Genomic DNA, 72,089 nt, shown 5'->3' on the forward strand with positions numbered 1-72,089 from the left:
AGAAATGGCGATATTTTGGTTACTTGGTGAAAACCAAGAAACTATTGCTTAGTCTTTAGCTTCAAAAACAGCGACAATTGAAAAATTGCCTAATGCCTTAGCTATTGAAATGATTCCGCAAAAAAAGTTTGGCGAGATTCCTGCTTGTTGATCAAATACCCAGTCAACACAAATCAATTTTTAAAAAAACATTAATTGCCTCAAAGTTGCTTTAAACTGGAAAATAATCAGCCAAATCCATGTATTATTTGCCTATCTTGTGCAAAAATCTTACTTTAAGATTTCACTTGAGAAAAGCCTTGACCAGTCAGACGAAAAGCAAAAATAGTCAACAATACAACAATTTTTGTTATCGACAGGGAGTTGAGATGATACACTAAATACTGTATTGAGTTGAGGAAAGCCTTCGAACATGGAACTAAAAAGCTCATAACTTGTTTTTTATTCTACTTAGAGATTTCGAACAGGCAGAAAAATCAGAGCTTTCAATGGACATATAATGTTAAAATGTGCAAGTATTTTTTCGTCCCCATATTAGAGAATTTATACGAAAATTGTATTTTATCGCCCCCTATGAGGGGTTTTGCCCCCATAACGGGATGGAAACTACCCTATGTGTTATTCTGATGCATAAGCTACATTATTGTAAAGTTTGATCAAAATCCATTCAGTAGTTTTTGCGTGAAAGAGTAACAAACATCCATCCATACAGACAAACTTTCACATTTATAATAGTAGTGAGATCTTCGATACGTACAGCTACAATTCAAGAAAAAAATCCCCCGTCAAAGTTCAGAATATAGTTTCAATACTGAACTCGTAGAGTTGTGTCAGGGCAAAATACAAACATCATGAAAATGGAAGCTGCTCTTTCATTGTGACTTGAACAAGCCAGAAATAGGGGTGTTCTTACCCTGCATAAATCATTATCTTCACCGTTTTAAAAAACATAACTAAGTTTACGATGTTTACTCTTCAGTGCTATTGTAATGCAGTAATGTACTTAATGTAAGAACCCTACTGATTTAGTTCATGTATCTCATTGATCATTGATTTTGTGCTTCATAGCAGTAACTTATGTTAAATATAAACTTTTTCTAAAATACAGTAAAAAGTCAGTTCTTTATAAAAGATACGGTAATACTCGTATATAGTTAAGAAATGCTTTGAAGCATATTGATCCGAATTGAAGCATTGGGATCCGACTGCATATGATATGCATTTTTGTGCAGAGTAATATGAGAATTTATTTCATAGCTCGTTAGTAATTCATAAAAGAAACTTTTATGGTAAAAAATAAGGTCTTGTAATTTTTAATTAACCAAAGGAGACTTTCTCATAATTTCGAAAAATGGGAGTAGTACATTATAAATGCATATATTCAGTACATTTTTTGTCATGCTTGTTTGCTCTATATGTTTACTTCAACAGTGTTACGGTTTTAAAAATAATAAACGATTCCATAAGGATTCCGTGAACGAGTCCACAGTTAAAGCGTAAGTGCACAGAGCTGTTTTTGAAGAGATAAAGGTAATGAGCTTAATTTTTGCGAAATGAATTCAAAAAGAGTACTTAAGAGTTTCTAATCAAAGAAAAGAAGTTAGCTGTGTTTTCTTAGCAGTAAGTGAAGAAGAGGCAATAAAGACATACATTCAGCAAAAGTTTATTGAATAGAAAAACATTTACATTTTCGCAAGGAATACTGTTAGTTTAGGTGGGAAATGCACACAAAAGCAATCACAAGTTCATTCCGGAAAATGTCCTCCTTTTCAATGCACTATTCGAGCGGGACTCGGAGAAGAGTGCCACCTTTAACACCTATAAAAGCAGAAAAGCAACATGTTAAATAATGAGCAGTCAGTGTTAGTACGAGAAACCTCATTCAGGCTTTATCAAAGGATGAAAAGGATTAGTTTTCAGCAGAAATATTAACTGAATCATGTAATTAACTGAAAGTCTGCCCCCTCCTCAATCGTAGTTCACATACTGTACATACGGGAAAACGTTAAACTTTATTGAGCAATCACGATTGCTTATTGTTCTCATTTGACGGTCCTTAGCGTTGTGGTTCCTTTTTCAACTTGGACCAGGGGCCTCTGCAGCATCACCGCCCACCGGCCTCTGGTCCTGAGCACTGTCCCCCTTTAGCCGCTTCTCCTGGTCAGTGGCGTCCATGTCCTACACACACACACGCTCACAAACATGCACGCTCACACACACGCATCCTTACGCACATACACACTCCCACACACACGCCGTTACACACATACACACACACACACACACGCCGTTACACACATACACACACACACACACGCCGTTACACACAAGCCTATACATGCACGCACGTGCGTCTGCACATACAACTATACGCACGTAACCGCCCAGAAGGAGTGGCAGGCTTGGGGGGGGGGCAGGAGCCGTTTCTAGAAACAATAACCCCAATGAGTAGGGTCCTGTCGTGATTGCGAAAAACATAATTTGTATTCAAAATTTCAGAATTCAAATTAATTTCTTTCTTCTTTTTTTTTTCGTTAGACGGATGGATTATGATAGCGTGATTGCTAGGCGAGTTTGGCGATAAATAGAGTTGCGGAATAATTTTTATTTCATTTTTTTTAAACATTACAAGGAATGAAATGTGTACAGAAGACTAGAGGATTTCTTCCTTACCTAACATGGTTGTTCTATGAATTTAAAATATTATTCTTCAACAAAGTATATCAATGTTTGAGGTTTTAAATTTCCAGAAAATATTTCGCTGCTAATTTACATTCATCTGTTTCTGATAGAAACAGCAATAAATAAATAAATAAATAAATAAAACTCCCCTCCTTGGTTTCCGCTTCAAATGAAACGATAAAATCAGACTTCAGAACAAAACATTGTTACTTTTAACTACTTAAATCACCTGATTCTTAATAACCGCTATACTTTGAAATGTTTATTTACTCCTTTGCATCTTAAAAACGCAAGACACTTTATTGCCGTTTTGTTTTCTCTTTTGGCAAACTTAACTGTTCTTTTTGGCTAACTTACGTGTATAAAACCAATTTGTCTTATGTTGCTTGTTAAGGCTTTTGCCCTTTGCAATTCACCAGATAACTTCATTTCACGATTAACAGAAAAAAATAACGTTCTACCAACCATAGCTACAGTAATGCATTACTTGTGCGCATGAGCAACATGATGGCGAATGAAGCCATCTTAGAGTCTCTGATGTATCTACGTCATGGAGGTGAAGCAAATTCATTTCCGTTCTGTTAGAAGTCACTACCGCATACGAAGTTTTATTTTCTACCGTACCAATAAATTTTAAACTGTGAGGTGAAAATTCAATAGAATGGTGCATTGAATGTTGTTTTTTATGCCAATGCATTCTCATTATAATAAATGAAAATAAATATAATGAATTAGTTGATTCATTCGATACAACTGAGGGATGCCTATGTTATTAAAAAAAAAAAACTTAAATTTAATTGCCAACTGAAGCAGAAGACTGGGTGACGATGGCTTTAGCTGAACTGATAAAGATTTTTCCTGAACTAACGAGGAAACCGTAAGAGAGAAGTACAGTAAGAATAATTTGGAAAATCCTTAAAACAAATATATTGGCAGTCAGGGGGCTGTCTGACCGCTTATGATGATGCTAGCAATGATGCATTCATAACTGCTGAACTGATTAATTTTCAGCGAAATTCTTTTGGAATGCTTCATTTGACTCAATGAAGGTTCATCTTTTCAAGGAATCCTTTTTGCATCTATTTTAGGGTTGTACTTCTGTATGATGTACGTTAATAATTTTCATCACTCAGACACACTCCCCCCCCCCCCATATTTCCTCCTTGATAACAAGAACTTCTCCTAAATTTAAATTTAAAAAAAAACCCTAACCTCGACTGCCTTAGTTCATACCATAATGAACTTCGTGCGTTAGAACACATATAAAGTTCAAATATATTTCTTTTCTTTTTTTTGTAACAAAATGAAAGATAATTACAACTATTCAGTTTTGCCAGTCGTAAAAGCAAAATCAAGGGAGAAAATTGATAATCGTTTTGAAAACTTGATTAATTGTAAGAATTTTATTAGTTAACAAACAGAAATTTGTAGCAGATCAAAATCGTTGTTTGATTGAGGTGTTTTAAAGAATTTTCTACGATTGTGTGTCGAGAATGAAACCGTTACCAATCGCATAAAAAAAGCCCAGAATTATACTTAAAATTTATTTAAAAGGTTATAGTTCGAGCTCTATGTAACTCAAAAGTTCCGAACAAACTCTATCGTACTAGGAAAAATTCATTATTTCGATTGGTATCAATAATTTAAACGTGCAAATAAGTTTTTACTACCAAAATTGCGAAAGAATGAAAATACAGTTTTTAGCTAATATATCCGGGGGGAGGGGGGAAACTGAAGTCCTACAAAGATGTGACCTAGCTAAGAACACTCTCGATTAAGTTGTTATTCGAGTAAAAAATAAAATACAAAATCGGTTCATCTGTTTAGGAGTTACAATGCCACGGATAGACACACAAATGCACAAACACGTCAAACCTATAATCCTTTTCCATTTTGCATTGGAGTTTAAAAAATATAGTTCTCTAGAAAAATGTAAAAACTTATCATTTGATACAAATTTCCAGCATCACTGGTAACAAGTTCTTGCCTCCTTGCTGCCTCGATATTTTCTTCCTTAGAGATAGTTCAGTCTTAAAATGAATGAAGTAATTCGTTATTTCGATAGTGTTTAAAGTATGAGAAGTAATTTTAAACTCTTTATTTTTTTACTCAAGTGATACTTGTTATCTATTTTAAGCTTTAAAATGTTTGAAGATAAAAGAAGTATTTCTTGGACGTTGATCATCATGGAATACCATGAAAGAAAATTAATGCCTAATATCGCAAACGTGCGACATTCGTGATTTTCTGGCTTATCAAGATTTTATGAGTCAGTGAGAAGTAGAGGACTTTTTTAAGTTTTAGGCAAAACGAGTGCAAAAGACAAACACTAGGTAGGCTTTCACCGACCTTTTATTTTCTAAATTATGCTGTATAACAGCACCTGCCGGCGCTACTAGTACTGCTTCATGTCCTAAAACAGAGGAGAGTTTCTTTTACCATTTGTACTTGTTATCTTCTAATTTTTAATTTTGGCATTTGCACCTTTTTGATTCTAATTGCTTCCTATGGTGAAATCAGGGGCGTGGACAGGGGGAGGGAGAAGGGATACCTTTTGGACCGTCCCCAAGCGTGAAGGCGACCCGAGATTTTTGAGATGAGGGGTAAAATATGTGTAGGGCCGCAGGGGTAAACAATATGGGGGGGAGTCGTAAAACTGATTTGTGGCGGGCCCCAAAAGTTCTGTGCACGGCCCTAGGGGAAATCATATGGTAGGGATTCTAAAGTGATATTTTGTTGCAACTCTACCTTTTGAGTAATCACACTTACTTTATTTCTTAAAGCCATATTTGTTAGAAGATGAAGAGGACGATGTCATAATATTGTAGCGCATATCTCCCAGCTTCTGGGGGCTCTGGGTCCCATTATCTTTGCCAGCGCCAGCACCTGCGCAGGGGTTAGTCACGAATTAGTGGACCATTTAGCAAGCACATACAAAGCAGCAAAAAAAAAAAAATGTTTGTTAGAAACCAAAGAAGATATTTGTGTTTTAGCTCCTTGGGGATCATTTCGGTTTGAAAATCATTCATTCATGTTCATGAGAATGTATAGTAGCAATCAAGAATAATAACTGCATGGCAAAATATGCCTTGATTCTACAAGCATCCATTACAGATCTATAGAGATAGTCAAAACAAATTCTGAAAGTATTTTCAATGAGTTCAACGCATATTTTCTTGATATTCTTAATAGACCTGTGATACTTGAACAATCATCTATGGATTCTATTGCTAATCAATTTTGAGTTTAGAAATTCTCCAAGAGCGCCATAAAAAAGAAAAAAAGAAAGAAACCTCCGTAGATAAGGAAGACAGATAGATTTGTAAATCTTGTCTCTCAACTTTGCAAAACCAGAAAGTATGGTATTTTTTTAATCCGGAACACATGAAATTTAGCACCATTTTCACTTTCTTATTTTTGTCCCGTAACGGAGTAGCACCACCAAATAAAACCGATAAATTAAATAGATGATTAAAAATAGGAAAAAGCAAAACAAAACTTCAAAAATCAAAAAAAAAAAAAAACGAAATGGTTATGCTAAGTTTGTCAGAAATTTTCTTAACTTTCATAGCCAACGGAATTTTACAGGTGTACTCTTACACATACATTTTAAAACTACATGTGGCAAATGGAACCCCTTAGGAATAAAAGGCATGGCCTACTTGTGACACCTCTACGGGAGCCGGAATGGTACCCTTAACTAAGGTGTCCCGTTCAGGATGCCCCAGAGGGTGAACAGATGACTCTTCACACAGGGGTGCCCACCCCCCTAAGAGCAAGGGCGCACCCGACTAAATATCGCAAAGACTTCCCCCATGAGAAAAATAACCGTCAAAACACCCCCCTAAAATTATCAATGGCACACTCTGCGTCATGACCCCCCCCCCCTTGGGGGGAACCCCTGCTTCACAAGTTCAACGCATTCTTTGTCCTTCGATCAAGGAAAACATTCCCAATGCATGACTCTCAGTGGTACCCCCCCCCCCTCCATTGTCTAGCAATTTTATTTATTGGTTTGAATCATGAAGTAGCACAAGATGTTCGGATAATTTCTCATTGAGTTCAGCATGAAAAAAAAAATTAAAAGACTAGGATCTGGTGTAACATCTTTAAAATTTCTTATAGTTTAAGAAATTTTGTCACGTATTAAACTTTAAATTTCTAAACGCAATTCTAAAGCATTTGTAGTTTTATTTTATCATAAAAACTTCAAACTTTTTTTTTTTTTTTTTGCAACCAATGGTGCTCACAAAAAATTAAAAAAAAATTACTCATTTTCTATGAACTTCCCTAGTCGAGTATCATCGGAACTACCAAAAGAGAGGTATGGCATTTACTCTTTAAGTTCAGCAAAGACATTTACTACATTAGATTTGAAAAATGCATTTTTTCATATTGATTTTGAAGAAAACAGTAAGAAGTATACATCATTTGTCACTCATAATGCCCAGTATGAATTCCAGAAATGTCCCTTCGGATTAAGTGGAAGCCCCTTATTATTCCAGAAATATATTAATTGCATTTTTCGTGAACTTTTAATTGATCAGACCGTCATTATTTACATGGATGATATTCTTATTCCTTCCGTTGATGAAGTGGATGGTATAAACAAGTTGAGAAAAGTCCTTCAAATTGCCTCTGAGTATGGACTCGACCTAAATATTAAGAAATGCCAATTTCTCAAGCGAGAAATAGAATTTTTGGGTTATGTGATTAAAAATGGAAAAATAATGCCCTCTTCTTGCAAAACCTCTGCAGTTCAAAATTTTCCCCTGCTGAAGAATGTGAAAGACATTCAAAAATTGTAAGGACTTACTGGTTACTTCCGAAAATTTATTCAGCATTATGCATTAATTGCTAAACCACTCTATGATTTGCTTCGGAAATTAGCTCCATTTGTTTTTGGACCAGAACAACATCAGGCATTTTCTGTTTTAAAGAAAAGTTAACTTCTTATCCTGTTCTCGACATTTTTCGTCCTGGCGCAAAACTTCAGTTACACACTGGTGCAAGTAAACACGGATTTGGTGCTATACTCCTACAAGAGTCTTCGAATAACAACTATAACCCAATTTACTACTTTAGTAGAAAAACGACCCCTCAACAGGAAAATTATTCAAGCTATGAACTTGAACTGTTAGCAGTCATTGAAGCAATTAAAAAATTTCGACATTATTTGAATACTAAATTTCTGATTGTTACTGATTGTGACGCATTCAAGAAAACATTATCTAAGAAAGATATATCACCTAAAATTGCCCGATATGCCATGTTGCTTGAAGAATTTAATTACGATATAATTCATCGCCCCGCAACAAAAATGAACCATGTAGATGCCTTAAGTAGATATCCTGTAATGATGATAACTCAAAATTGCTTGACAGATCAAATCGCTGCAGCTCAACAAAATGATGAAAATTTAAAAACAGTAATTGCCCTAGTCAAGGTAAATAAAGTAAATGACTATGTAGTTAAAAATTGTGTTTTGTACAAATTGATAAATGATCGCGAATTGATCGTTGTACCCAAAGGTATGCAAACAGAGATTATCAAACATGTACATGAAAATGGTCATTTTGCAGTAGCCAAAACTGGTGATGTTGTACAACAAAATTATTTTATCCCTAACCTTAACCTTAAACAAGCTGTCGAAACTGTGATTTCTAATTGTGTGCATTGTATTTTGGTAAATAAAAAACGTGGAAAGCGAGATGGATTTTTGAATCCGATTCCAAAAGATGATCGCCCTTTAAGCACTTATCACGTCGATTTCTTAGGACCTTGAATGTCTACAAATAAGAACTATCAACACATTTTGACTGTTATCGATGCATTTACAAAATTTACATGGATATACCCGACAAAATCAACTACAACAAATGACGTTATTTCAAAATTAGAATTTAAGGAGAGTATTTTTGGAAATCCTTCTCGTATAGTTACCGATAAAGGCCCAGCTTTTACGTCAAGAGAATTTAGCGATTATTGTATAAAACAAAATATTCAACATGTAAAAATCACAACTGGAATACCTAGGGGAAATGGACAGGTCGGACGAGTCCACGGTACATTGATCCCCGTTCTTGCAAAGCTTTCGATAAATAATCCCACAAAATGGTACACATTTGTTCCAGCACTGCAGAAAAACCTGAATTCCACAAAACACAGAAGCACAAAATTTTCACCATTCGAACTCTTGACAGGTGTAAAAATGCGTTCGAACGAAGATCTAGAAATACTTAGTTTACTTGAAGAAGAAAATGAACAAAAATTTCATGATGATAGAGAATTGCTCCGTAACACAGCAAAAACAAAGATACTTAAAATTCAAGAGGAAAATACGAAGAATTTCAATAAAAAACGAAAAATTGCTACTCAGTATCAAATAAGTGACTTTGTTGCCATACAAAGAACTCAGTTTGGTACAGGTATGAAGTTACGACCTAAATTTCTTGGTCCCTACGGAGTAACGAAAGTCAACCCAAACAATCGGTATGAGGTCACCAAAGTTGGCACACACGAAGGTCCTCACTCGACTTCATCTGCTGCTGACTTTGAAAAAATGGACAACAACTCCAACCGACTAACTTTGTCCAAAAAAAAGGAAGAAAAAAATATTGGTGTTTTTCTTTTTCTTTTTTTTTTTGTGTTCCTGTTTAAATTCTGCTTTTGATGATGATCGGAGCGTGCAACTGACGTCGTGCTGCCTTCAACCCCACCTGATGATGATGACTACCATGATGACGACAACGATGCTGATGACTACCATAATGAAGATTACGACAACGATGATGATGCTGATGACGATGGAGGAGCAACGACTTGATGCCAGCCCGACTCCAAAGGATTTGCAGCCCCTCCCCCTCTTTTTTTTTCCTCTTTCCAAGTAACTTTTTAGAACATTTCATTTTTTTTTTCTCTCAACGAAATTTTACCAGTTCACGAGGACGTGAATAATCAGGATGGACGAGTGTGGTGATGTGTTATTTTCTAAGACACTTTATTAAGAACTCGAACTCTTGTGAACTATGTTTTTATTATTCCTACGCGCGGAGTGAAATTGTGCGTGACGCGACCAGTTTTGGCGGATTGAAAAGGAAGGAATGATGGGAAGTGTGGTGGAAGACGTGTTGCTCTCGATGTTTTAATGTTTCTTGTTCTATGTTCCTGTATTCGTCTTGTGCTGTCAATTATTAAATGTTTATTAGTATACGATGCCGTCATTATGCTTTGTTGTATGAAGAATACCCCTAGACCAGCCGAGATCCTTACATATATATATATATATATATATATATATATATATATATATATATATATATATATATATATATATATATATATATATATATATATATATATATATATATATATATATATATATATTCTTTTAGCTATGCTAAGTTAAAATATTTAGTTATAGATTTCAATCCAGAGTCGCTGAAAAGATTATTAAAAGAGGGGTTAGTTTCCAACTTCATTCAAACCAGGCTAGACAACATTAGTACTTGTATGTAGAAGAATCGAAGTTTCCTAGACAGCTTTTTAGTATCACTAAGAAAATTAGCATCATTATTTCCAAAGGACATTTTTTTTTTCGAAAGCAAAAAGGTTTCACATTCTTTGAAGGACTAAAAAAATCGTTTTACTTTAAAACAGATTGTTTGGGGCAGACTTACTTTCAACACATCCAGGGCTGAAGGAATTACTGGGTCTCTCGAACCCGTAACAGCACTCGTATTTGGTTGCTACCATCTTGGTACCTTCACCTGATGTCTTCCTGGAAGGAAGAAAATGAATATGTCATTGGCAATTCTGTAAAGCAAACTGATAGATTCTAGAAAGGAAATTTGTTGTAAGGAAATCTAGATTGGAAAAAAAAAATCTTAGGCGTAAACTCAATCTATAAGTGAAGTACACTTCCCATGATTACTTAACAAAAATTGTACAATAATGAGCGATGAGCGTCATTGTAAAGGGAAGGGGAGAGGATATTTTGGAAAACGTTTTCTGTGGTTTCTATAATAATCTGACTGAGAACTAATTGAAGACCTCTGATCACAACTGAGTCTTTTGCTCTTTGAAGTAGACTTGCGCTCTGCCCCTTACCTACATAAATTGCTGAGTTAATAAGAGGTAGTGGAGGGATCAAATCGGCAGTATCTCAAGGGAATGTAAGTGACCTTTTTAAAGTTTTGAATAAAACGTGTACTAATTCCAAACCGTAGGTTGGCTTTCGATGTATAGTTTTCCTAAATCATGCTGTATAACAGCATATTCCAGGATAGCTGTTATCAACTTTTGCCCCTGAACAGGGTTGCTGACGGATCTAGTTTTCTACCATAGATATCCCAGGGAAGACAAACGAACTTACACTCTACCTTGCAGCTAAGTAAGGTAATTCAAAGGCAAAAACGTAGGGAGTGGGTGACAAAAAGGGCTTTTGGCAAATCCCTAACTCTTAACATGCGACAACGCCTACTCCTAATGCTGTATGCTAAAAGGTTAAATGTGGTGGTGAAAAGTATTTCTGATGTTTAGTTATGGGCACCTAGCCAGTAATGGGCAGCTTCGTGCACTTTTCACACCTACTAGTAATCCATCACAAGTCTCTACCACAGTACTTTTTGGAACTGTTTTTACGTCTGTTCTATTCAAAGGAATTCTAAACAGACACTAAGTTCAGCCACATATTTTCGTCTGCGGTGGTTCTTGATAGCCGCCTCCTGAAAGCGAGATTAATCGCTACCTTCTTCGTGTTACGTTAAAAAATCAGAACCATGAACTCTCCATATCACGTGAAAAGCTTCCACAGCAGAAATGCCACGTTTTATACAAGACTATAGATGTAGTATAACTAGATACACAACTGCATGGCAGCAGAAGCCATTGGCCGCCCTTGAACGTGTGAATCCTGAATTAGACGGGCAAAAGCGTTGCCTACCCATGATGCAATTGCAAACACTGATCTCCAGTACCCAGATAGCACTGCGCGTCCACTGGACGTCCATTTATGTCCTGAACATCCAAATATGGTCCGATGTCAAAATCGATGAAATTTGACGATCCTTAGCGTCTATCAGGACGCCCCACGGACTAACTTTTTTTTAAGTTTAAGGATGACCGAAAGTGATAAGCATCTTTTCAGGACGTACTACGGACATTTTTTTTTTCTAGATGCCTTGGGAACTTATCTCTAAGGATATCCCAAGTCTCAACAAAATCAGTTGTTTTCAGGACATTCATCTCAAGTTGAAGGGTAAATTTTACTTATCAATTTTCTCAGCGACATTAGCTAAAAATCGTAGTGAACTATGATATACAAAACTTAAACGAGCTTTGAAAATACATTTGAGTTATAACTAAACATAAAAATGTGCAACAAATTTTTGAAGGAAGAAATTCTTAGAAAAAAAACTATTTCTTTAAAGGTTACATTTAATTAATTAATTTTGAAATAGGAAGCTCAAATTAATTCCAGAACTGATTTTAAAGAACCAAATAAGTACAAAACACGCTTGTGTTAATCCATACTAATTTTTTAAATATAGATGCAACGTTGACTGCATCCTCAGCAAAAATTATTTGCGATCATGCGCTTTTTGGACGTTTGCCCGTCTATTCAATTGTCTATGGAACTATAGTTTCTCGTTGTGTATCTATAGTTGGAGTAAACCTAAAGTGGCAGTGTTGCAGTGCTGTGATTAGGATCTGAATAGCCTTCACAATCGTGACTTGAACGGAAGATAAAAACACGACTCACGAAAATGACTGTTCTTACTTTTCAGATGGTGGGAAAGCTTGCTAGAAGCGATATATTGACTTAGGAGGAGTCCATTTTGAAACCTAGATAAGTATTATAACGATCGGATCAGTAAATGTCTTGTAATCAACTGACTGACATTACTTTCAGGCCAGACCATGCATTTTTCTATGTTGTTCTACTCTAGCTTTATCTACCGAGTGGCACCAGGTCGAGTCCACGAGTTCCTTGATTAAGTTACACTACGTGTCTCACCTTTCTATGCAGACGTATTTATTGTTGTTTCCTCTGCAGGATTCAGATTGCTGGTTCCAGTCACCAAAGGACACGTCACTGAACCATTCCTTCGGAATGCTGGAAAGCTCGGCCTCCTTCACCTCTGTGCACACGTTTTCCCTGGAGAAAGATCAAAATGTTATCTTTCTGTAGATGTTTAAGAGAAAAGAGAAAGGTTAGTAGATCATAGGCAGTGTCTTGTTCCCCTCAGAGAAAACTGCGAGGATCTGAAAATGCAAAAATGTACTGAGTTTGTGTTGCCCAGAGAAGTACTCCTTGGTGCTATAAAATAACTTTATTTTTTTCAGCTACCGTTTCGTACAGAAAGAAAATGTGCAATATGGCAGTAATCTTAAATATTATTCAGAGATTCCATGATTCTCAATTGTTTTATGTGAACCTTTACTTTTATACTTTAAGAAATTTATTCATTAACCATGAAAAGTTCATTTCTTAGTACACCATATTCAGGGGTGTCAATCCCCACCCCTGGTGCCAAGGTGGGAACCACCACCCACAATAATATGGAGACATTCCCCCTAAGAACAAGAGCCCCCTTTCAAAATGAGAGAGAAAATGGGCCTCAATCCCCCCCCCCTCCCTTTCCATAAAAATGTCAATGTCAATCTGCACCTGATCCCTAAGTGGGCATCCCTGCATATTACTTTTTATTCAAGATGTTTAGATCACATGTTTACCATTCAAAAAGTTTTAACTATTGTTTCTTCCTACAAACGAAAATCTTATCTTAAAATTATCAGTCCCCCCCCCCCCCTCTCCCAGTTTACCTCACATGCGCTTTCTTCTCCTTGTGATAGTGAAAAAACAAAAGCCAGTGGCACGACAGTCCATAAGGGTCAAAGCCAACTGTGCCCATATCAGTCTTCCTGACCAAGTGTTTTAGACTGCTAGGCAGATGTTTCGGTTAGGTGGTCAGCCGAGCGCGGAACCACCAGGGTTTAGTTCCCAAGCACGCTTGGTACTCGTTTTGTCGACCTACTGAAGGGATAAACAGCTGAGTCGACCATGTCCTACCCAGGAATAGAATCCGGGCCTGCGACGTGGGAACGCGAAGCGCTGCCACTGAGCCACTGGGCTTCTTGTGATAGTGATATATAAATGTAACCTCGAAATTGCAAACTTTCATATCCTAACTCAATTACCTTATTTCCGTCATTTTTTAAATAAATATAAGACACTTGACCAAAATGAGATGTAAAACTAAGTATAAGATTATTATTAGAGTCAGCAGTTGACGGAAGAATACATTTTTCTCATTCGGTTATCTAGTTTTAGACTCAGATGCTTATAACAACTTACTTTTTCTATTAAACACAATGATGAAGCAATTTTTATTAATTCTTATGAATGTGAAATGATCTGTTGCTTAAACTTTCGAGCGAACGACGTCGAAAATTAAGTTTTTTTAATCTTTACTAATAATAATGCTGAAAGTCTCTCTGTCTGGTTGTAGGGATGTCTGGATCTCTGTGACGCGCATAGCGCCTAGACTGTTCGGCCGATTTTCATGAAATTTGGCACAGAATTAGTTTGTAGCATGGGGGTGTGCAAGCGATTTTTTGAAAATTCGATTTTGTTCTTTTTTTCTTCTAATTTTAAGAACATTTTCCCGAGTAAATTATCACAACGTGGACGAGTAAATTACCAAATTATCATAACGTGGAACAGTAACAGGGGCGAGCAAATTAAAATAACAAATTAGCGAGAAATTCATCATCCATTATTTGTAAATATACTGGCGAACCAAATGACCTTTTAATTTTCAACTACGGGCAAAGCCTTGCGGGTACCACTAGCCGTTAATAAAGCACAAAAATTGCCAATTATTGCAAATGTACGTGTTTCTTGTTACAAATAACGCTTTTCCAATGCAAAAGCTGTAAAGTTATAGATATAAGAAAGGCAAAAAAAAAAAAATAGAAAACGAAAAATTTTTCAGTTACTACCCTTTCTTTACCTGCCCACGGTAGAACAGAATGCTTACTAAGCAGACGGCGAAAGACATCTGAAATAACATTACAATAACTTGGCAATTACTGTTACAGTGCTGGCCAAATTATTTGACTAAAGAGTTTTATTTTTATTTTTGTACATTATTCGTACTAAAATACTATTTATTTTACTGTTAAAGTACAGTACATACGGTACACTGATTATTACGTTAATTTAGCATAATTTAATATTTGCAGGCGGCAGCACTGTCTGCTTTGTTTATGTTCTTTGTTTATCTACCTACCAGGAACATAACCTCAATCAGCTTAAACAGTTCATATAGTTCTTTTTATTAGTGTGTTCTGTTATATTTAAAGTTAGTTTTAGGTAATTAGTGAGTATGTGTATGTGAGTATGTATAATAGTGAGTATAAACAATTTTTTACCTCCTTTTTTAAAAAGTTAAGAAATGGTGTAAACCTTGTGAAAAGTATGCCAGAAAGATTTAAAATGCTCATCAAGAACAAGGGAATGCATACTAAATATTAGATAATTATTTCACTATTCGTTAATGTGTCTATAGTTATGTAATCAATAAAGAATTTGCTTCTAAAACAGTCTTAGTCTAATAATTTGGCCAGCACTGTAGTTGTCTACAGGTGATACAGCTCTAAATTGAGTAAGGGAAGAATGAGTGTGCAGTTAACGAATGTCTGCGGTTCAAATTCGATTTCACAATCCATGCGAAATAGATTCCTCGGGGAAAGAATAGAAAGGCGCTATTGACGCACCTGTCTTCTAAGAAGAAATGAGCGAGCAGCTGGGAAAACTTGGACGCATTTGCATGCGTCAACGAGAGGTACGAGAGTCTTCTAGAAATTCCTGCCACATCAGCCACATCTTCGGCATAAAGAAATAGAAGGGCAAAAGTCACCATTAAGGTTGTTCGCGCGAAAAAAATGTTTTATCGCTTTAATGTCAAAACATTTTACCACTATCTATGAAAAAAGTAATTCTCACCAGAAAACTAATAGCGTAATAATGAAAAAAAAACATAAATAAGTATCAATTGAAAGAACATAGTAAAACATGTTTCTGGGCACATACAAGAAATATTTGTCCCCCCCCCCCCCACTCCCATTATCGCCAAATGAAGTCTAAAAGTCTGCCAAGATGTTATGACAAGTCGTCAAAATCAGCGAGTTTCGGTGAGGAATGGGAGACATCTTTCAAACTTAACTCTAAAATTTCTGAAAAAACAAGGAAGACCTTTTTTATTTTTAAAGAAGAAGAAGGCATGCATAACGCAGAAATTATATGTATATAATATACACTTTCATTGCATTTATCCCCTTATCAGATTTTTTGTAAAAAAAATTAAACCTAATATAAAATATTCGCAGAAAATATCGGAAGTTTTTAAAATCGACTTCGTACGTGCATACATACAGCCAAAAATACGCGTGCAGCCATTTTTTCTCAACTTTTTTTAATCTAATTTTTATAATTATTTTATTTTAATTATTTTTCATGCTAACATATAGATGCCTCAATTGCCTAATCAATTAATTCCATTTTCTAAAACAATCCTCATTTCTGCTTTAATAGTGCTTTATCAATACTTATCATGTGAATTTACGTTAAAGTTTTGGTTCTGTACATTTCTGGCCATGTGATGGCAGAAAATGTAAAACCATCTTCTTCATAACTTTTCTCTACTTTTTGTTTCATGTAGTTAATCGATATGGCAAGTGAGGCATCTCCATATAATACTTTAAGTGGTTTAAATTTGGACTTTTTGGCTCTGAATTTGTTACAAATTTAAGGAGCGAAGGCTCTTTCCCAGCGCATCAACCCTTTAATGGAAAGGGAGCAAAGTTCGAGAGGTTGTTTGCCCTCTCCACATTCCGTGATGACAGAAGGCGCGTGTTATTCGGAATGTTATCGGGATGACTGACCTCCACTTCTCAAATTTCGTTCCAAAAGTGCTTTTTAGGAACATTCTTTACATCTGCACGACACAAGAGTTTTCGGAATCGGTGACGTCACAAGATTCCGACGTCATTTTGAACGAAGCTCCTATCTGGCTCAACCGGCATTTGCTTGCCCCCTTTGTTTGTTGCCCAATGCCGCTTGATAAGATAGCCGTTGAAATGAATAATTAGTTAATAGCGGCACCAATCGATTGATATGTAGTTCCATAATTTCTCCTATTTTCGAATCGTGGCTTGATGTTTTGATGTGTCTGATATCAATTGAGACGTTCTGATGCTATCGACACAATATCAGGGACGCGATAAGAAAGAATTAGGGGTCAAAACCAACAGAACCCTTTGCTTTAAGTATACTGTCAGCAATAATTAGGAGTTTTATGCAATTCAAGAACGCTCCCTCCCCCCCCCCCCACCGGAAGGAAAAATCCGGCGAGTGACAGGTATTGAAAGGCCAGATGGGTTAAACGGTAAGGCGCCGGACTCGTATCTGGGGGGCCCCGGGTTTGATGCCAGCTGGGTGAAGATCCTTTGTGATCGCTAATGGGTACTGGGGCACGTTGATCGCAAAGTCTTTCTAGTTTTCTTTCGGGGGTGCTGGGTCAGGGGTTTCTCGGTCAGGGACAAAAAAAAACAGAGCTCTCGTCAGGCCCCATCCAACCAGGTAAACGACGAAAGGTGGTAGGTACGAAAACCCTGGAGCGTAGTGTGGTGCTAGTTATCGAAACTTTTTATTCAATACCAGGAACATCAGTACTAGTAACGAAAGTGACGATATTATAGTGTTATCGATCGTAACGATGAAATATATGTCAAAATGAATTTTGTATTTAAATGTTTACAGATAAAAAAAATGTTCTGTTTCGATTGAATGTCTCTTTTCTCTTCAGAGTACATCTTTTAGCTAAAATAAATGCTACGCAACTACACTATCAAAGTATTAATTAAATTGAGATGGCTTTAGAAGTGACAGCGATTTTAGGTTATTTTGCTTTATGTTTGGGACTTTGTTATGATTCGCAGTTTTTTACCAGTTGAATGTGTATGATCTGTCTCAATAATTCTCTGTGCTTTGTATTGCACATAAATAAATAAATTAAGGATAATGAATGCAGTATTTTACTAATAAATAAGTACAAGTTAATAAAATCTTAACCCTATACAACACAATATAGTTACTTCATTATCTTTCATATCATAGAGCAATTTCCAAACTGACCGTCTAATGTCATTTTACTCATTTTCAAAAAAAAAACTGCATTGATACCCTGTGTGTGTTTAAAAAAATGCTATTCTACTGTAAAATTTTACAGAAGAATAAACAAGTATTAAAAAAGCAACAAGCGGGCAGCAGGTTAGAACTCGGGATTAATTGTCTTCATATTGGCAATATGAAGGCATTAATTGTCTTCATATTGGCAACCGGCTTTGCTGACCATCATACCAGTTAGAACCCATCAAGTGGAAGAAATACGGGTGTTTTGTGCTTCGCACTATAAGTCACGTGATGTATCAAATGGCGCTGCAATCGATTATTTTTTTCAGTACGATTTACTGTAAATTTTTCGGTACTGTAAACACTCCATTTTACAGTAATATTTACCACAAAAGTTTCTTGAATTTGTAACATTCAACTCTCCTATTTCAACTCTCATTGTCTCAGTATTGATTCGATACGCTAAGAAGAAATGAACTTCTGATGATATTCACAAAACTCTTTTACAAACATTTGTAATAATCTAACAGTCTTCTTAGAAATCTGATTTTCTCAAAAAAAAAAAAAAAAAAATGGACTGTGATCATTCTTTCTCGTGGACCTTCAAACGATTTATGAAAATCCGCATAAGTTGTACATAATTTCACTTTTTAAAAGCATAATTTTCATTTGAAGAACTATTTGTTTGTTGCTGTTGTTTTTTCTCGGAAACAAAGGTTATGCAATTTTCTATTTGCTTTAATGTTGGCTGTGATGGTGATTTTTCTTGTGCTGTACCTGAATCACACAAGACTCACCAAAACTAAAATAGTTTATCTACAAACGAGCTGATGTGTGCATCACATGACTTCCTTTTTACACCAATTTAATGTTATTCCCACATCATTGGCAATTTTAATGTGATTCAATAGTTAACTCTCCAAATATCACCAAAGTGGCCAAATTAAAACCAGATTAAAAAAAAAAAAAACAAAATTTGTCGCCAAGTTGGCGACAAAACTTAGCGACCAAAAGACTGGCGATATATTGCCAAGTGTCCTCCAAATTATAAAACTACTTGAGTTTGCATCGAAATTAACAATGATTTCCTTCCAAAAAGGTACAAAAGACCCCTTTAGAAACACCGAATGCGACCAAAAGGGGAGCCGCACAACTAGACTCCACTAGGAGTCTACGTACCAAATTTTAACTTTCTATGACATACCGTTCTTGAGTTATGCGACATACATACGCATATAGACACATACGTACATACGCACATACATACGTACATACAGACGTCACGAGAAAACTCGTTGTAATTAACTCGGGAATCGACAAAATGGATAATTCGGGCGTCTGTACGTTCTTAGGTGTATATGCACGTGTGGTTGGGTCGAAAAAAAAAAAACTCTACATTCATTTGGGGGTGAGCAAAATGGAAATTAAGGTCGATTTTTGAGTGAAAATGTTTTCACGAGCACAATACTTCCTTTTTTTAAAAGGAAGTAAAAAAGAAAAACAACTTCTGATGTTGCTTTAAAAAAAAACGATGTGCTCTTATATGAGAAATTAGGACCCAAGTTATAAAAGTCGACGTCAGGGGGGAAGGTCGTAAAGGGATTTGATTAAGTCATATTTGTGACCTTTACCAAAAAAAAAACTGCATTATCATTCATTATGCAGAGTAATGTCATCAAAAGTCTTTGGCGACGATTCCAACAATCTCTTGAAAATTCATCAAAAAGCGTTTTGTCACCGTTGTTGATTTTCGAAATCAGCGTCACGTACGGCCACATTCAACAGCCGAGTTGAACCTCAATAAGACATTCCCCCGAACTGCCAATGGAAGCCTTCTGATTAGTCGCTGAAGGCTTCGATGGACGCTGGACGGTAGAGGTGTTTCAAATTATCATCAGCATATCTACTGAATGTTTACAGGCGGCTGGTGAATATGACCGGTCTTAATCATGCTGCTTTAGCGCCGTTAGGTAAATATTGTGAGATTTTACTTACCCTTTGTACCAGGGCTTGGGTATTTCGAAGGATGGAATGTAGATAGGTATTGGCCTGTAATAGAAAGGAAAACCTGCTCCGGCAAAAGCTCCACCGCCGAACGGAAACCCGCCGGCATAAGCGCCAGTGAAAGCTCCATTTCCGTTGAAGAAGCCACTGCAAAAGGCAAATGTGTAACTTAAGTCATGACATAATAATTAAATAACTATTAAAAGTATGAAAATGAAAAGAAATAGGGTAAACCGGGGCACGTTTACGAGAATTTTTTTCAATGAACTTTCTAATTTTTGTGTTTAAAATTAGGAAATGTTAAACATTGTGGTTTTATAAAGCAGTTAATGAAGTCAAAATTTGTATATTCAGTTATTGCTCAGCTGGTGTTTTTAACCGTAAATAAAATGTTTTTTGAGTCCAAGTCGGTTGCGTAAACTTGCCCCTAACACGAGGCAAGTTAACGCATCGAGTGGGGCACGTTTACGCACAATAAAAATGATACCAAGGAGTAAGTGGTATAGATATTTAACCAAATTTAAATGTTTTAGTTCTTTTAAAACACTTTGAAAATAGGAAAATCACAAATAATTAATTAAAGAACATTTTATAGGCTAAACTAAAATCATAGGGCTTATTGCTAATTAAAAACAGAAAATATTTAATCATCTTCTTCATCACTGTTAGAATTTACTAACAAAAATAAAGTATTTCTTTTCGCATGCTTGTCATGGGATTGCGTTTTGACATCAAAGACATTGAACCCTGTGTTGTCCTTTTTTCGAATTGTTGTGTGCTTTCAAACAATAGATGCAAGCACAGTTTTCTACTTCGTAAACAGAATCGTTCCTTAATTTCCTTTTTACAGAGTGTACTAACTTTTTCCCTGTCGTAGGTTTTGGTTTCATACTTTTTTCTTTGATGTCTTCTATTTCTGCTTTGATAGAAACTTGTAAATTTTAAATTAATTTTTCCCTTTTTTGCTCTGCCCATTTTGTTTTTTTCTTTGTAGGTTCTAACTGCTCTTGTCAGATGGCTTCTTTAATCGGAGTATCAGTTAGGGAAAAAAGGAGAATGCTCACAATACTTTCCTGGTTCCTAAGCTTTGATCCTACCTTTTCAAATGGTCTCAGTTGGGGTAGTCCATATGTGACGCTGTGGAAGGCTTAGTGGGAGAAATACTTGGATTATCGATAAGCCTTTTCATTATTTTGACATCTAACGTGGTTCTGTTAGTGTTTTGAACGAATGTTTTACCATCTTTGAAATAAAGAAAACGTATTACAGGCTGAATAGTGTATAAAATTAAAGCTGAACAGGCATGAAGACAACATTATATGATTTTAAGCAATAAGATACGAATCTGTAACTGAATTAAAATGAATGGTGATTTTAAAAATAAATAACCTGAAAATACTAATGGTTTGAGACAGTACAAAGCGAAAAAAGCGCCCGGGCCCGTTTAGAAGTAAGCCAGAGTAGTAAGACACAGTAAGAACGTGCGTAAATGTGCCCCGATGAAAATGCGTAAACGTGCCCCGTTGGCAGGTTTGGGTTTATTTTTAACGTGCAAGAAAATTTGATAACTTTTATACAATTATACAATAACTTAAATACAATTCTCAAAAAAAAAAAGGATAAAATTCTACTATTTTTTATATATTTATTTGTTTTTAACAAAGTATTCTTTTTTCGCAATAAGCTTCAAAACGTTCAACACAACATTTACTCTGCTCGGTAGAAAACAGATTTCTTCTATCCGCATGCTAAACCGAAGCTCGACAGATGCTAAAAAACTTATGAGAATATTTGCTATGGAGAAGCATTAATCTGGTATGACTGTTGACTCTAGATTTATTACTCGTTTTGAGAAAAGGGCACTGCGTAAACGTACCCAACGCGTAAATGTGCACCGATACCCTACCCGTAATATTTTGGGAAAGTTCCCAATAATTGAGCAACTTATTATGCATACATATACGTACGTATTTAAGGAGAATTATTATATTATTAGATGTTGCTTTGATGCTTTTCTGGTGTATAATTTAGTACCACCATTAGGGACTTTGTCAGGAGGGACGTCGTTGCCGGTTTTTGAAAACGATGATACTTGGCTCTCTACAAAGTTCAAAAAACAGCTATTGTGTAGCAGTTCTTCTTTATGCAATGCACCACCACATCTGTTAGTTGGTTTTGGAACTTGGAAGAAAACCAATGATCATCGTTTCCAAAAACCAGCGAAGATGTCCCACTTTGTCAGCTGTCCTAGTTGAAAGCAATTCTAAAATCAATTCTGTACACTGTAGATCACTTGATTGTGAAAATTGGTAGAAAATTCAAAAAATATGTTTCATTTGTCTTTTTTAAAAATACATACATTACTAAAAAAATTTCAAAAGTGAAATTTATAGATCAGATAATTTTGGATGCTCAATGGATAGGATGTTCAATGTAGTTCACCAAGCATAGCTCATATCGGGACCAAAATGTGATAAAAATGTCATAATATAATATTTATATTGCATGAGAGAGAGAAAAAAATGTACGCAAATAGCATAAAAGAAGACTATGAATCAAATCACGGGATTAATGCTAGTATCAGCGCTGACTTTGTAGCCAGAATCATAACTGTAAAGCTACCTGGTAATTTTCCCCACTAGTTCATGGATTCGTTTGTGGTTCAGGATGCGAATGAAGAGGAAGATCGGGGGCTGCAACGGGCTAGATTTTTTGGCCATCTATATCTGAATAAGTGTTTCCGAACATAGATAATTAATGACATCCTGGGCCAACCAGCCAACCATCTGCTTATTGAAAGACAAAAAAAAAAAGTTAAAAAAGTAAAATCTGTGACCTACTTCCCCCAATTAATTCTAATTTGAATTCCGAAACTTTGAATTCAAATTATGTTTTTCGCAATCATAAGTTGCGACAAGACCCTACTGATTAGAGTTATTGTTTCTAGAAACGGCTCCCCCCCCCCCCCAAGCATGTCCCTCCTCCTGGGTGGTTACGGGTGTATAATTGTGTGTGTAGGCTTACGTGTGTGCACGTAGGCGTGTGTATGTGTGTAAAGGCGTGCGCACGTAGGTTAGTGTATATGGGCATGCGTGTGTAGGACATGGACGCCACCGCCCAGCAAAAGTGGATTCCGGTGGACAGTGCTCAGGACCAGTCGCGCCGCCGCCGGTGGACGGTGGTGCTGCAGCCCTGGTCCAAGCTGAAAAAGGAACCGTAACGTCAAGGAAAGTCAAATGAAAGCAATAAGCAATCGTAATTGCTCAAAAAACATATTGAATTCAATAACTAAATTTATCCAATACCTCTTTATCAATATCCAGAGCAAGTACTATTTTCAGTTGTACTATTAAAATACAGTTGATGAATTTCGTTTTGAGGCTAACATACGTAAAATCTTATCGAATTATTTTATTGATGCAAATGAGTACACGTTTATTTGACCACTGCTGTCTAAGAGATATTCCTGTTTTTAATTTCATAGAACTTCGCTAGATTTTTGAATTCTAAATTTTATAAAAGCTATCAATCGAATTTTCCTTCCTCAAACGAACCGAGAACAAACATTTCTCCACTTTGTTTCAAAAGAACTCCAATAGGGTTTTAATAATGAACTCACCGTTTGTTTAGAACAATCAGATAGCTCCTGAATCATGAAAGATTGACTTTAAAAGCTTAGGAAACTTTCGGCTGGCGCTCTTGGAAATACACTTGAGATATACATTTTCACGTATCTATCATCCAACGTATGTTTTTCAATAGAATAGTGCGAAGTTATTCCATTCGAGAAGAACAATAGTTTTCTTCTGTAAACTAAAAATATAACCATTTTTTAAAGCAGTTTTTACCTTTATTTTAGTTTTTCGGATTTGTGTAATAAAGGAATCATATCGTCTTCTCGTCTACATGTGATATAAAAAGATTGGTACCAATTAGGTATGACCCTATGGGAGGGGTGCTCTTTGAAGTGTTTTTTAAAGATAATTTTGTTATACTTATTTCTATTAAGTTCTTTTTGGATGTAAAACTTGTGAAATACAAGTATGGTTTTGAGGTTGACATTCTTGAATTCCACAACAAGTTGCGTAAATTGGGATCTCCGGTCCCATAGTAATTGATAACGTACGAAATTCATGGCTGATCGAGTTTTTGCTATATAATGGACGGAAATGTTTTAAAATTAACTCAATCAATTAATTTTTCAAAACAATTTTCAAACTGTTTAGTTGCGATAATTAAGTTATTTTCAAAAAATGACTTGTACAAACTTTTATTTAATTGTTTTTCAGGTTTGGTTGGAAATAGTTAGGTATTATTAGTTTGGTTAGAAAAAGATACTGTGGAATTTCTAGAGGTTGTGACACCTCTTCCATGTACAGTGGCGTACTGGGTCAAAAATGTGTACCGGGAAAAACACTTGACCGGCGCCTTGTTCTATTTTCGCACCCCTCCCCCCTCCCATTCACCAAGTTCAACAAAAAATTAAACTTGATGAACTTGATATCCGAGGAGTAGATAATCTTCAACGCCCCAAGACAACTGAAACTTTTGCGCCCCCCCCCCTTTTTTTTGTCGAAATGAGAGAAAGTTTTTTACTTCCTTCGGTGATGGTAGAAAGAGGAGTGTTTTAGGGGGAGGGGTGGTTTCGAAGTTAGAACTTCTAAAAATTAAACTTTGGACGAGTTTTTTTATAAATAAGAAATGAGTAAAAAGAGGAATTTGAAGGGGAAGAGGATAGAGAGCGCTCCCTCGTCCATTTTTCGGGATCGAAATGTTAAAGTTCAATTGTTATCTACAACCATCCTAATAAAGAAGGGGGGGGGGGGCGGGGTCCGGGGCTCTCCCCGGGAAATTTTTCGAGATTGTAGCCCCTAAAACGCAGTTTTAGACGATATCTAAATATTATTCTAAAACTGCGATATCTAAAGATTATCTCTAGATTATCTTTGGTAATGTTACGGACTGAAAAGGTTCGATGATGCTCCCAGACCTATTTCGAAATTGAAACTTTAAAAACGCAATTGTGGATTATATCCTATTATTTTAGAAAGGGTGGTTGGATCTTCCCCGAAGTTGAAGCGGTAAAAAGGCAATTAGACTATTTGCGGTGATATTAGGGGAGGATAGTTTCGGGCACCCACTCTCGGGAATTTTTCGAACGTAACGCGTTTTTCGGTGTAAAAACGGCAATTTTTCGCAGGTGAAATCTTAAAACCACGATTGTAGGCCATCTTTGGTAATGCTAAGAGGACGGCCTTTTTTCCGAATTTGAGGCTCTAAAAACTTTATTTCAGTTGACTTTCAATGATGTAAGGGAGAGGAGTTCCCGAGAGCTCTCCCCCGAACCCTCTCGAAATTCAAACCCTTAAACAAAATTTAAGACGATCTTTAATGATTTTAGAGCGAGTGATAGGATCGTTCCCCAAGAAAGGTTTCAAGGTTAGCTTCTAAAACACAGTTTTTAGACGAGCATTGGTAATATTAGTGGGCAGAGAGGTTCGGAAGCTTTCCTTCGGAAATTTTCTAAAATTGAAATTCCAGGAAAAAATTGCAGACTATCTTCGACGATGTATTAGGCAGTTCGGGAGCTCCTCTCGGAAATCTTTTCAAAATTGAAGCCCTAAAAACGACCATATTTTTAGACCGTCTTTGATGATTAGAAGGGAAAGGAGGTTCGGGATCCTCTGGAATTTTTAGAAATTTAAGCCCTAAAAACGACTATCTTTGGGGATATTAGGGGGAAGGGAGGTTCAGGGACTTCTAGAATTTTTAGAAATTTAAGTCCTAAAACCGAAATTTTAAACGATTTAGGATGATGGGTTGGTTGCGTTTCTCGAATATTTGAGTGGGGCGCTCTCCTAGAAGCTTTTTGAAATTGAAGAGCTAAATAAGTAATTTTAGGCCGTCTTTGGTGACTGTAAGCGATGTGGTTAGGGAACTCTTCCTCGGAATTCTTTCAAAATCAAGATTAAAAAAACCCGCTTCTCGGCTACCTTTGGCGACCAAAAACGAAGGAATATAAGGTTCGGTTACTTCCCACTCTTCCGCTTTCTTCTCTCTTTTTACGTATTTGTTTTTATTATTGGTAAAAATGTAGTGGAAAACGCTCCCCCAGTTTTCTTTTCTAAACCCATTTGAGTGCTTTAGTTTTCGAAAGTGAAATTTTAAATTTCCAGCCTGATATTTTCATTTATTTGAAATACAAGAGTTTGCGACTCCAAAGAGAAAACTTTTCACATTTTGGAGTGATGTCTCTAGAGTCTTTTTTCCCCTCCACTTTATTTTAATTTAAACATCATGCCTCCTAAAACTCGGGATAAAGTTTTGATTTACCTTAACGTTAAAACATTCAAACACTGAGAACTTATTATTAATTCATTACATTATTTAAATCTCGTTCACTACTTTTTTTATACTTGTTTTGTTATTTTATTTTAACTTGTTTTCTTTTTAAAACATATTACAGCGGCCTACATAATGCTATTATGTTATTTATCTATTCATTTTTTTATTGAACTAAATCTCGTAATAGGTTTGTAACGATACGCTTTTTTTTTTTTTTCAATCAAAAGTGTTTGAAACGTATAATTTCAGCGGACTTCAGTTAGGTAAATTATTATGCAGGAACTTAGATATTTCTCAATAATATACGAATATTTCATTTTCTTTTTAAATTTGGCAGAAAAACTACTTTTTGTCACTTTTATTCCTTTAGTTCATTGATTATTACAATTTCAATTCTTAAAGATTGCGAAGATTTTCTTCTTTTTTCTTTTTCTTTTGCTGTTTTTAATCACTTTCAGAAATTGGCGGTTCCATTTCTGAAAAACTGGTGGATGTTGGCGACGGCCCTAAGCGCTTCTTCAAAAAAGTTTCGAAATTGAGGTCTTTACAAAACATTAAATCATCTTTAATAAAGTGAATACGGTGGTTCGTCCCCGGAAAGCTTTCGAAATTTAAAGTTCAAACATCGTATTTGTAGGCCATTTTTGCTGACACAAGAGAAAGGCATGCGTTTCAAAACTTTTCTGTGGAAATTTTTCGCATTTGAAGTCTTAAATGACATAACTGTATGCTGTCTTCGATAACTTTAGAGGACGGGATGGTGTTCGGGGACTCTCTTCTGGAAAGTTTTCGAGATTGAACAGCTAAAACGAAATTGTAGACAATTAATTATAATTTCGTGAAGGTAGGGTGGCTCCTCTAGTAACTTTCTGAAATTGAAGTCCAATATGCTAAATTTCAAACGATCTTTTATGATGTGGGTCATCTAGGTGCTATCCCCTGAAAATTTTCGAAATTGAAGTACTTTAAATGGAAATTTTGGCGATCTTTAGTAATGCTGGGGTAAGGCGTTGAGTTATATCTCTGGTATCCAAAGGAGCTATGTGCGTGTGTATGTGTATGAGGTTGCAGCCTCAATCCCCGTCCGCACTTAGTGAAACCGAAGTTTTTGCCTTTCTTTTGCTTCGTTGGAAGCGTCATTAAGACAATATAAAAATTTTTGACCTTAGCCCCTCCCCTTCCCCCATCAGGACTAAAAACTCTGGCTTTGTCACCGAGTTATAGAGAGATGGACGCCGTACGTAAGTTAGATGTCTGAGATAGGCGCCTTGGTTCAAAAAAATCTGGAAGCTACGGCATTATTCAAAAATTTTAGGGGAAAGGTTTATAGTTTCAACTGAGTTCAAGTCGGCGCTGAATGGCTACTTGTTGTTAGATTCGCGAATTGATACTTCAAATTTAAAAAAATCCCCTGAGATCATTTTTATTTTAAAAAAAGGAGGGAAAAACTCCGCAGCCATTTTATTCCTTGGGTGAAGGAGGTAGATTTGGATGGGAATGAAAAAAGCATTTTACATTAACGATTTTGATTAAACTGATGGATGGAGATAACTTTGATTTTAAAAAGGGATGGTACGTAGTTTTATGATGTTAAATCGTCTCATTTGTTCAGCTCATACGATAAATCTTATATACCAAGCGCCGCAATATCCGGTACAAAATTCATAAATAATAAATAAAAAAAAAAGACTGAGGCGCCGGCGCACTAATGCACCGGCGCACCGGGAATTTTCCCGGTATCCCGGCGGCCCAGTACGCCACTGTCCATGTAGGCCCTCAGTAGTGTTTAAGTCTCGCTTTTTCAAACAAACTTGGGGTTACGTTCAGGGACATGAATAAAGCAATAATCAAATAAGAGATGACTCTGTACAATTCCACACATGAATCGGAGAAATGATATACCAACCACGGACTCCACATTAGGGTGGTTCAAAAATATAATACATGTAAAAAAAAGACTCTCCTAGATAACAAGACACACCCACACACCTCAATATTTTCAGATGTGGATAGTAGTATAATAGAAGAATATTAGCTTCCTATTTCAACTGCAAAAGGATGCTCAACCTGATCATTAAAACTTATATTTTAATTCCTACTGTCAGCTCATGATCTCAGTATTTATATTTCTTGTTCAAATCTTGCAACTCAATTATCACCCAGCACCCACTTTCTGTGATTGAATTCTTTTGAAATTCGGAATGCGACCTTACACTCGATGACAATGCAATATTCTATAAATAAATTAATTAATTAGCTACTACTTATTTGTTAAACCCAATGTAAATCAACATTTTTGCATAAACCTTCTAATATGAGGACGAAAAAATGCTTGCAAAAATTAGAACAAATTATCTATAGAAGCCCTGGTTTTCTGGCGTCAGATACAATTTGTCCCAAGGTAATTAGAACATGAATTATAATTGTTTTTAACAATTTCATGCAAAAACGTAGGTAAGCTTTCAATTCAAAATTCATTGTTGATCACGGTCATTGTTAAAGAGTGCTTTTATTGAAATTTTATTAAAGCTTTCAGATTAGCATTATCTCCCCAGTTTCGCCGAAACAAAATTTCTTTTCTACCTGTTTTTCAGTTTAAATCATACATTTTGATATATTAAAGGGGCGAGGAAATTTTAAATGTGGGTGAAAGTGGGGATAAACCCATTATTTTCAAGTTTTAAACCAGTATAAATATGGTTTCCACGTGGGCAAAGCTTGACATACGTCGGAATTGACTTTAAAATTCTTTTTTATGTTTTACTTGTTGTATACTTATTGATAAACATGGCAGAAACCAGTAGCGCGATTTGGCCACGGGCATATGTAATAAATTCAAGGACTCGTGATATCTGCTCATACATTCATTGAGGAGGTTATCTTGTCCAAAATTATGCCTCAGACTTTCTTAGAAAGATGCGTTGACTGTTGTTTGCAAATGCGTCATTATTTTTCAAACTAATTTAATTGTAGAGCACGTGAATGCACGCTAGAAATTTTTTCCTGAGCGTATTGAAAAACCGATTAATTTTGCTTTCATGCACAAGTTTTTTCAGTTATCTTCATTATTAGGATCCTCACATTTCTTGAGAGGTGATATTAATGTCATTATCTGGCATTTATTCGGGCAAAACGCACTCTCATATAAGCAAAAAAAAGTGTTACGGTCATTTTCTTCCAGCACTCTTAAAAATGTTGAGACTTTGGATTTCAAAACACGTCAACGAAATTTTCAAAGGGGAAAAAAAAACAGCCAAACTCATAGCTGCTGCAAGGATGAACTGACGTTTTCAATTTACCCACGTTTTTCTCATGGTGCAGTAGCAGTGGAGAGTTTTATGCACTGACATTATTAATAATTAAGATTAAATTATGCAAAACTACAGGATTAAACTGCGCATAAAAATTTAAAAATCTCACTTTAAAAATAACGAAAAATTTAATAAAATTGTTCTCAAATGTGATCTGGTAATGCGAATCAGTTGTCATGTGATTTGTCAACATGAGGCTTTTTCTTTGACACTATCCAAAAAATACAGTGGACATTAAAAAAACTCAGGAAGGAAAGTTAATATAACATTGTCAAAGTATCCGAAAAATTAGGTTAACATTTCGTGACCAATGTTGTCATAAGAGTACGCGTGTGCAACCAATATCGGACTCAATTTTTCTGTACATTTTGTTCCTCGTGTTATTTTTATGTCACTATTGCACATTGAGGCAAAAATTTAATCAACCATAAAATTTAAAGAAAAAATGGGATTATTGAAAAAAATAAAATAAACAATCAATTCTAGGAACAAGAAGGGACAGTGATAGGAAAAGGTACTCACAATGGGTCGAATGGGGATCTCTTCTCCCTCGTGGGTAATGCTGCCGCACAGCCGATCGCCAGGGCGATGCAAAAGATCGCGGTGGCTCTCATCTTAATCTTCGTGTTCTCTAGAGGCGCGCGTTCAAACGATACGAGATTCGAACTCAGAGTGATGAGTGGGAGGGACCGATCTCAGCCTTTTTATCGTCTGCTGGGCACGCAGATGATAAGGACTCCGATTAGTTGGCAAACATGCAAACGCACGTTTCGCGCTTCGTTTAATGAGATGCCAACTAGTTTCGGGAAGATTCGCTATTTCCTTTCGCATTTGTTTACCGGGGGGGGGGGGGTTCTATTCTCTCCAACTTTTCTTCGATCCTTTCGTACTGAACCCCCACAACACAGTATCCCCCACCCCACCCCCATCTTTGTTTTAACAAAGATTTCGTATTTTTCTAGAAACATGAATTGCTTTGCTGATGATGTCAAAGTTATGGGGATTGAAGAAAATGAACAACAAGAAAAATAGCTTCAAGACGCGTTAGAAAATATTACTTAGTAAGCGGGTAAGTGGGGCATGGTAGTTAATGTTGGGAAATGCCAAGTTCTACATTTAGGTCATGGAAATAAGCATACAAGTTATTATTTACAGGGTTCAGTCATTAGTCAGGCAGAAACTCATTGATCTTGTTGTCTCAATAAATCAGGAGGGAGCTTATTCAACAGTGCAGCATTGCAAGAAACAAAGCCAACAGAATGCTTGGGTTTATCAATCGATCTATTTCAAACAAATCTAATAAGGTTCTTCAGCCTTTATATAGAAGTTTAGTAAAACCTTCTTTGGAGTATGCTGTTCAGTTCTAGTCTCCTTATCTGAGGAAAGATATTTTTTTATTGGAAAGGGTTCAAAAAAGGGCTACTAGGCTAGTAAGGGAAGTTTCAGAATTAGATTATGATGCCATACCTAAAAGTTTTAATATGAATAGACTGAAGGAAAAGAGAGTTAGAGGACACATGACTCAGATGTTGAACTTTATCCATATGAAAGATGTTAATTGGTTAAATTTTTAAACAGAAAGCAGAACGAGGGTGTCATTGTCTTCATGACCTATTCTATTCAAATCTCAGGTTAATCTAGAAATTAGGTAAAATTATTACTTTAGTAGGGTCATGATCATGGGCACTTGGAACAGCTTACCGGGAAAGACTGTAATGAGTAAGAGGGTAAATAACTTTAAGAGGACCATTGATCCTCGTTGGGGACTAATAAACTAACTAGGACCAGCCTAGCTGGACCCAGAGCCTGTCTTCACATTTGTATTTGTATTTATATTTTAAATCTGTTGACCAAGAAAAATAATGCCAGTCGGATTTGGCTCTGGCTAGGGCTATTTTTTGTTTTTATGATTAGGGCAGAATTTTCTTTCGTTTTCGGACCCATGAAGCATGAAGCTAAGGGAGAAGTCACTCTGCCATGAATTATTAAGTTTGGTCATAGTTTATTGACGATCGCATCAAAATCATTTTTTTTAATCCCGGTTGAATTTCTTAGTAAATTAGAAAGATATCGGTGATCTTCTGAGCTGTACTTTAATTATTCTCGGAAACGTGACGAATCATAACGGATTGTTCACAAATAATCTTTTGTCTCGAATCACACCGAACGATTCCAGGCAAGTGTTGCCAATTTGCTTTTTTTCCCCTTTGGATAAGAAGGGAAATTCACGGCAAGGTGAAATCGTTCCTTAAATTTTTTTACATGGGTTGATAAAAAAAATCAAGAAACAGAGGAAGAAAGAGAAAGATAACAAATCAAAAAACATAATGAATGTGAGGGAGAACATAGTATAAATAGCAGAACAAATGCTATGATTGTTCGAACTGTATTCATAAGCATTATTTTACAAATAGATCGCTTTTAGGTTAAATTTATGAAATTATATTACTAAATTAAATTTTAATATTGTTGCAGAATTGCTTGAAATATTTTAATTAAATTGCTTTTCAAAACTCTCATTCCCAGTCATTTTCGAAAATGTTTCTCTCGACTATTATGTGCAAGATCTGTGCTCTAAATGCCTAAATATCTGCTTCCTGCCACAGCGGCACAAGACCGCGCAATTAATCTGCGTAAATGCAATATTTCTTTATATTTCGGATTGTTAAATGAAACCGAGATACCTTTCCACATCTCCTCTATTTCTTTTTGAGCAATCACGATTGCTTATTGTTCTCATTTGACTGTTTTTTGGCATCTTTTGATTTTTCCCACCGCCACCCTCCGCACCATCACCGTCGACGGGCTCCTCACGATGCTGCACCTATAGCGAAAGTCATCTTCAGGTTGCATCCATGTCTTACACACACGCGCATACATACACAACTACACACACACATGCACACAGACACAAACACATACTCACACATACACCTACACAGACGTACACCTACTCACACATACACCTACACACACGTACACCTACTCACACATACACCTACACACACATACACAAACACATACACACATACAAACACATAGACACACGCATACATACAGACACCCACCCACACATACACACACACATACACACACACATACACACAACTACCCACACATTCATGCCTGCACACAGACACAAACACATATGCCTACACACACATACACATAACCCCTACACACAAACACATACCCCCACGCACAAACACACACGCCTACATACACACACTCGTGATTGCGAAAAACATAATTTGAATTCAAGATGTCAAAATTCAAATTAATTTTTTTTCTTTTTCTTTTCTTTTGCCGAGTTGATTTTTTGGTCAACGTTTAGCTTTAAAATATTTCCACTCTGCTATCATTGTTTTTAAACATCACTAGGAGCCATTGAAAGGTAAAAAATATTCTATCTGTCAAGAGTGATTGCTTGGAGCGTGTTCTCTCTCTCTGTCTCTCTTGGCGCTTGATTCGATTAAAATTCCGTTCTGACGTCACTATTGTCTCAAATGAACGATGTGCTATTTTCCTCAATCACATGTCTTCGGTCACCCACTTTGTGTCTTTAACCCTGTGATGTTTTCCGATTGGCCCTCACGTGCTTTCTTTTCTTCCTCAAATCACTTTCCCCCCTTTTGACGCAGGGAAAGGTTAAGTTCAAAAGCTTTATTATTCCAAGGGACACTTTTCATACTTTAATTTTTAACGTCAATTATTCAAATCAAATTTTAAATCTAAAAGTCACATTAAATTATCTCAATATGCTTCTCTGTAACATATTTTTTTTAATTCAGGCAGTTTGAAAGTAAAATATTGCCAGACATTTAAAGTAAGAGTTCCAAACTCTACCAAGGTACAACGTCCTATTGTACTTTGAGACACATCCTGTTGTACCATGGGAACCCTTCATGGTCAAGAAACAGCCATATACTCGAACAATTTTGAACCAAAAGCAAAAAGAAAAAAAAAATTTTTTTTTTCATAGTAATGAATTAAAGTATGAATAATCTCTTCTCTTTTCTTCTCTTCTCTATCTCTACATAGTTTAAAATGAAGTCTCCAAAAAGCGTCTGTGTGTTTGAACTCACAAAACTCGAGAACTACCCGGCCGATTGTGCTGACATTTTCAGTTTGTTCCTTTAAGTCCTGAAAAGGTTTGCAGACCAGTTCGAATAAAATTCGATGAATAGTTCTTTTTTTATTCCAATTTACTTCTAATTTTTATATAAATTGTCAAATATGAGGGTAAAAAATTACTTGCACATATTAATATTACATATCGTTAGAAAGGGTATAATTTTCCGCGTTCTGCGCAGTTTGTTTCAATGCTCTAACTTTATTACGGCGGGAGTTATTTGCGTTTTTAGGTCGAATTTTTTTAGGCTTAGCTGAAATTTAGGCACTACTTTATTCATTAAATAAATCAATAAAAAGTGAAGGGATTGTCCCACACCTTTCTTTTCGACGCCATTGGAAAAAGAGACCTTTTTTACTCCAGATCTAACTCGACCTATGGTCGAAAAAATAAGCTTTTATCTCGAAAGGAAAAAAAATTTACAATCTTTTTTAAATCAAGTTTAAGAAATCTCGATTCCATTCAAATTGTGAACCATTTTCTTTCGCATTTTAATTCCTTAAACTTATTTTGTGTTTCCATGGTTACGCATTTTAAATCCATCTTTCTGGATTTAATGTCTTAAAAGTATTTTAATATCTGTCGTCATTGTTTGGAAGGGAAATCATGTTTTTTTTTATTTATTTTTTACGCCTGATTGTTGAATATACGTCACTTGACACAATTTTTATTTTCAAGGTAGACCGGGCAAAGCCGGGCAACGCAGCTAGTGAATAAAAAATTGTAAATAATGAATTAATGAATTATTATCTAACATTAAGTTTGTTTAAAAGACTAAATCAGATTTGAACATTTTTCCATGTTCCAAAAAATTTCTTTATTATTAAGAACCATGCATATGTTTCACCTTAAGCCGTGTCCTAAAGTACAATATGTTTGGCTATCTCGAGTCTAGATGCACTATCATTATTTTCTCATAACCAAAATATTTAGAGTACTTCTCTTTCATAACAAAATAAAATTCAGTTGATTAGTTTTACAAATACAAAGACTGAAAATGAAATAAAATTGAAGAAAATATTCACTTTGGAGGCATGAAATTTTCTTTCTCTCACAAAATCAATTAAACTCTTTTGATGCTGATTGTTACTGTTGCCCTAGTTAGTGTAAAGGTTACTATTAAAGATTGGAAAAAACATGGCTGCTAAAATTAGAAATTAGCAGTGTCCCAAGGTACAAGCGTCCCAAGATGTGCAACACTCTCCCCTATATATGCAGTGGGTGGCAAAATTATTAGAGACACCACTCAAATTCTCGGACACCCCCCCCCCCCCGGATTGACTCCTTGCAATCCAGAAATTTCCCGAGCTGAAATAAGCGGGAGATTGGAAACCCTAGTATGCACATCGAAGTGGTTTTTCAAAAATTAATTTTTTTTCTTATTTTTTTATACCAATTTTAAGAACATTTTACCGAGCAAATTATCATAACATGGACGAGCAAATTACCATAACGTGGACGAGCAAATGATCATGACGTGGATGAGCAAACTACCGTAACATGGGCGAGCAAATTAGCATAGTAAATTGGCTAGAAATTCATCATCCATTATTTGTAAATATACAGGCGAACCAAATGACCTTTTGGTTTTTACTACGGGCAAAGCCGTGCGGTTACCGCTAGTATTTAATAAAGGTAACACTCCAAGCAAATTAACTCACAAATTATCACCTAGTTAAAAAGCTATAAATCGTAAGGAAACCTAGGAAAGTTTTAATGTTAATAACAAAAATTTTCAAATTGTATCGAACCTAATGTGTCAATGCATTTGAAAATCACCCATATATATATATATATATATATATATATATATATATATATATATATATATATATATATATATATATATATATATATATATATATATATACAGGGGCGGACTGGCCAGGTCTGCTAGTCGGGGATCCCCGACTGGGCCAACCGCCGAGTGGGCCACTTCAAGCAATTTTTTTATTGAACTTAATACATGTTAGGTAAATTCAGACCTAACATTTTTTAAAATGTCATAATAAAAACAAATTACATAAAAAAAACATGTAATTCGTTTACTCTATGTGAAAACAGCGTTTGGAAACAGGTTTTTTTTTTCCATCCTAAGCCAGGGACCAAAATAAATAGCCGAAGTTCACACGTGTGAATGCTTTCCTCTCTTATCAACTTTCTCTCTAGTTTTTAGAGCTCTGGGGGTCACGCAGGGGCGTGCACAGGAGGGAGGGGAGAATAGGCACTTGTTGGCCCAGGCCCGAGCCTGAAAGAGGCCGAAGATCTTTGGATTAGGGGTGAAATATATGTAGAGACATAGTGTAAAACAATATGGAGGGGGGACGTTAAAAACATTTGTGACGGGCCCGAAAATTTCTGTGCACACCCTTGGGGCCATGGCTCCCATATTAAGGAAACTGGAGGCGGCCAGAGAAATTGTGTTCCGACGCGGCCTGAAAAGGGACCCGGGACGAAAAAAGAGCGTTAAAAACTTGTATTTTTACGTCTGTTAACAAAAATTGAAGAGACCCACACCATTAGACAAAGCGGCCCCAGCCCTGCTATAAATGCGTGGGCCATTCTTTGGGGTGTTGATGCATGAGCAGGAGCATGCACGAGGGGGGATGGGGGAGGGAGAAGGGATACCTGTTGACTCGGTTCCGTAGGGGTAAACAAGATAGAGGGGGGCCCGTAAAAGTCATTACTGACGGGCCTCAAAATTTCTGTGCACGCCCCTGGTATTCACTGGTTGTTATAGATTCAACTAAATGCTGTCAATTGGCAATATATTTCATTGGTCTATTGTAAATTATCGCTATACAAGTATTTTCATCTCAGAATCGCATACAGGAAACCAAGTCTGGACTACGATAAACTGAATCTGAAACAGGACAATGTTTCGACTTAGAAGAGAGCTCCTGAACACAGGAGGATTTAGGATCGAATTCCAAGGGAGGGGGGGCGAGGTTTATTTATTTATTTTTTTGAGCAACATATTAGAAGTAATCAGGACCAGATTTCTTAAGGTATTTCAGGTATGAGGTCCCTTTGGAATAAAATCACCAACGATAGTCTTAAGCCTTCAATTGAGGACTTCGATGCAACAACCAGTTTAGCACAAACTTTTTTTTTTAATTCATTTTTGCGAGTGGAGAATATAGAAGTTCTTACTGGTGCAAAAACGGGACACAAATGTAAGATCAGATCTCTGCTTTCTAGTAAATAACATGGGAAAGATATTAACTTAATGGCCTTTCTGCCGGGCACTGATGTTATTTCATGATCTTACCGAAAATGAGTGAGACTGGACTTTTGTATCAAGGCCCTTAATTGTGTTTTTCAGATTTAAATATCGAAAAATGAACCTTCTCCATTGAACCTTTCGCATTAAAATTTCACTTTTTGAAATTTTCGTGGGAGAGCTCTGTAACCCTTTTTTCTGCACCTAAAATTTGTTTCAGTTTCAGAAAAAAATGACCAGAAGGAACTAGTGTTTCCCCCAGACCAAAAAAGAGCAGTGCGCTTTCAGATAAAAGGGTACTTTTTAAGAGAAGTTTTGTAAAACACAAAGGTGTTTCTTTTACTTTTTGGTTTTCTAGGTACATACAAAGTTCAAGCGTTTTCGATAGTAATTGTTTTTAAAATATTGAAAAGCTTTTGATGTTAAGTTTTAAAGGTGATACAAAAAAGATTCTGATATATTCTAATCAGATTCTTGTGGATAAGTTATTGAAACGAGAGAGTGACGTTTCAAGGACAGGCTTGTGTGAAGTTTTACCTTTCGTTTTTGGGAAGTTTTGTTTAAACTTTTAAGGGGCAAGAGGGGTTGACCAAGTTAAATGTCAAAGGTTAACTTAAAAGCGGAAGAGCACGGCACCCTCCTAAAAATCTTGGGGGAAACACTCGGGAAACCTGTCCCCTTTTCTTTTGAGGTTTTCAAGCATATTGTAAGATTATATTTTTAAATTTTCAGTGAAGAAAAAATCCTGAGAGTCGCCGGATTCCCTGTAGAAACTAAATGTAGTTTTAAATTAGGTAGAGTTTACTTCAGTTTTTAAATGCTTCCAAATGAGATCACTAAGCCTCCTCTTCTCTTAAACGTAACCAATGATAGTTTTGCGTTTTTTAATAGTTCAAAGTCGAAACGGTTTCGTAGAGAGCTCCCGATGCTTCCCTGTTCCGTTAATTTTTATTAAGCGTAAGCTAAAATTGCATTTCTAGAACTTCCTATTTCGGAGAATTTCTGGGAAAAGCCCCCCACATTTTATTGTAAACGAAGATAGACAAAAATAGACATCAATGTTGAAAAAAAAAAAGTTAAGAAACAAAATCGTGGGGGTTCTTTTATCTCTACTCAACGTTACCGAAAATTGTAAATCTGCGGTTTTTGACATCAAATGTGAAAATATCGTTTTGAAGGGAACTAAAACACCTTGCCCCGATTCTTTTCTCCTGATGCTTACATAGATCAACGAATTTCGAAAAATTTCCGGGGGAATTTACCTGATCGTGTTACCTTTCCTCGTGTAATTCCTATGTTGTCAGTATAGAAGCCTAAAGATGTGCCTTATCAGACTTATAACCATTAGTATCCTTCTTTGAAGGCACATGAAAAATGTGTCAGTGGTAGCTTTATTTTACGTTTCACAATTTTCTTTTTTTAGAACTTTAAAACTTGATTTAGAAACTTAAAGGAAAATAGAAACTAACGGTAGTTTAATGTCTTTGCTCGACTTGGAAGAATGAAGAACGGGTACTGGTTAATTTAACTTTTTTAATTTACAGCGGTGGGCCAAAGTCAGCCAGTCCGCCCCCTATATATATATATATATATATATATATATATATATATATATATATATATATATATATATATATATATAATATATATATATATATATATATATATATATATATATATATATATATATATATAATATATATATATATATATATATATATATATATATATATATATATATATATATATATATATTATATATATATATATATATATATATATATATACCAGGGCCGTATCTAGAGGGGGGCCTTACGCCCCCCCCCCGGATCCCAAATGTTTTGTAGCGTAAAACAGAAAAGGAGGTTTTTTTTTTACTTTTTAATGTCAGAAAAGAAAAATAACAAAAAAAAATCATTTTTAATTTTCATAACTATTGAATGAGTGAAAAGTTGAAGAAATACTGAAAACGCAATTCTAGTTCTCCTTTGATGCAAAACATACTTGAAATTTAGACACTTATTAGGACTTTCTGCTCTCTTTCCTTATTCAATTCAGGTCCGTCCAGACTAAGGCCGTTTTCAATTTATTAGACTTGCCCTCCTCGCCCCAAAACTCTTATAAAACTTACACTACACCGATTTCGAGCACAAGTATTTCTCGAGTATTTCTCAAGATAAATTTTTGTGACTCATATGTTTCATGAATTGCCATTTATTTAGTACCGAATTCAGTATTTTGGAAGTTCTTTTGTTATTGCTTGTTTTTATCTTACTTCTAATGCAAACTGTTAATACCATAAGCGTGTGGGGAAAATATAACAGTTATTCAACTCTATTTCATTTTCTGCACTACTTGTCATTGAAGAAAGAATTCTTTCTTTTGGGAAATATTACGTTACATTTATTTTAATCTTAAAACAGGTGTGTTTTACAAAGTTATAGTAATCATTTTGTAAGACTAATCAACTTCTGGAAAGTGCAAATGAAGTGCTTTAAATAATTTCAATTGTTCTAGAGTTTTCACAATTTTTTTAAGTTTTTGAAATTCCTTGAAAAGTGCTTAAATTTTGTCTCTTATCTAGAAAATAAAGTCTGAATCATCCGAATGGCCGGAATATTACTCTTTCGTTACTTATTTTCTGAATCCCTACACCATTTTAAAGCATTTTGCACAAGTTTTACAATAGGGCATTTGATGAAATGGGGAAGAGGGAGAACGTTGGGGAAATGATCAAAAACAAACTACACTAAAAGTCGATATAAAGCAAGTGACTATATGCTTCTCTTTTCTCCTCCCTCGTCTTTCCTCTTTGTCGATTAAATGTTAACGATTAGTCAAACAAGCAATTTGATTTTGATTGATCTTGACTTGCCAAGGAATGCATAACTTTTGAAAGTTTTTTTTTTTTTTTGCCTATTTTTCTTCATATTTTGTAGCCTCATTTACCGCCATATAAAAGGCTTCAAAATACAGATCTTCATATCTACTTTTCAAACTTTTTCGCGGGGCAGAAACCTCCAGACCCCTTGAAAATATAGATATTCAACAATATTCCACAAAAAGGGCCACTCTGCTATTATTCTTCCCATTACAAGGTGAATAAAACAATAGAATTAATATAAAAACAGCGGGAGCATTAAAAAACGAGACAAAAACAGGAGAGTTGTATCAGTAAAAAAGACACATAAGGGGGAAAATGGTATATTTCTCCTGCACCAAAAATTATCCGGACCGAAAAAAAAAGGAAAAACGCCCTGTAATAGCTCAATGCTCCGTTCTAAATCCGGCTCTGTAATTGAGTTTAGAACTATCTATGCGTGTATGTGTGCCTATATATATGCGTTCTGTTAGAGCAATGTGCGAAATCGGACCCCTATCGATAAAAATTTCTGGATGCGGCCTTGATATATGGGGTCATTGCACGTCAAATCACCTATTGACATGTGCCGTCATACCTTCAATTTTGTCCATTATTTTTTAACGATTAGATATCTATGAGATAAGCTCAAATTATTATTATTTTTTAGATTATTTAAATAAAAATTACTCTTTGGAGAATTTTTTCAAAAAAAAAAAAAATCGATTTTTGATCCTTTTTTGAAGTCACCGTGTTGGCATGAATTCAGAAAATCTCTCAAATTTCTTTATTTTTCAACCAATTAAGCTGAATTTGGTATCAGTTTCAAGCTAATACTTTTCTCTTTCAGTGTGAATGACAGAAAGTATTCTGTGAACAGTTGGGTGTCGCCACTCTTTATCTAAAGTCAGTTTTTATGATTTTTCAATTGAAAGATTAAATAAGTCATATCTCTGGAGTACCTACTATAATCTGCATTAATATTTTTTTTGTAGCATATTTAAATCATTCTCTTGCCATGTAGAAAAAATTTGAAGGTTGTTTTTTATTGTTTTGAAATAAAAATTTAAAGTGTGTTTTGCAGAAAATACAACTTTTCTACTGTTTTAAATCCCTTTAAAGCTTAAAAAAGCCCAACAACTTTTCAGAATAATTAATACTGGACTGTCAAAGTATAAAAATTTATTTGTGTTAATAGTTAATTGCTAAAAAACTGTTCACTTTGGGAAATAATTGAGCAAAAACCTCCGTTTCAGGGTCCATAAAAAAAAAGAAGAAGAAAGGAAGAAAGAAAGAAAAACACTTGATTCAAAGTGTACTAAATATTAAGAATAATAATTTAAAGAATAATGTAGAAGATATTTCTAATGGCATTATTGAGCAATCACGATTGCTTATTGTTCTCATTTAATATTTTTGGCGTCTTTTGATTTTTTCCCACCGCCACCCTCTGCACCATCACTGTCGTCGGGCTCCTTACGATGCTGCTCCTATAGCGAAAGCCGTCTCCAGGTTGCATCCATGTCCTACACACACGCGCATACATACACTACTACACACGCACACAAACTCATACATACACATACACATAGACACATACAAACACATACACACACGCATACATACAGACATCCACCCACACATACACACACAAAAACATACACACACACATGCACACAAACACATATGCCTACACACACACATACCCCCTACACACATTCATACACACAACTACCCACACATTTATGCCAGCACACAGACACAAACACACATGCCTACACACACATACAAATAACCCCTACACACAAACACATACCCCCACACACAAACACACACGCCTACATACACACACTCGTGATTGCGAAAAACATAATTTGAATTCAAGATGTCAAAATTCAAATTAATTTTTCTTTTTATTTTTTGCATTTTTTTCGGCATTAAAAAAAAAGAATATTTACTATTGAAAAGTTTTTATAGCATAAAATTGTTTGGATTACATAACACCTGACAATGATATTCCACTCTTTAAACACTTATGCTATACGCATCATTTTTCTTTCGCTTTGAAAGTGAATCGACACATAGCTTTCGACTATTATAAAATGTGAAATGAAAGGCATGCTTGTGCGAACTACATTTAATTTAAAAAAAATTATTATTTCCTTTGTATCAAAATATGAGAAAATCAGAATTTCTATCAATAAGTTTCAAAAAGATTTTAAAATATAACTTCAATCAGCAAAAATAATCTTCTTCAGAGAAATCTAGAGTTGCGCTGCATGAGTATTAATTGTAAGTGTAGAAGATTATTGTCAGGTGTAACGTAATCCAAACAAGATTACGCTTAAAAACTTTTCAATACTAATTTTCTTTTCATCTTTTAATGTTGAAAAAAAAAATGCCATTCGAAGTATTTTTCACACTATTCTTCAAATTATTATTTTTAATATTTAATTCACTTTCAATCAAAGGTAGTTTTTTTTATTTTATGAACTCTGAAACTGAGGTTTCTGTGCACAATTCTTTTCCAAAGTGAACAACTTTTTAGCGATTAACTATTGATACAAATCAATTTTTATCCTTTGACAGTCCAGTATTAATTATTCTGAAAAGTTTTTGGGCTTTTTTAAGCTTAAAAGGGATTTAAAGCAATAGAAAAATTGCATTTTCTGCAAAACACACTTATTTTTTTATTTCAAAACAACAAAAAACACCCTTCTATTTTTTTCTACATATCAAGAGAATGATTTAAATATGATACAAAAAAAAATTTGATGCAGATCATAGTAGGTACTCCAGAGATATGACTTATTTAATTTCCCTATTGAAAAGCAAAAAAACAAAGTAGTGGCAACACCCAACTATTCACAGAATAATTTCTGTTATTAACACTGAAAGAGAAAAGTTTTAGCTTGAAGTTGATACCAAATTTAGCTTAATTGGTTGAAAAGTAAAGAAATTAGAGAGATTTTCTAAATTCATGCCAAAACGGTGACTCCGTTTTATGATCAAAAATTTTTTTTGAAAAAAATCTCCAAAGCGTAATTTTTATTCAAAAAAACTTTTTAAAAAATTTGAGCTTATCTCATAGATATTTATTCGTAAAAAAATAACGGAGAAAATCGGAGACATGACGGCTTGGCCGACTATTTGATTTAGGCGATTTGACGTGGAATGATCCATATACGATAAATACATATATATATATATATATATATATATATATATATATACGCATTTTAAACTGAAGTCCGGATCCTAGACGTAATAAGACCTTGTATGCGGGTGTTTTTTTTTTTTTTTTTTTTGTAACTTTTGCTTTGCGTCTATGGTTAATAAATGGATGTAGTAATATGGCTTCCGAAGCACAAAAATGGCTTCATTCACTCTCATAAGACTTGGCCTTCAGAAGTTTCCCCTATAGTTATCTCTTCTCCACGCTTTCAACAGCCTGGGAAAAGGTTGAGAAAGAAAGGGTAAGAATTTCAGAATTCTCTGTTCAAAGATTTATAGCTTTCTCAGTCATCTTAATTTTCTAATGTATCGCTGGGTACTACAAACAATCTTTAGATTGTTCGTTGTAGTATCCAGGATCGTAGAGATCCATGCAGTTAATCAATTTATTTAAAAAATGCGGAGATTCTGTAAGAGTATTACTTTGATAGTTTTAAACTTTCAAAATATTTTTTTAACATTCTTTATGTTAATCCGGATATTCTTTTGCCAAAGAAAACTGAGTGAAAATGGATTTTGTAAGTGAGCTCTTTTCTTCCTTTTTAACTTTTCACCATTTTAAGCTCCAATTTAAGTCGTAAGTGTAACTAGAATTGAAATGTTTTGCGTTGAATATCCTTTTACTTGCGATAATAGTCGCGGATCCCAAAGAACTTGCAAAACATGCAATGATTATCGATTTAATTAAAATTCTAATTTAATGCACTTGCTTACTATAAAACTCGCACGAATTTAATTTTCAGAAATGATGCGTGATGGCATTTGAGCGGTGGAATCAATAGTGAAAAATCATTGAAATTTTATAATCTAGAAGAAAAATTTTCTTTAACTTTTCACTATTGGTTTAGACTGCAAAAATCAACTCGTAATCATGCATCATGAATGCTTTTCGTGCACTGCAGTGCAGTACAGGAGAAAAAAATCAGTTAAAAATAGTTTTTTTCCAATGCTGTTTTTTGAGATGAGCCACTAATGTCGCTGATGGCGAACGATATGTTCGAGATGTTTCAAGATATGTTAAAATTTTCACATCCTTAATACATAATTTTCACAGCTTTGAGTTTGTAATAACATGTGAGAAAATCGTTGGCGTTAAAAGCATAAAATTCTGAGAAATTTTATGCCTTTAAAATGTTTTCTAGATTATGTTATCGTTAACGCATGAAATCCATTTAATATGAACTTGACTAAGCGGTCTACATATTAACTGATTTGTTCAGTTTAATGGCAAAATATATGTTTTATGTACTTTACTGTGGTAATGCAGCAGCGGGTTTTAGGGGGAGGGGCAAGGGGGGGGGGTCGGTCCCCTTCCAAAGAGATAAATTCGTTTAACTATTTCATTTGTTAATTTTTATACACTGTAAAATTGCTTCATTTAATTTACTAATGCTTTTCCGTAAATTTACTGTACAATTTCCCCTTATAAATAGAAAAGTTCCGTTCTGGATTGAAAACGGAACTTTTCATGGAATTACTGGAAATTTTCTTTTACTTTAGCGCACTAACAGAACATGTCCGTATGCGATCGTTAGAAGAGAAATGGCAACAAATGCGTGATGGCGGTGAGGCACGTTGTTTATTTCATGCATGGAAGTGTATGTATACTGAAATCATGGAGTCTCCATGACTGAAATACTGATCATTTTTCGTACGTTTTCCTCTTCTCCATCAACATCAAATTGTTTCGATCAAATACATCATTAACTGAAATGCTTCGAGCATTTGTTCGTAGGCTACGGTTTGTTTATCTTGCAGCAATGGCGGATGCCGTAGCGGTCAGAAATCGCTCTCGCCGAAGAGGAATTTTTGGTATCTTCTTATCCGGGATTGATTGCTGGTGAGTGTTTACATTTTTACTACAAATAAATACTTTTTGAATTCTGTAACGATGATTGCTGCTTAAAAATAAGTTTTTATCTAGTTTGAACATTCAATTTCCTGCAGACCTTTGTTTAAACTTTAAAACATCGTGACAAGTTTTTAAAAATTAAAAAACTTCTAATAATATTAAAAACATTTGTTTGCTAAGAGGATATTTTACAAAATTGTTTCGCATAACTAAGTAATTGTTAGATAGGACACCATTGAGTCTTGATTGTTTTATTGTTAATGAAGAATATTTTCTGCCTACATGTAAGGTTAATGTAAAGATATTGCTTTTTACTTAAAATACTACTGTTTTTTATTATTATTAATTTATTTTAATTTCTATGAATAACAACTATGTCTGTATAAACTTGCTTCTTGCTATTGATTAGATTTCAATTAACAAGATGAAGCATCTAGTTTTAGTTAACTACTTGGGTTTTCAAGAAAACTTTTAAATATTGATTCTCTCCCCCCCCCCTCTCTTTCAAACTTTTAAATGCTTGTTATCTATATTAATGAATATAATACATAATTTTTTAAGGAAATGAATATAAAAAAATATCAATAATTAAAAAAAGCATTATTTTGAGAACTTTGAATCATATTATTCTAAAAGCACTTTATTTAACATTCCAGATGCTGTCCACTTTGCATCCTCTCAGCGCTGGAACCTTCCAAAGTGAGCCGGAGAATTATTGATGGAACGTGGATTCAAATGTGCAACTAAGTGACCAGAACTCCTTGAACAGAAAAGGGAAGTTCGCTGCAAATATGCAAATTGTAAGTATAAAACATGTTTTGTTACCAGGGCCGTGTCCAAGGGGAGGTTTTTAGGGGTTAAACCCCTCCCATTGGGGAACAAATTAATAAGTCAAATTAAGAAAATGTGTATTTGATTTTTATTAACACAAATGTGAAAGTTAGTTTGCATTGATATTGAAAAAAATAAATAAATAAATAAAACTTTAAATCTGAAGTTATATGCAATTGACAGCTGTGAGAGCTTTATTAACTAGAATAATACTTTGGAAAAACTATGGAGGATTAACCACAGAATGATTTGTCAATACCAAGCATTATGAACTTGGTACATGTTGCAGCAATGAAGATGCGTTGATTGTGTTTGGTAATGTAATTTGCATCTGCAATAAGCTTTTTCTTGTCTAGTATATTAAGCATTACTTCAGAATATGAAGCCTGATATACATGCTGCATTATAAAAGAACTTGTAAAAAGCTTTTGAAACATTTTTATTGCATATACTGCATAGTAAACAAATTTGAATAGAAAGAAACAAACAAGGTTTATTTAAAGTTTGAATTAAAAAAAACTGTAAAATGATGGAGTACTGCTGTCACTTTCTCAGCCATAATTATCCTTCAAGTGCGGGAAGGGGGGGGGGAGCAGTCTTTACACGTGTATAAATGTCATACTGGGATCGGCAATTTAACGTATAACTAAAGTTTGTAAGGGATTGAACTCCCTGTCCCCCAGTTAAGGATGTACTAGTTTTAAAACCCCTCCCTAAATGAAAATCTGGACACGGGCCTGTTTGTTACATATGCATTAGGGCTGGGCGTTGGATCGATACATCGTCAAACACCAGTGTAAATCCTGCATTGTTAAACCGGTTTCGAATTTTTCTCTTAACCAATGCATTGATTCCGCACCAACTACAAATCGAAGCGCCAATGTATGGACACCGGTCGAAGATCATTGCCGTTGTAATATCTTCATTGTTTCAAAACGCCACTGGAAGCGGCACCCTGAAGGGAGGTCACTGTGACCTACCAAAAATGTTCTAAGTCGACAATTTTTTCTGATGATTCTGTGGACACTTTACTGCAAAACTTTGAAAATTTTAAATAGTGATGTTTAATGTCTCTTCTCATTAGATGCGCGTTTGTGTTCATGCTCGCATTTTATCATTCGGTAAAATTCAAAGTATCATTCAGCAAATTAAAAAATCATCCCGTCCCAAACATTTAAAAGCGGGGTTGTCTGTAAAGAAGTATCATAAACGAACAAACAACTTTCACTTTTCCCAGGTGTATAATATGCGAGTTGAAATTTGACTCAATTTACCAGTGCACCAATGAGAGGCCATGTCAACCTGATCAGTCAGAATCGGAATAATATAATTTTTACAGTTTTATGTGGGGAGGGGTCAAGGCGACCAAACTAAGAAGGGCTAACCTTGGCTCTCGTTGACCTGAGTTCAACTATAACATATACATTGAAAAAGTTGTCTTCTCGTAGTTGAAATTATTTCCGCACCACAGCTGCAATTTTATACGATTTTGTGGAATTGCGCATTATTGCATATTTCCACATAAATTCAAAAGGAGATTGAAAGCACAGTACAAGGACAAATTATAATTATAAAAAAATAATGAATTTTTTTTGTGGGGGAGGGAGAGAATATAGTAGAAAAACATCCAGGTACAACTCCATTATATTTATTGTGATTCACAAATTCATGATTCCTTTCATGACAGTTCTTTTGAAGTTATTGATTAATATGCTCGAAACAATTCTTTTAACCTCCAAAAATATTATTTTTTCATGGATAAGTTTTGTTTCTTGAGAGTCAAGTAATGAGGTTCAGTACAAAAATTGAGTTAGCAAATAAAATGTTATACTTACTGTAGTTGGGGCAAACTTGACCTGGAAGCATTGTGAAAGCTAAGCACATCTGAAGCTCAGTATTACTTGGCTGCAAGGTTAGGTTCGCCCCAGCTATAGCTAGCCGAGAATTAGAAGAGATCGAGAATTGTTTTTGAGCTATTGGCTGACACGTTTAATTCTCACATATCTACTACTCCACACTGCCACTTGTAAAATTGAAGGTATTAATTAAAAAAAAAATATTGCAAATATATATATATATATATATATATATATATATATATATATATATATATATATATATATATATATATATATATATATATATATATATATATATATATATATATATATATATATATATATATATATATATATATATATATATATATATATATATATACAGTGGTGGACAAAATTATAGACTCAATTTTTTTTTCTTTTGTTTCAATTACAACATGACTCAATTTAAATTACTTTCATTAAAGTAAAGATGAATAGTTGAAGAAATAGTTCTAAAATTAGTACATCTTATCAATTAAATTAAAAATTTCATAAAATTGTTCCAGTAAAGATTAATAACTGACTAAAGTCCTAAATTCAGTATATCTCATAAACTTTATGAAATAAATAATTTAATTTAAAAAATCTCAACTTTAATATCTTTATAATACATGAAACCAGTACAAAAGTATCAACTCACAAAAGTAAGAAACTCTGAAGTTTGGTAGAATTTTATTCAAATACTTAATCATTTAATGTCCAAAAATGAACCAATGCTGAATTACAAAATTACAAACTTACAATACTGCATAAACACAATTATAAGCTAACAAAATTTTAATTTTTTTGAGTTTAATTAAGTTACATTTGCAATTACTTCAGTAAAACAAAAGCATAGATTTAGGAAAATGTAATTTTGCTATTAACATGGATAAATTGAAAATAAAAATCAATATTTGAAATGTTTTAAAAATTAACACTGCATTAAATCTAGCCATTAATCTAAACTACAAACTTTTAAAAACGAGTTGGGCTCCCAGTTTTCTGAATTGCCTCGAATATGCGAATGGGCATGTAGATTTCACAAGCGTTTCCAACAGCTGCAGTGGCATATGGTTCCATGCTAAAAATATTCCCTTTTTTAATTCCTCTATGGTTTGGTACTGGTGCCGATCATGATAAACTTTGCGAACCGTGGCCCCCAAAGATTTTCAATCGGAATAAGATCCGGACTACGAGCTGGCCATTTGGTAACTTTGTTACCCCAGCGCTTGAACCATTCTTTTCTACTTTTCGCTGTGTGTACACTCGCGTTATCTTACTAAAATAACCAGTTACCTCCAGGAATCAGATGAGCAAAAGGTAAGAGATGATCTTCCAGTATTAATTGGTAATCTTCAGCGTTCTATCTTCCATTAAGAAATGCCAATCCTGCTTTACCATGCTGAGAGAGTTATTTATCTTTACTGGAACAACAAATTTTTTAACTAAATTAAATTATGATTGAAAAAATGAAAAAAAAAATGAGTTTATGATTTTGTCCAGCGGTGCATTTATATGTTTCTCATAAATTTCCAAAACCAAAACTTTTAGCAATCACTGATGGCAACATTTATTCATTCTATGGCGTTAAATTAACATTTTCGAACGAAACTTTCTCGTAATCCTGGATTTTTTACCTTTGAGTTTATACTTATGTCCAGGTTTCATGTAATGATAAAATATTAAATTTTCAAATTTTCTAATTTTATGATTTTTTTAATTTAATTGGTAAGATGTACTAATTTTAGAACTATTTCTTCAACTATTCATCTTTACTTCAATGAAAATAATTTAAACTGAGTCATGTTGTAATTGAAACAAAATAAAAAAAAATTGAGTCTATAATTTTGTCCACCACTGTATATATATATACACGGGTTTTTACAAATTAACTGTTTCTAAAGTAAGATGCCTAATTTCTGCCCAAATTTCGACACAGTGGTGTTGACTACTTTTTTAGCTTACCGTCAGCATATTACCTCGTTGTCAAGAAAAATTGTAGTCAAATATCCTACCGTAGGTAATTGTGATGTTTTCATCTGCATGTTTATGACATGACAATTGGTAATTTACTCAATAAAAAGTCCATGTGTTAAGTATTTTTGATATAATGCATTGATACTCTTATTCTTGTAATTTAGGTTTGTGACATTGATTGTGAAAAACTGGAATCGCCGAAAGATGGCCCAGTTGTACCTATGATTTGATCTCTATATATAAGTGCAGAAATAACAATGGTATTGATGATGACAGCAAAGCAAACTATTAATTTGACATTGTTGCAAGCAAATAATGTTAAAAATTGTGTAGCACAAGATCTGCAATAAATGATTTTGTACTTGTTTTGTCTTATTGAAAACAATGTTAACTATTCACGATTGATAAGTTTCAATAATTTTGATAAAGTTAAATTTTATGGCAGTTATTATTAAATAAAATATCGCACAGTTAACTACAGGAACTGTTTTCTTTTTTTACCGGGGGGGGGAGGGTATTTTTGTGAAGACTGATTTTTAAAAAAACGGTATGATTTGCTTTTATTTCATATGTTTTGCAATTGTTTGTTGATAAAAGATTTCAATATAATAAAATGCAAAGCAAATAAATTAATAGATGGCTGTTATATCTTCCCTCTATAAATTCAAAAGAGAAAGATAGTTTCTGCATAGTAAAAATGTGTTTCCTCACTTTTAGGATGTTTCACAAATTTTTGGAAGTTAATGAAGAAATTCGTGTAAATGCTCTAATAAAACTGCTTTTCTTTCTTTCTTTTTTTTTCTGTTTTTCAAAAAAAGAAAAAAATATATATGGGCATTTAAAATCTGCAAATGTTAATTCATTATGCTTTAATTGCCCAGCTATATTTTCAAAATAATAGTTTTTTTTAACTGAAAATATACGTGCATAAAACGGAAAATATTTATATTATAAACTGAAAACATCAGTTCATGAAACGGAAAATATCTATATTAAAAACTGAAAACATCAGTTCATAAAACGGAAAATATTTATATAATAAATTGAAAACATCAGTTCATGAAACGGAAAATATTCCGATTGAGAACGGAAAATGTGCGTGATAAAAGCGGAAAGTGTCAGTATGAAAAAACGGAAAACACCACTTCTGTAAAAAAAACGGAAAATGGTCGGCAACTCTGCTGCAGGTACATTTTCCGATTTTTGAGGGAATTTTAAAATAGTGTAGACTTCTCTATAACACAAAGAAATTTTTTTACAGTTGTTTAAAAAGAACACAAAACACACAAAGCATAAGGTATGGGTTTATTTAATAAGCTTGCAATCGTGCTATAATTAATCGAATATATTTTTACTGTGTTCCTAGTTTAAACTGCTTAATTTATATCATCTCGGTGAAATTATATAGGGTTTAGTATTTAATTGGCTTGAGATATTGAAGATATTTTGCGTCCACATTCAAAGTACATTAGTGCATGATATCTATGCTCTTAAAAGTATATTGTTTGGCCTTAAAGGATTATAAAAAAAATTATAATAAAGTCATGAACACTTTGTTATGAAACATATCATGGATCACATTTAATAGGGAAATTACATGAAATTTGCTGTTTTTCATCCTAACCGAAATAATAATTTTGTTTTAGAATTTTAATTTTTCAGCGTTAAGTTGTACCTTATGATTAAGCAAATTATTTAGTGAAATTTCGAAGTCGCTAAGTGGTTTAGTTGCTGAGATATAAGCAAAACCAGGCCTCAGATTACTCCGTGACACCAGGGCCGGATTACTAAATAGGCAATGTAGGCAGTTGCCTAGGGGCCCCGAGGTTCTCAGGGGCCCCCGGAGAAATCCTAAAGTTGAAAATATGTAAGAAAAAAGTTCTTTCCGAAAAAAAAAGAAAAAGTTTTTTAAAAAATGGGGCTCCCTTCCTTTTTTCTCTCTATCTCATCTTTTACTGCTGTCAAACAGGAATTTTTTTTATACATGTGGTATTCGGGACACATACAACAGCTATGGGGCTCCTACGAAAAGTTTTTGTTATTCCTTTTTCAAAGGTCATGCAGACCACGGCCTTTTGTTTTAGCTGCTAAAGGGCTGACAGTGGCAGATTTTCCATACTTCTTCAATCGTCGCATATTAAAGGTCCCCCACAACTTAAGGGCCCCAAGAAGGAATTAAAATTGAATATGATAAAAGTATTTACGTTATACAAGTTAGGCCAAAAAAATGAGTAGATCCGTCATTGTGGTCCGACGGCATCTAGATAGATCATTAAGCGTTGGCTAACGATAAACTACATAACTCAGTGGTGTAACTAAGTGACGCAAGACACCGCACCACGGGGGGGGGGGGGAGTGGAGTCAAGAGGAGCCCGAAAATTTTTAAGCTTTGTGTTCATTTAATTTTGCAAAATTTTTCCAAAAATCAAACTTAGTTGTAAGCTCTAATATTTTTTCTGGAGCCCATAAAGCTCAAAAACTTATTGACCCAGGGCCCCGATTATGATATTGGGGTCCTAGGTCAAACACTTTTTTGGTGCCCTCTTGTAGTCAAACAATACAATTTTTTCCCTTTGCTAGAATAGTTTTAGCCAATTGGAGCTCCCAAATAGCAGGGGCTTTGCTACGGCCTAGTAGGCCTATTCAGTAAACAAGCCCTAAGTAGAGCGAAGAGAAACCACAGTCCAACTTCCATGTGCAAAAACCAAACCTTGGCTCGGCGATTTCCTAGGTCACCCCCCACTATTTACACACTTTTTCTATAGGAGCTTATGGTTAGACGCCTGCAAACCATTTCTATTATTTTTATCATTTCCGCACCACTTTTTCCCAGAATGAAAGGTAGTGTTTTTAAGAATAGAGGTTTCACGCTAACGAATTCCTGGTCCTCTTCAGTTTTTATATGTGCAGGGTAACCAAACTTTAAAGGGGAGTTCTTGTATAAAGCTGGTTTTTGAGTTGATATTTTGTACCAGTATTGAAGTGTTTATTTTTATTTTTATTTATTTTATTTTTTTTTTTTTTTTTTGCTTTAAAAATGAAGCATCAAAGCACAACGGAACGATATTGAAATACTTTTCTATAAGAAGCAAAAAGTTTCCTATGAGAAAGGTAAGGAAACAACTATGTACTGATTTTAAAAAAATAATAAAAACATGCAAGAATTCGTTTTATATATCATTCATTTCTGCTGCAGGCATATTATTTGTAACAAGATATTAATTTTTTACCGAAATGAACTTAATTAGCTATCAGACGTGGGTAGATATAGTTTTGGGGAGGGTCATAAAAAGGTCAAAAGTGTCTCCTCCCCCGTATAATGTTTTGTTAAAACAGTTTTTGTGAGGTTTCTTTAAATTGTTTTAAAAGAAGCCTTAAAGCTGATTAATCTACTTTAAAGTACATAATTCTTATGTTCTAATTTACTTCAAATGTGGTGGTAAAATATATTTTTTAGCATTTAAAGTCACATAAATCTTAAATATTTTCACCAAAACGATATAATAATGCTCTTTATTACTTTGAAAGATCGTAATTAAAACAAGAGGGTGTTAAAACAGAAAAATCAAATTTTTCCACCAAAGAAGTATTAAAGAAGGAATCGTGACATTTTGTACTTTTGAATTCGAAATTTGTGAGCTTTATGTATTTTTTTGCACTGACCTCTGACTGCAATATTGCTCTCATAGCAAAATCGAAGGGACTTAATTGAAACATATTGTAACGGATTCGGTGCAACTTCCACTTTCTTGAAATGAAGACACAGTTCTTGATAAAAGCACAGGAAAATTATTTACACTATGTACAGGAAAGATCGTCAACAACTGCTAAATTATTCATCAGCAATTAAGCAATTATCACACAACACCGTAAACTCAACGTTTACACACGTATTTACTTCCAAATGCGAAAACAACACAGCGAAATGCCTCGCAATAAACAGAGCAAATACGCTCTCAGTTCGAAATCTCCATCGAAACTCAACTCTTTATCACGCAGGACGCTTTTATAAACATCGAAGAATTTTCCACAACATTCTTACCTCTTCTCGAAATGCGTAGACCGTTATCAAATTTTATCAATGAAAAGAAAAGAAAATAGGGGGTCGTATACTTTAGCCGAATGAAAAGGGGTTGTAAATTCAATACGGGAAACTATTTACAGGTTACGTTACTACAATAATTACTATTTACAGGATTTGTAACATTGCCCCCTTCCTAAGGACTGCACGTCCCGGACAGTACAATCCCCATAAAGGGTGCCAAATTTCTATCACATGTTCACAAATACACACATTAAATAATAACCAATAATGCATAGGAAACACAATAATAACAAGAAATATTACTAAACATTAAAAGCAAAAAAATTATCTACAACCTTTATGTTATCAACCATGGTTTTTTACGTAATACTCATGAACTATGGCCATAGTATGGGGCTAACAGATCATAATGTACAACCCTAGGTTTTGCATTAGGTGATTTTTGGATCCTCACTACGATGTCATTCAGTCGGTTAAGGACTTTGTAGGGTCCATCCCAATGCGACTGTAATTTGGGTGACAGACCTTTCCGTCGGATGGGATTCCATAACCAAACCTTGTTGCCTTCGTTGAATTCATGTCCAGTAGACCTTGTGTCGTATCGGGTCTTCATCTTCTCCGCCGCGATGTTGATTCGCTCTCGTGCGAAGTTATGAACGTCTTCCAACCGGGCCTGGAGATCCTGGATGTACTCCTCAGGCGATGAAGGCGCATCCGGAGGACGACCGAAGACGAGATCACAAGGTAGCCGAAGCTCTCGTCCGAAGAGCATCTGAGACGAGGCAAATCCGGTAGTCTCGTGGACAGCACTGCGGTAGGCCAGCAGGAACAAAGGTAGCTTCTTGTCCCAATCCTGTTGATTTCTGGATACCATAAGCGAGAGATTGTTCAGGATTGTGCGGTTAAATCTCTCCACCATGCCGTCCGATTGTGAATGTAGTGGTGTTGTCCTAGTTTTCTCAATTCCGAAAATTTGACATAGGCCCTTAAACACAGCAGAGATAAAATTCCTCCCTTGATCGGAATGAATCTGCAAAGGTGTTCCGTATCTCGAGATCCAATGTTGGACTAGAGTCTCTGCTACGGTGGTAGCCTCTTGATCTGGAATGGGATATGCTTCCGGCCATTTGGTGAAGTAGTCGATGGAAACAAGAATGTATTTGTTCCCATCAGCAGTTCTTGGTAGAGGACCCAGGATGTCGATCCCAATTCGTTCGAAAGGAGCTCCAACGTTGTACAGATGTAGCTTCCCCCTGCTTCTCTTCTTCGGTCCTTTACGAGCAGCCCAGGCGTCACAAGAATGGCACCACTTCTCCACGTCATCCTTCGCCTTGCTCCAGAAGAAGCGCTCCCGAACTTTATTGAGGGTTTTCAAGACACCAAAATGTCCTCCAGTCGCACTACTATGTATTTCTTTCAGAACATCTGAAATCCTTGATCGGGGAAGTAGTAACCGCCACCTAGATGTTTTGCCGTCGTCAGATTCCCATTTTCGGTGTAGCACGCCGTTCCGTAAATGGAGCGAGTTCCATAAAGCCCAGTATCTTTTTGTTGCAGGACTGAAGATGGAAACGTCCTGCCAGCTAGGGCGCCGACTGTCACTTTCCATGAACTCCAAAATTGGTTTTATGTCGGGGTCTTCAAGTTGATCTTTTCGAACTTGGTCGTCACTCCATGGATCAGGTTATGATGATATTGGAGTCACTGTCACCTGATAGGCGGTAGGGCTAGTCGTTCCATACTGTTTCTCGATTCGGGAACAATAGTTGCAGTTCTCAGGACAGGGTCTCCTTGATAAAGCGTCTGCATTACCGTGAGACAACCCTTTTCGGTGCTTGATCTCCATGTCATATTCCTGAAGCCGCTGTATCCACCTGGCTATCTGGCCTTCTGGATTCCTGAAGTTCAAAAGCCAAGTTAACGAGGCATGATCTGTCCGAAGCAGAAACTTTCGGCCGTAGAGGTAATGATGGAAATGTTCTACAGCTTTCACTATGGCCAGTAACTCCTTTTGGTGACGCAGTAATTTCGCTCCGACTTTGATAAGCATTTGCTCCAGTAAGCGATGACATGTTCATTGCCGTCAATTTCTTGGGATAAAACAGCTCCGATGCCCTCGTGGCTCGCATCAGTGTCCAGGATGAAGGACTTTTCAGGCTGAGGATAGGCGTTGATGTTAAAGCCTCCTTCAGTCGTAGAAATGCATCTTCGCATTCTTTGGACCATTCAAACTTTTGCTTGCTCTCCGTCAGCTTATGCAAAGGTCGTGCAATGTTGGAAAAACCCTTTACAAACTTCCTGTAGTACGTGCAGAGCCCCAGGAAACTTCGCAGCTGATGGATGTTTTCGGGACGACTCCAACACTTGACTGCAGATACCTTTTCTGGATCGGTTTGTACACCTTCAGAAGAGATGATGTGACCAAGGTTGTTTACTTCCCGGCGGAACAAATTACATTTGGACGGGCTTAACTTCAGATTGGCTTCCTTAAGCTTCTGCAGCACCTTCCTAAGATTTGCCAGATGTTCTTCGAAACTGCGTCCCACGATGATGATATCGTCTAAGTAGACCAGACAGGATTCGTAGGAAAGTCCTCTTAACACTGTCTCCATAAGACGCTCGAACGTAGCTGGTGCATTGCAGAGGCCGAAGGGCATCACTTTGAACTGCCATAAGCCTTGTCCAGTTGTAAACGCTGTCTTCTCTCGGTCATCAGGGTGTATCTCAACCTGCCAGTAGCCGCTCTTCAAGTCCAGGGTCGAAAACCACTTGTGTCTGGAAAGAGTGTCTAAGGTGTCGTCTATCCGTGGAAGAGGGTAACTGTCTTTCTTGGTGATTTCATTCAGCCGTCGGTAATCGACACAAAATCTGGTGGAGCCATCTTTCTTTCGGACCAAGGCGATGGGAGACGCCCAAGGACTGGATGACGGTTCGATTACATCATTCTCCTTCATCTCTTTCAGGAGGGTTTCAACCTCTTCCTTCTTAGCGAACGGTAGTCGTCTTGGATGCTGTTTAATAGGGGGGTGTTCTCCAGTGTAAATCCTATGCTGCGTTAAATTCGTACGGCCAACATCCTCCGATGTAGAGGAAAACAGATGCTTGAAGTCGTTCACCAATTGTTCCGCAGCAGTTCTTTGATCTTTCGATAATGACGCACTCCCAATTAACTTCGATGTCAAGACTCGGAAGACACAGTCTCGGGGGAATTGATTCTTCTAATGATGCAGTTTACTGGAGTACAAGTTGCCAACACTTCACCTTTTCGGATATTCCTTGGCCTTTCACTCACGTTGGCGACTCTCACAGGAATTACATCCTTAGAAAGGTCCACAAGCGTAGATGCCACCAGCACTCCCTTTAGGCTATTGCTTAGGTTAGGGTATTCAATGAGTCCAAATCGAAAACTATTGCTTTCTTCAAGGGAGCCAGGTATTAATGATTCTGACCTTGAGGGAATCGATAAATCTGTTTGGGCTATTATTTGATGAGCGGATTTTACATCACTTTCTGCAGGGAAAACGGCTATGTCTTCTCTCATCGAGTGCAGCTCATTAGTCTTGAAGTCGAGAGTGCAGTCATATTTCTTCAAAAAGTCCAATCCGAGAATGAAGGGGTCCGTGATATTAGCGACGAATGCCGTATGATGGTAGGTGGCATTCCCAAACACTATTTCCAAGTCCACTTTACCGTCAATCTCGATTTTGTCGCCTGTCACAGTCTGGAGACTTACGCGTGGCGATGTCCACAACAGTTTCAATCCAAATTCACGAGCCACGTCTGTCCTAACGATTGTCACATTGGCTCCAGTGTCGACAATCAGTTTGCAAGGATTCCCATTTACATGGGCGTAAATGAAAAGTCCATCACTGCCACTACTAGTAGAGGAAATCTGCAGAGCTCTGGTGGAGGTGATTTCTTTCGCTCGCGTAGCTTGGCGAGCAGGACAACTCCTTCGCAGGTGCCCTTCACTACCGCATTTCCAGCACTTCTGCTCTTGTTTCTTTTGGGCTGTTATGCTGTTCAAATGTCTTGCCAAGTCACCGAGTTGTCTCTCAAGTTCAGCGAGATGGGACGACCTGGAATCAGACTCATCAGCTTCCAGAGTTCGGATGGGATGGCGATCCATACGGGTTGCTTGCTGGGCGGCCTCCAACTTCATCGCATACACAACAGCAGAATTCAGATCTTTGACATCCGCCATCCGTAGAGCTTTCTGAATTTCCGGATCTCGAACCCCGTCGATGTTGTCTCGAACATCCGCAGGACAGTCGCAAAAAGCAAGATGAGACAGTCTCTCGACGTCCGCCGTTAGCTCTTGCAGGGTTTCCCCGGTTTTCTGGAAACGGGACTTCAACTGGAGTCGGCTGAAATCTTTCTGGCACTTCTCACCGAAGCGAAGCTCCAACGCAGATGTGAGGGCGGCGAAATCCAGGCGCTGGCTGTTCGGAAGGGTCTGAAGAATGTCCGCTGCGTCACCTCTCAGGGATGCTGCAAGATGGCAGGCCTTGGTAGCAGAGTCCCATCCGTTCGCTTCCGCCACTATCATGAATTGGGTCTTGTACACCTGCCACGAAGTTTTCCCATCAAATGTGGCCAGTTTTATGAACGGTCGAGCAACAGATGTGGGAGCGCAAAACTGTACAGAGCTGCTTTCCGCGGTCGCCAATCTCCTTTCCATGTCTTTAATTATTTCTTCCTTAAATGAAGTAAATTTCTTGTCTTCTTCTTCCAACTTATTTTCCACATTGGCGATACGCTCTTCCACAGTATCAAATTTTTCTTCCAGAGCATCAACTTTATCTCCCATGGCGGTTAGTTGATTCTCCATCATGGTTTTCATCGACGTTAGGTCACTTTTTATTTCATCTTGACTTGTAGTAATTTTAGCAGTTAAATCACTATTTAACTGTTCTTGGTTAGTCGCCAATTCATTTTTCAATTGTTCTTGGTTAGTCGCCAATTCATTTTTCAATTGTTCTTGGTTAGTCGCCATATCACCCTTCACAGAGTTGATTGCGTCAAGAAGTTGTTTTAATTGTTCATCCATTGCGCGAGTAATCACCATAAAAATAAAGTCCAAATTCAAAAAGTCTTTATGAAAAAAATGTCCAAAGTCACACTTACTCCAAGAAAGTCCAGAAGAAGCCCCACGTTGGGCGCCAAATTATAACGGATTCGGTGCGACTTCCACTTTCTTGAAATGAAGACACAGTTCTTGATAAAAGCACAGGAAAATTATTTACACTATGTACAGGAAAGATCGTCAACAACTGCTAAATTATTCATCAGCAATTAAGCAATTATCATACAACACCGTAAACTCAACGTTTCCACACGTATTTACTTCCAAATACGAAAACGACACAGCGAAATGCCTCGCAATAAACAGAGCAAATACGCTCTCAGTTCGAAATCTCCATCGAAACTCAACTCTTTATCACGCAGGACGCTTTTATAAACATCGAAGAATTTTCCACAACATTCTTACCTCTTCTCGAAATGCGTAGACCGTTATCAAATTTTATCAATGAAAAGAAAAGAAAATGGGGGATCGTATACTTTAGCCGAATGAAAAGGGGTTGTATATTCATTACGGGAAACTATTTACAGGTTACGTTACTACAATAATTACTATTTACAGGATTTGTAACAATATGTTTTATGGGTGTGTGTTTTTCATTTTTTAGTTTTTACTTATGTTCTGAAGAAGTAACTTAAAACTTAGTTAATAATGTAGTCAAGTTATTTTCATCTCTTCGGGAGGGAAACGGTCTCCTCCCCCTCTAATCCGCTACAGTTAGCAACAGTGGTATAAATGCCTCAGAAATATTTTACTAAGTATGTATACTGAGTTACTGTATTAATTGTTAATCAACATTATTGGTAATACTTAAAATTGTAGTCAGAACCTAAAACTATAAGCTTTAAAATGAGGGGTAAGTTATGAAATTTGATAAAGGAATAAGGAAGATTTTGCGTGGTGACAGAAATACGGGTTAGAGAAATAATGTATGAGATTATGTATAAAATACATGTGTGAGGGGGCCCCAACACTTCTAATGCCTATGGGTCCCGAAATCCTTAATCAGGCCCTGCGTGACAAACAGGCCAAGTATAATAAAAGTGCTTAAAAAGCGCTAAATTTTAAGACTTGGCGTGAAATTCGTCACGCATACTTTCACCGTCTGCATCCATCTACAAATCGTGTGAAAAATGTCTTCCATATTTCTCACTGAAACTCGCTAAATACAAACCACAAGAAGGGACTGGAGAAAACCAGCGCAATTATAGCATAAATACACAGATTACTGCAGATACAGATTACGTTGGTTTTCTCCAGTTACTTCTCAGCACGACGGTATTTATTTATTACACAATAAGGGAGTTAAAATTTTTCATTGAACTGATTTTTGATTCAGTGGACCTATCTTTTTGAAAGAGCTATTTTTTAATTATTTTTATTTTTTATTTCTTCAAAATTTTTATTTTTTCATGTCGTTTCATCCTTTTCTTTATATGAACTGATATAGTCCATAAAATACTCTATACCCATTAAAAAAGTTTTTTTTCAACAGTTAATATGTATTTATTGGTAAACCAATCATTTCGGAACGTACCATATGTACTGTACACAGGTTAATTATGTGCTTTCCTGATTATGAATCTTAAAGAAAGAAAAAAGAAAAAAAAAGTATTCTGTCTCTACTGCATCATTTTCGAAGTGGCTTGTTGCGGGGTTGTAGAGCAACGTGATTGACGACCACCACGTCCTTCCAGCAACGTCGAGAATGTTCTGCGAAACTCTTTATGCAAAGTGCACCTGAGCGTTATGCAAAGACAATGACACATAAAACTATCGTTAAAAATCCGGAATTACGCAGCCGAGGCAGATTCACACGGAACAGACGCGTGACATCACCCATTTTTTTTTCAGATGGACAAGGGGACGATGTCATTTCAAGTATGTAATTTGCTCATGAATCAGTTGTGTTGACGAATAGGCTCCACGTGTTGTGGGCGCAAGGTCGATTTTATATTGTATTTATACACATTGTATATTTTCATTTGTATATTTTGTATTTAGACAATGGGGTCGTTTCCAAAATTTTAAAAGTATTTTTTTCTGAAAGAGCATGCTTAAAAACATAGGATCTAATCATTTTTTAAATAATTTATTCAAGTTTAATATTTTTAAAAAAATTACTTAAATTGTTGCGCTTTCATTGTTTACACTTCTGTCGTGTGACATCACAAATGATGAAATGCCATTCAATGTTGCCATTCACAGAACAAACTATTTAATTCGCATCTTGACTTACGTGTATTGGCAACGATATGGTTGATAGCAAGCGTAGAGCAATATTTTAATTCGCTGCTTGATTATCATAACGTGGAAACGTAGTAGAAAGATGCGCAAAATTGCATCATTTGTGACATCATAAAGACCATGCCTTGTTTTCAAAATCGAACATTTTAAAAAATTAATTTAAAAAAAAAACTGTTGGGAAAATGAAAGTATTTTCTGGGTCCATGTAATTTTTATTGCTCATTCTATCCATTTTAATGACTAAGTAGTACTTTTGACAGAAGGAAACCACCCCATTGTATTGGTACACCAAGATTGCCTTTCTTCCTGGCTGTTTTAACATGGTTACCAAGGGGCAATAAACCTAAAATATAAAACCTTTTAAACGCTTCATATTTTAGTGCATAATTGATGACATTGCGTTAAAAAATGAAATCATGTTTTTACTAGCCATTTCGTCTTTTATTCTTGAAGTTGGTTTAAGGCACCCAGAAATGAATATTACTGTGAAGAGTGTTATCTCCCCCCCCCCCAGTAAAGATTTGCGATTTGGAATCAGAACGGTAAAAGTTTTAGGCAGTGATTTTATTGCGCATCTATATGTACTATTTTTATTGCTTTTAATGTATGGTTCTGCACTGCAAGATAAAAAATAAAATTAAAAAAAAAGTCAACATAAATAAAATAATTATCAAAAAATTAAATAGAAAAATCGAATTTTTACCTTTGGCTAATCAAGAGAATATTAACCCGATACTAGAAAGTGGATGTTGGTATACCTTTAAGAAGGCTCGTTTAGTTCTGAACGGAACTTCTTGAAAAATTTAGCGATAAATTTCTATATAATTCTGATTGTTAATGACGAAAATTTTTCTTTTTGACGAAACTTACTTCAAGGATTTTCTGATTTAATTCAAAGAAATTTTAACAAAGCTAAATTGATTCAGTTTTCATATGACTCGCTACGAAATGTCTTAATAAACGGGTATTGTGACAATAGTTAACACCCATTTCTCAAACTCCTTTACCGTAAGCGTGATAAACCGTTACCGTCGCGACGGCATCGAATGAACAAATGGGCTCCAAAATTATATTACGACGAGCTGACTATTAAATCTGCCACTGGTTGTGGAGTTGGATCCCAGTGATGATTTCCTTCCCCTTCTTCTCATAACTTTATAGTGACTATGATATACTGAAATTGTTTTTTTTTTTTTTGAGCAATCACGATTGCTTATTGTTCTCATTTGACTGTTTTGGCGTGCTATCATTTTATTTTCCCACCAGCACCCTCTGCCAGCATCACCGTGGACCGGCTTCTCACGATGCTGATCCTATAGAGAAAACAGTTTCCAGGTTGCGTCCATATCTTACACACACGCGCGCATACAAACTCACACACCTATACACACACACACACACACGAACGCCTACACACACGCAGAGGCGTAGGAACTTGGTGGAAGTAGGGGGAGCTGAGACACATTATGCCATAACCAGAAAATAATTTAAGGGGGGGGGGGCACTTAAATTTTTCCCCCATAAGATATTAGCTTCTCAAAGCTTTTCTCTCTCCATCTCTCTCTCTCTCTCTCTCTCTCTCTCTTTTCCCGGCAAAATTTTCAATCATATTTAATAAATACATCGTATATGGAGATAATGAGGTGATAAAACTCTGGTTTTGAAAGGGGATCGGCCAGTACTCGAAGATGACCGCGTATAAGGGTAAATTTCAAAATTCTTGTTCTAAAAACGAGTTTTTAAGCGATTTTTGGAATGTTAAGAGGAAAAAAGGTTCGAATAAATTTCCCTGAAAAATTTTCGAAATTAATGTCTTAAAAGCGGATTATATACCATATTTGTTGACGTTAGTGAAACTAGTAATATGACTCGAGGGATTGTCCTCGATCGAATTTTCAAATCGATTTGCATTTCCCTCTCAATATTTCGAATTTGAAGATCTAAAATCGCTGTTGTAGACAATCTTTAATGATGTCAGGTGAAAAGGCTGTACTAGGGCTCTACTCTGGTAATTTTTCAAAGTTGTCCTAGGGAGCGTTCTTCAATGATGTTATCAGAAAAGGTTCAGAGGTTCCTTCTCCTTATTTTTTTCGAAATTATAATCTCTAAAAAACGCGACTGCGGATGATATTTGTTAGCGTTAGAGGTAGGTCCCGAATAACAAAATGTGAGGCCCTAGGCCTGCAATAATTTCAGGGCTCCCTGAAGACTCTATTAGCACTGTCGGAATGCATTTTCGGGGCCCAGAACTATGTAAATTATTTATCATGTGCATTCACGAATCCCCTTCGGGGCACTCGAAATTGTGGCATGGTAAATTCGCTAGTGGCAGAATTAATAAAAATTCTCCTTTAAGGAAGTTCTTTTCTAAATAAAATGTCATTTTTTTATTATTATTACTTTTGAAAATACATGGAATTTTTTCGTATAGTTGTAATGTTATGCATAATTATTTCAGTAATTTGGGGCCCCTTAGGCCAGGCCAATTAGGCCGACTAATTGTAATCAGGCCCTGGCAATCAGGCCCAGTAATCGTAATCAGCCCCTGGTTAGGCGCCGAGCAATTTTTTGAAATTGAATTCCCAAAAAAGGAATATTATTTAATTTCCCATGTTGTTGGAGAACAAGGTATTCAGGGACTCTCTTTCGGAAATTTTCAGTTAACCGAGTGCTGAAAACAAAATTTTAGGCGCTCGTCTGTAATAATTTTGAAGGAAAGGGAGGACTTCGGCAGCGTAGCATTTAGAAGACTCTCTTATTTTCTGAGAACTAGAAAAAGGGAAGAAGATGAAACAGGAGCGTGGAGAAACAGAACGTTGGAAATGTGTTAAAATGAAGTGTTCGATATATATTTTATTGTTCAGATAAATTTTAGTAAAAGTCTTTGAGAGAAACTATAAAATATTGTAGGAGCTTTTTTAATAAATGAAAAATAATAAATGAAAAGTTACAATTTCGGCATGAAAATATATCTGTATGTGACAAAAAAATCGTAAATTAGGAAAGCAAAAAAAATGAATAACTCTTATTTCGTAAAGTATATGTTCAAAATTTTTTATTTCAATGAACTCGCATTTTTTAAAACTGATTTTTACGTAGAAACAGTTGTATTAATCATTGAAAGATTTTAGGAATATTATAACAGTGAAGATTTCACCGATTTTGATTTATGTGAATTTTTGTTCCTGTAGTGTTCCTGTACCTTTAGTATTCTTTGAACGTTATTTATCCTTGCAGTTTTATACCTTCATGAAAAAAATCTATCCCTGACGGTTTAAAATGAAACAAAGTAACGGGCACATTTTTTTTTTTTTTTAAATTTTTTACCGTGGGGTAGTTCTAAAAATTGCGTTTTTTATCACAGCAATGATTTGCGCCTACAAAAGTAATTTCTGAGTACGCCACCGATTTATGTTGTTTCTTTTGATAATATTTCCCATCAAAAATAAATAAATAATTTGTTTGAATAATATCTATTTCGGGCGCTACAGGGTCTCTATCTGGCAACAGATTACTTTCGGTTTCGATAGATCATCGAACAATGACATTTTTGCGATCTGATGGTACCTTTTGATCGAAACATAGAATTTAAACGCGAAATATATGTACGTTCATGATCCCTCGAGAATTAGTTTATGTAGTTACAAAACAAGAAACAGTCCTAGACTTTTGGGAAGTCTTTAAAGATTTTTCTTTGTTATGGGCTTATTTTTTTATGAAGGAGTGAAAAATGATAAAAGATGGAAATAAACGAAGTAAAATAAATAAATAAACAAATTGATTTGTAAATGGGGATTCCTCCCTCCCCGAGTTTTTTTTTTTTTTTTTTTTTTGATGTAGGTAATTGCAATGAATAAAGAACACGACCACTTGGTCTTTTAGTTTAACTTCCACGTTATATTTTGCAAGTTTATTTTAATCAACCAGTTTCAAAGGACTCCGCTGGAAATTCTTTACATTGTGCCTTAAGAAGCCAGATATCTTAAACTAAGATAAGTTTCTGGAAAGTTGAAATCATTTGATTTGAACAAGTTGCTTACCTTAGTAACCTTTTTTTATACTTATGTCTGTAATACTTTCCATATTATTCATATTTAAATGACAAACTGACTCACTATCCTTTTTGTGATAACGTGACAAAAAAAACGGCATGCGAGGCAAAACCAAAATGTGAACTAAACTGCGATGCCGCTCCCGAAACACGAACTCAAGGGGGGGAGCAAACCCCTATCGGTACTGGTACTGATTTTTGCTGGCCGCGGGGCAAAGACCACTTTTCCGCAGCCGGTAGGATAGCTTGTCTAAAATTCTTTTATTTTTCTTCCGGGAATCAAGAGGTGTGTAAACAGTGAGAAAAAGGGTTAAGGTGGACTCAAGTGCACTAACACTCCGTCTGTCCCCTGCTTTTGTTGCTTATTAGGTGGAAATTCTTTGAAAAGGCAAATCACATTTTTGAAATCAGATTTGAGGTAAACAATGTACGACAGAAAGCTGCTGTGCGAGAATTTTCCGGGGGAGCGCAGCCGGTCAGAAATATTCCAGGGGGAGCTCAAGCTCCCCCAGCTCCCCCGGCTCCGACGCCTATGCACACACGCGCGTACACACACACATGCATACATACACACACACACCTATACACACACACACACACGAACGCCTACACACACGCGCGTACACACATAGCACTGCATACACAACATGCACACACATGCATACACAACATGCACACACATGCATACATACACACACACGAACGCCTACACACACAGCACTGCGTACACAACATTCACACACACTAACACACGCACCCACACACATGCGCCTACACAAACACACACGCGCATACATACACACACACTCTCGTAATTGCAAAAAACATAATTTGAATTCAGTTTGAGTGGAACAGTATTCCCCAAAGTCAGATCAATAACCTCATCGCATCTATGGCAAACAGGTGTGCAGCAGTCTTAGCTGTTCTAGGATATCACACGGCCTTTTAAAACTCATGCATCTGTGTAAGCAGTACCTTATTTTTTATCGTTTACAAGTAACCAAATTGTTGCCGAAAATCATCTTTTCATGTTTTTTCCATACTTATAAAGAATTAAAGCTTAATTCCAAATTGTTTTACGTCTTTTTTCTGTATTGCGCATTGATACGCGTGTACCATCCATTGTATGCCAATACGTGGCTGTTTCGCGCGATTTTTTTCACGTTTTTGCTTGCTCCCCTAATTGTTTTGAGCAGTACATTTTGTTCAGGGCTTAACTCGAGCAGGCTTTACAATAAAAAAAATGTTTTTTTGTGTAAAATTACCCATCTTCAAGAAAAATACCTATATAGATGAGCTATAAAACAGCAAAACTTCATCTAAATACAACATTTTCAGATTACTGATTCCAGACGTGGCTCCAAGCTCCAAAAGAGGGGCAGGGGGGGGGACAATTGCCCCCTTGGGAAACGCCTTGCTCTTCCCCCCCCCCCGTCGGGGAAAATTTAGTATTTCGTTGGGGAATCTGTTTGAATAAAAAGGAAACAAAAAATCAATCTCCTTTGAGGCCACCCGCAATTTAGTCCCAGTCTCTAAAAGTCACCTTTAACGTCGTCCAGATGGGACAAAAGAAGGGATAGCTAGGTGATTACCGTCAGACAATGCCGTAACGTATCTGTCTCGTAACCCTATAACCAAATGACGACGCCTTTTCTGACGGTAATCACCTAGCTATCCCTTATTTTGTCCCATCTGGACGTTAAAGGGACTTTTCGGGACTGGGGATAACTTGAGAGTGGCAAGGAGGGTGCCTCAAAAGGGATTAATTTTTTTTCTTTCCTGTTTTTTTTTTTTTTTTTCAAACAGAATCACCGACGAAATACTGAGGAGTCAATTGCCCCCCCCCCCCGCCCTTGGAGCCACGTCTGTTACGAGCTTCAATTCAGAAATTTTCATGGAAGAAATCTCCCAAAACCCCTCTCCCTATAACAGTATTGAAGATCGCCTAACGATTGCGTTAATAGAACATCAATTTTGAAAATTTGCCAGGGTAGGATTCCAAATTTTAATTAAAAAAAAAATTCTGGACGATGGCCCCCGCGTCTCTCTTCTCCGTAACATCTCCATAGATCGTCTAAAACTGCATTTTTCGAAAAGTTTGAAAACTTTTTGGGGGAGAGCCCTCGTTCTTTCCTTTCACAGTCGGAAATAATTCACAATTGAGTACTTGAAGTTTAAATTTCGAAAAATTATTGGGGGAAGAATCCGAGTCTCTTCCTTCCTTAAAATTACAATAGAACATCTAAAACTGTTTTCCAAACTACAATCTAGAAAAATTTTCGGGGAAAAGCCCAGGCCCCCCTCTCCTGAACATAATCAAATGTAACGCACGGTTGCGTTTTGGGAAATTAAATTTGGAAAACTAATCGGGAGAGGTTACCCAGAACCTCTCTCCTCTTCCCCCAACCTAATACACAATCTATAACTGCGTTTTTATGCCTTCATTTTCGAAAAAACGCCGCGAGGTAGCCCTTAGACACCCCCAAATGAATATTTTCCTTACGATTAAGTTTATATTACTAGTACTAAGGTCTAGTAATGACTCCCTGCAAAACTACAAGCTCAATCATCTCTCGGCATATTGAAACATGCGTAACAATTAAGGGGCCGCCAAATGTGCCCCCCCCCCCAGTTTTTTGACTTAGCGACGGCCCTGAATGGTCGTTCATTCTCCAACAAGATGGACCACCAACAGTCAGGGCCGTCGCCAGGTACATTCGTTTGGGGGGGGGGTGTTGAAACTGATTTTGCCGACTGACTCCTAACATTTTGCCGACCCGACAGATACATACGTACACACATTATATATACGTACACATACACACACACATATATATATATATATATATATATATATATATATATATATATATATATATATATATATATATATATATATATAAATTCAGGGTCTCTGACCAGAATTCGTTACATATTGCAGTCTGGAACATGCAATTGTAGACGTGCTTCAGTGCTACTAAGGGGATGCATTAATTTCGATTAAAGGCTAGATAGACTGCTGTCCTCCGAAAAATTTCTGAAATTGGCATACTAAAAACATGATTTTAGGCTTTGGTTTATATAAGAAGCAAGAGGACCGTGGATTCATTCTCATCTTTTTTTCGCTGGAGTCAATATGCTTTTTTCTAGAAAAGGTGGTTTTCGGGAGTTCTTCCTTAGAAATTTCTAAAAACAAAGATTTTATGCCATCTTTATTGACGCGAAGGAAAGGATAGGGGGTTCGGGGGCCTTCCCCGAAGGTTTTTCGAAATTAAAGTTTAAAAAAAACAGTTTTAGGCTATTTAAGGATACTTTTGAGGAAAGGGTAGGCAGTGACGGATCTACATTTTTTTTCCGAGGCAGGGCAAATATCGAAACTGCCACCTTTATCCATCTTTCAAGTTTTAAAATTGAGTTTCAACGAAAAAAACTTAAAAATAGTGTGATTTTGCCGCCTCCTAAAAGTCGCCGCCCTTGGCAACCCCCGTCTCCTCCTCCCCTTAAATCCGACACTGAGGGTAGGTATTTACAGATGTCCAGTGCACAGTGGCAGATTAGCTAGAGAAAACGGCAGTGAGGAATTACAACGAATTTTGGAGGAGACATTCTGGGGAAATTCGAAAAAAAAAGAAAAAGAAAACGTACTTTATCCATATAAAATTTAACACTTAAGAACATTTTCTACTCAAAACGTTTTGTAATATAATGGTGAATTAATTATGTTGTACATAATTTTTTGGGGGGCAGGGGGGGACCCTCATGGTAATCATTCGTTTTGGTATCTCTGAGTACATTGATTCTGATTGAACATTTCCATGGCGCACAAATAGGGATTTTAAGTATACAAATCAGAGAAATTGCTTTGTGTGGGAGAAATAGTTTGCAAAATGAGTTATATCATGCTAGTAATGTTAAGCTAGAAAAAGTGGTGTTCGGAGATTTCTGCCCCTGAAGATTCTAAAAATGAAACTTTAGACAGTCTTTGACGATGTTTGGGATAGTTTAGGCTCAGGAAATTTTTCGAAACTGAAGACTTAAACAGGTGATAGTAAGTCATGTTTGGTTCCGCTGGGGCTCAGGGGCACTCCCTAGGCGATTTCGTGAAATTAAAGTTCCAGAAAGGCAATCATAGACCACTATCGGTGATATTAAGGAAAGGAGAGGGGAATGACATTTTTTAGTGTTGTGGGAAAAGAGTGGATTTCATAGACTCTCCCCGGAAATTTTCTGCGAATGATGTTCGAAAAATGTATTTTTACGCGATCTGCAATGATGTTTGGGGGCTGCACCCCGGAAAAATTTTAAGGACTTAAGTCTTGAAAAAAAAATTCTCTAGACAACTTTGATGGATTTGGGTAGCTGCGTAGTCAGAGGAGGGGCCCAGCGCCCAGGGAGAAGGACCGAGGGCATAACGCTTCTAAGAGAGCCTATATAATCTTGTTTTTCGGCTTTTAATTTCGGAAGATTTTCGGGGGCGAGCCCCCGATTCCCAAGCAGTTCCGTGATGTTTTCAAAAATGGTTTTCGGGTCTTAAGTTTTAAACATTTTTAGGTAAGACCTTCCACTCCTCCCAGGTCAGCTCCCAAACACCATATTCAGAAATACTGAAGGAGAAAACATGTCAGCATTTCTATCCTCTAGTTAAGAATATAACTCATGCATAAGTTTTGAGATTATTTATCACTTTTTAAAATACCCAGACTTAACAAATAGGAGTGTATTGGTGTTTTAAACAACTATTAATTAATAATTAGCAGATATAAATAATTAGCATTAATTATATTGAAATCAATTTAGCAATTCAATGAAAAATAATTAATGTGATGATCTCCTTGAGGTAAGAACCTAAGAACCTGGGCCTCTTCCGAAATAGAATCTTTGCTACACCACACGATTTAAGAAAGGAGTATCGGCTAGTGTTTCCCCAAGCGTTATTTGAATTGTAGATCTAAACATATAGTTTTAAACGTTAAACGACTATTGGTGATGTTAGGAGAAGGTGATACAAAGTGATTTCGATCGAAATTTTTTTGAAAATTGAGATCTTTAAAGTGCCATTGTAGGCCATTTGTGGTAAACGAGGTTCAGAAGCTCTCTCTTTCGACAACTTTCTGAAATTGAATGCCAAAAAAACGAAGTTTCAGACGATCTTCGTTGATTTCATAGGAACCTCCTGCAGTAAGTTTCTAAAAACGCAACTTAGATTGCATTTCATTACCATAAGATAAAAGGAAATGGTTAGGTTCTGCGATTCCTCCGTCCTCCCTCCTAAGCTACTTTCCTAAATCATTTTATTTATTAAAGGAAAAAAATTTAGGAGATCCTCCTCCAGATTTTCTTTTTAAAAAACATTTTAGCTGTTTTAGTTTTTCACGACGAAATTTTCAAATTTCACTCTAATGTTTTTAATTGTTTAAAGTACAAAATTATGCAGCCTTAAAACAATCTGTTAACATTTTGAACTTACAGACTAAGATAATTTAAAGCTTTTATATTTTAACTTGAGGAAGAGTTAAACGTTTAACATTTTGAATACAGGTGGTATTTTTTAGAGATACCTAATAAGATACCCTTTTTTTACTTTTTTTAAATATCAGAAATCCTGAATCTCTTGATAACTTTCATTTTACTTTAATTTTTTATAACTCATTTTTTAAACACTCATTAGAGTTACTGGTGTGACTTTTCTAGACAAAATTTTGAATCTTTTCCTCTACTTGAAACATATTTACCTTATTTTTGCACGGGTGTGCCCTAGGAAGCTATCATGTTTATTTACCTATCTTTTTTTTTTTTAATTGAAACTTGTTATGCAATTCTATAACGCTCTGGCTATTCTTTTTCTCTATTGGTTGAAAAAATGTTTGAAACGTATTTCAGCTGTCTTTGGTTTGGTAAATGGTAATTTTAATGATGTTGTACATGTTTGAATGTTCCTAAATAATATTTTTAAATTGCATTTTCTTCTGAAATTTTAGAGCTAAAAAAAAAAAAAACATTCATTTGCCCTCCCCTCCCCCTTCTTTTTCTTTTCTTTTTTGAAACTTTTCACAAAAAATTTTTCATCTCAGCAACTTACTTAGAACTCTTATTTTTCAATATTTAACGGAAGATATATATATATATATATATTTATGTAAATGGGGAAAGATTAAAATAATGCTTTGAAAATATTAGTTAAAATAATCATACCTTTTCTGCTGCATTTCAATAAGCTTTTTTCTTTTTTTTTTCTCTCAAATTCAAGTAAAATGCTTTTTCAGATTTTTCCTACCTTACCACATTGAGAATTATTGTTCATTCACATGAGAATAAAGTTCAAAAACTTTAACTAGTCTTTTTTTTCTTTTGAAATTCATAATGAATAAAATAGCTATGCAGGATAGTCACTTAAATCTTCTGCCAAACTCGGGAGCCGGACAAACTCAATGCATTTGTATCTCTTCAAGGCTCCAACGCCAATAACTTTCTTTTTCCTTCTTCAGGCAGAAAGTTCACACAGCAGGGGCCGGACAGACCGTCCTAAGCACACAACAACAGTTGATCCAACTCTTCTTTAATTTTCCCTCGAGCTCCTAGTTCCAGATTCCAGAGAAAGGTTTTTAACAGAAAAGACCCCTGAAGGTCTGACGTTTCTAATGTCACCCCTACACGCGATTACGCCACGCCGTCTCCACGACGGCATTTCTGAGTGTTACAATTGGCGGACAAATGTCTTGCTTTAGTTACACAATAAACTTGTGTGGTCGACAAAAAGGCATAACCCCTGCGAGTAGAATACTATTTCGGTTTTTACCCGTAAGCCTAGAAAAAGGGGAAACGGTGCTGAATGTGTATTCAGAAATTCGTTTCAAAATCAAACACTTAAAAATACATACCAATGGGACTTAGTGTTGTAATAAAATCCTTCTCTCTATTTTAATTTTTTTTATCATTTCGGCACCCTATGCATTTCTCCACTTTGTTGTGAATTTTTTTATTGATGATTCAATTTTATAAATGTGTCCACTGTGCACTGTCCAAAGCTATCATGTTTCTTAATGTAGTTGTGTTTTTAAACTGAGACTTTCCGTGGGTTTCTATACAGTTTATTGAATAACTATTTTTGAAAAAAATATTTGAATCTTACATCTCGACTGCTCACAGGTAAT

General features: G+C 35.7%; 1 protein-coding gene across 2 annotated transcripts; it reads right to left on the reverse strand.

Moving 5' to 3' along the window:
* Positions 1–1,647: 1,647 nt before the first annotated feature.
* On the reverse strand, positions 1,648–30,226 carry LOC129222150 (uncharacterized). Of its 2 annotated transcripts, XM_054856606.1 has the most exons (6): positions 30,064–30,226; positions 19,877–20,032; positions 12,701–12,841; positions 10,362–10,462; positions 5,452–5,568; positions 1,648–1,818 (listed from the first exon to the last, which is right to left on the reverse strand). In XM_054856606.1, exons 1-5 carry the CDS (start codon positions 30,153–30,155, stop codon positions 5,453–5,455), a joined length of 606 nt encoding a protein of 201 aa, XP_054712581.1. In that variant the 5' UTR covers positions 30,156–30,226; the 3' UTR covers positions 1,648–1,818; position 5,452. The 2 variants fall into 2 exon arrangements, with proteins under 2 accessions (XP_054712581.1, XP_054712582.1); XM_054856607.1 differs by lacking the exon at positions 5,452–5,568.
* Positions 30,227–72,089: the final 41,863 nt, after the last annotated feature.

This window comes from Uloborus diversus, chromosome 5, assembly GCF_026930045.1.
Source record: "Uloborus diversus isolate 005 chromosome 5, Udiv.v.3.1, whole genome shotgun sequence".
NCBI lineage: Eukaryota > Metazoa > Arthropoda > Arachnida > Araneae > Uloboridae > Uloborus > Uloborus diversus.

Bases quoted from the DNA above. Each gene is read 5' to 3' on its own strand.
- LOC129222150 (XM_054856606.1), bottom strand. From the start codon at position 30,155: ATGAGAGCCACCGCGATCTTTTGCATCGCCCTGGCGATCGGCTGTGCG. The intron at 12,842-19,876 runs GTAAGTAAAATC...ATCTTTCTCCAG, and splicing joins CCCAAGCCCTGGTACAAAGG to GGAAAACGTGTGCACAGAGG. The intron at 5,569-10,361 runs GTAAGTCTGCCC...ACCCCTGCGCAG, and splicing joins CAGCCCTGGATGTGTTGAAA to GTGCTGGCGCTGGCAAAGAT.